Raw genomic sequence first — 72,089 nt, forward strand, 5'->3', positions numbered from 1 at the left:
TAGTTATCATTCTCAATGTGGACGACCCTTTATACCAGTAAAGTTTTTTTATATCAATCAAATTATAAGGTTCAGTATAATTGCACTGAGTAAGTTCTATATGTTCACATTTTATCAATCAATAGAGGGGACCGTGCTTTTGTTGTTGTGGCTCCAAAAATATGGAACGATCTGCCTCAGAGACAGGCCTCTTCTCTGTCTGTTTTTAAATCTCTTCTTAAAACCCATCTCTTCACCTTGACCTTTGACAACTTGTGAGATATTGATTTTATTTATTTGATTGTTTTTATTATATGGCTGTTATTTTTACTTATGTTTTATGTCATTTAATTTATTTTATTCTATTCTATTTGTTTTTTTAAATATGCAATTCTATGCCTCATATGAGCTATATGTCTTTTCTTCTGTACAGCACTTTGGTCCACTGTGTTTTAAAGTGCTTAACAAATAAAGTTGGATTGGATTGAATAGGTCAACACCATAGACTGTATAAAAGAAAACATCAAAACATCAAAACATTGGTAAATTTGGCTAGATGACAAAAACCAAACAAAATAAATAAAGAGTCGTTATTTTTGAACTCGAGACAAATGTCACGGTTCATTAGAAAGAACCGGAATTCCCATTGCACGTGTGTGTGTGTGTGTATCGTGTGTATGCGAAGGAAGGGGGCAGCTGCAACTTCCGGGGCGGAGTCACGTGCAAACCGCCGCTTCCTGACGTCTGCTGCCGCCAAAACTTAAAACAACAAGCAGTCTGCACCAGCTGCACAGTTCTCCTGTCAAGAAGAGTAGTTTCAAGAAAAAGGGGGTTCATTTAAATTTCCTAAAAAAATGTCTTATACTCCGAAGAGACCCTGTCCCGACCCGATGAACGACTCCATGGAGAAGGTGATAAAGCGGATATCAATCGAGGGGAACATCGGTGAGTACTGAGCTTAGTTTTTGGTATATTTATACATTAATAGCCATCTTAAAAATACAATATGCAAGCTCAGGTAACCACAAATTAAACGCCACATGTGTCAGTCAGTGTGTCATAGTGGTATATCTTCATTGAGTCATTAACTTTTTACATAATACAGTTTTAGCGCCAATTTCCAGCCTCGTATTAACTTAGTGTCTCTATTAAAGTACTACTAATGCACACAGTCGCTAATATACTTTTAGGTAATGTACTTGCACCTCGCATTGATATTTGTGCTTTAATATCTGTATGCTTTTGTGTTCAGCGGCGGGTAAATCCACCTTTGTGCGCCTTTTGGAGCAGGAGAGCGCGGACTGGGAGGTGGTGCCTGAGCCCATCGCCAGGTGGTGCAATGTCCAAACAAAAGGCAGTGACTTTGAGGTATGATATAGGCCTACAGTGTTTGTGCAGCATTAAAAAAAAAAGGGTCATAAATGTTCAATTCGGTCTCTAAAAACAACAGTCAGGTGCCCAAATGAGCATTGAAACAGGATTTTTCTTGTTATAAATGAGGGGGGGGATTAAATCCACAGTCCTTCCTTCTGTGCAAAAATGCAAAAATTTAAGAGCTGAATCTGAAATTAGTCAAATCATCATTACAGTCATTTTAGTTCCTCTTTGTCACTGTACTTCCACTGCAGCTCAACAGGTAATCACAAAGATATGACTGATAAGACTGTTGGGGCTTCATATAAACATCAGATTAACTTTTAAAATGCATTTTTTGCATAAAATGACAGTGTGGACACATTGTGGATTTGTCCTCTATTGCTGACATTAGAAGCATATATGAAGGGGATTTTTATTAATAGCCATCATGAACAAGAGGAATGATTACAGTGAGGAAAACATCTTTCAGGTGTTCATATGGGCACCTGACTGTTGTTTTAAGACAGATTTGACAGTACTGTAATTTAAAGATACAGCGTGTAAGATATAGCAATATCTAGCAGAACAGACTTGGCAGAAATGGATGATAATATTCATAAGTACGCTTTCATTGGTGTATAATCACCTGTTTTCATTTCCGTAGAATGAGCCCTTTATATCTACATAGGGAGCTTGTCCTCTTCCTTGGAGGCCAATATGTTGCACTGTCATGTTTCTACTGAAGCTCAGTACAGACAAACCAAACACAGGCTGTAGACAGGGCTTTTTGTGTTTTTTACAAGTTTAACACCCACTGTAGATTCTCCTACATGTTTGAAAGGTGGGAGGAGGGGGATGTATTAAATTGGTTGCAACCATTTGGTCTGCAACCTCACCGCTAGATGCCACTAAATGCTAAACACTGGTCCTTTAATTCAGTCAGGCGACCCCCCCCCCCCCCCCCCCCTGTGCAGACAATACGAATGAGATGAATTTCATTATTGCCATCTCAGAAGAACATGATCCTCCAATCCTCCCACTGTCACTGATTTAACATGTGTGCTCCTGTTAAGATGCAGTCTTCATCTGTATTTAGAGTGCAGCTGCCATCTGTCCGTATATGTGCAGCGGTCGATGTCAGACCAGCAGCACACACCCAGAGGAACAGATGGTCACTCTGGACAGATGAACATGCCATCACAGGGACAGACATCTATTTCCCACACAACTACAGACCGAGCGTCAGCCTGATTTTCAGGGGTTAAACACACCCATCTACAGTATGTATACAGCTGTGACTGTAGATCTGTCATAAAGCAGCACGTTCATTATATTTAAGTGTATTTTGAAGTAGAGCTGCTGTGGATGATTGCTGTCATTATCAATTAATCTGCCATTTATTTACTCCATAAATAACTTAGTAAATAAAATGTTAATGAATAGTAGAAATATTTGCATTGATAATTTCATGGAGGCCACAGCGATGTCTTCAGTTTGTTTGTTTTTGCTTGACTAACAGTCCAAAACCATAAGATATTCAAATTCACTGTCATATGACAAAGAAAAAAAGAGCAGTTTGTCACATATAAGAGGCTGGAAACAGAAAATGTTTGATGTTTTTATTCAATAACGACTGAAACAGATTGATTGATTATCAAAACAGCTGCAGCTCTATTATGAGGCTTATTGTACAATTTTAATTTGAGTTATGAATGAAAAAGTTGAATAAGTGTTAAAATAATTTTTTCCAGCAAAAATCCCAAACATGAACTGGTTGTAGCTTGTAGTTTTTTTTTAGTTTTTGTTTTATTTATTTAATTTTTGGATAAGTAATTGTTGCAAATTTACATTCATGGTATCTTTTTTGTTTTCTAAATCTGTTACCATGACAAATTTTATAACAAAAATTGGAAATAATTGTCCAGAATTCAATTAGTTGAGCTTGACAAGTTTGAAAAAGGAAAAAAAGAAACCCACTTATATTTAAATTGAGTTTTCCTTACATCCTTAGTACTTACTTACTTACCCCTAATAAGAATAATGTAAAGGCAAAACCAGTTTCATCTCAAAGACACTGTACTGTATGCTACATTACACACTGAGTGTAAATTGATAGTGCAGTGGTATTATCAGAATGTACAACTGTTATAAAGTCCTAACAAGGCTGCTTTCTACAACTATGATCCACACTGTACGTCTGCAGTAGTCTGACCAGGCGCCCTCTGCTGATCATCGGTCTCTGGCTCATAGAAGCACATCTTTATAGATTTTGACCAGCTGAGAGTTTTGGAAATGCTTGTTTGCAATTGTACAGTGAATAGGAAGATGACATGTACAGAGTGCTATAAATACTTGCATTAATATAAGAGTAATTAGTTACACATGTCAGCACGAAATAATGGCAAATTTTAACAGTTTCATATTCATATTGTCTTAATTGCAACAACCATATTGATACCTAAAAGAGGGGGAAATGCAATTAAACTCAAGTTCTACATCTCCTGTACTAGGAGCTGACCACATCTCAGAGGAGTGGCGGGAATGTGCTGCAGATGATGTACGAGAAACCGGAGAGGTGGGCCTACACCTTCCAGAGCTACGCCTGCATCAGCCGGGTGCGAGCCCAGATCAAGTCAGCCAACGGGAAGCTCCAAGAGGCCGAGAACCCGGTGCAGTTCTTCGAGCGGTCCATCTACAGCGACAGGTATCGCTGACCTTCTATAGCTGATGAATTTCAGCTGAAAATATATTTTTAAAAAGACGATCAGCGGTCATGTGAATATGCAGCTTGTACAAAAGCAAAAATATGGCTGTTTTTTAAAATGTCCATTTCTTCCCCTGTCTCAGGTACATTTTTGCTGCCAATCTCTATGAGAGCGAGTGCCTGAATGAGACAGAGTGGTCTGTCTACCAGGATTGGCACGGCTGGCTGCACAACCAGTTTGGCAAGAATATAGAGCTGGATGGTATCATCTACCTCAGAGCTACACCAGAGGTAACCCCCCCCCCCCCTCTAAACCCCAACTGCTTTGACTGCATTATTATTCATTTACATCTAGACGGAATTTAGAAATTCATTTTTCTTTTTGCTCTTAAATAGAATTGAAAATTGAAATGCCGCTACATAAAGATGTCAATCATTTCCTTCCTCTTGTGTGTGTGTGTGCAGAGATGTTTAGAGAGGTTGCGGATGAGGGGCAGAGAAGAAGAGCAGGACATCCCTCTGGAGTATTTGGAGAAGCTCCACTTTAAGCATGAGAGCTGGTTGCAGCACAAGACCATGATGTGAGCAAACACACACACACACACACAGCAGAAACTGTACTCGTGTTGGTGTGAGGACAACAGATGTATTTGTGTTACAGTATAGAAGAGGAGGGTCTGCCTAATTTGTCGTCACACCACGTTAGACTGAATGGGAATCTTGGGTATTAGAAAAAGAGTCAATTCATGGAGTAACCTGGGGGCGACTCAGTGATTGAAATACATGTGATCTGCATCCCCCCCTTTATTAATGTACGTTATAAATGCATGAGACCAGAAGTGGGTCCATTCATATGTGAAAGGTTTTCTTTTTTTTATATATATTAAAAAAAAAAAAAAAAGATTCCCGCAGGACATAACCTTAACAAGATGGAAAAATATGCTGATTCGTGGAAATAAATTGTTCAACATCACTAACAGCTTGTCTCATGTCACCTTTGGCCCACAGCATGGAGTTCGAGTATCTCAATAATGTGCCCGTCTTGACAATAGATGTGAATGAAGACTTTAAGGGGAGTAAGATAAAGAGTGCTGACATGATTGAGAAGGTGAGTAGCTGTGAAGGCTCAATAATATATTACGATTTGTCTCAATCCAGATATTACAATAGGATGTTGACTTCAAATTGAATAAAAACAACCCTGTAGATGTTTTCTTTAACACTTTACTGTTCACTATGAACACTACATCCACCAGCTGGATTACTGGAACTCTTTATTACATTTCAGAGGGAAATATTGTACTTTTTACTTCATTTTCATTTAATTTATTTAACAGGGACAATACTCACTGAGAAACAGAAAAAAACCAAACTCTTAATGAGTCATCTGTCACTCCTGGACAAAATTAAAATCTATCCAATCAAACAATGCCACAACACAATACAGAGTAGTTAACAACAATTCACATTAAGTAAGTTAAGTTAAAAAAAGACAACTTGAAAGGAAATAGCAAGGATTAGCAACATCATATAAATCCTGCTTATATGTTAACCATTTAATAATGATAATCTGTAATGATATGTATAAAATATAACAATGGCAGCACTTCATAAGTCTCCAATTCATTAAGTATCTGTTTTCAATTTTTGAACCCTAAAAGTCACATTTTTTCATCAACAAAATGAAAATCTGTCCACTGTAGAAACATGTTTCAAATTAGGGCCCAACCCATACTGGATTCAATGCCTATATTAGTTAATTAAAGAATTCTGATGTCTTTATATCAGCTGATAATCTTACATTTACACAATATGTACTTTTTTTTTTTTTTTCAAATGTGGTTACCAAACATTAACATTAACAGCGATACCAGTATATCTGTGATAGACCAATATCGGCTGATAATATTGGTCAAGCTTTATTTCAAATACAAATGTCCGTATTTCTTGATAGGACACATCGTGACATGCAAATGTGTTACAAATTTCCTGTAACCAGTCCGTTTGTTTTGGAAACATGTTGAAATGATCTCACCACGCCTGCTGGCAAATGTCTCACTTGTTTTTAAGAGACATTCAGAACAAGATGAACAACAAATATACTTAATAAGATTTTTGCAGTGAAGGTCAATAATGCCTCTGATAATAATTCTCTCCTTCAATAATCAGTAGTTGTGTTTTTTTATATTTGAATAGTTGAGCTTGATTCCTGCTTATCTTTGTACAGTTCTCATGAAGTTGTTCACTACTTAAAACAATATTAACTCTCACGTGTTGCATCAGATATGATTTGCACAAACAGACCGGAGCCTTTTAAACTATGTGTGTACTGCACTGTTTTCAGGATTAAGCAAGCTGAAATCAAAGAGTTTAGTTTTGGGGAAGTATGATCTCTGATACTGAGTCACACGCATTCACACGTAATCTCAGATTTCCCACTAAATGGAAATTATGCCTAAAGAAGTAAACTCATATTGATAGGAAACACAGGCGTTTGTTTTTGGGTTGTTTTTTTTTAGATTACACTCCCATTCAAAAATGATTGGTGAGAATTAAACCCAGCTGGACACACAGGATAACTTGTTTTTCACTTAGTGTGTGTTAGTCATTAGAGCCCAACTCATTATATTGGTTAGCCAGTTTTATCAGCCAATACTAGCCTATTACAGATATATCAGTATTGTATCAGCGTATGTGTTGTCCTACATGCACCAAGATTTATTTATTTAAAGTTAAACAGAAGTCATTTATGCTTTTATTTAGTTTACTGTTTTAGTGCCCTGATGTCATACTGGGCAATAAAGTTTATTGTTAAGTTGTAAAATGTTCCACCTCCTATTATATATCTGTGTCACAAGTTTTTTGATATTTGAGGGATCGTTACAAAATATGTGTTGGGTTTTTTTCCATATACACAATTTATTTTTTTTTGCACTCCCTGATATTGGTATCAGTATCGACCCCAGAAATCTAGTATCAGTGGGACTGAAGTTGTGATTGCCACCCATGTTAATGCTGACTGGTTATGCTAATCTTTTGCCCATTGTGGTTCTTTTTCAGGTGAAAGAGTTTCTGAGCACCTTGTGAAATATCACCTGCTAGTGGAAAGCAGAGACGGTGCTAAAAAGAAGGAAAAGTATAATATTACTTTTGAAACAATGAAATGCCTCATGAAATCTCACAAATTTTAATCATTAAAAATGATTAGCAGTTTTGTTTTTTTATACAATTTTACCACTGTGTTGTACATCTGTAATGTATTTATGAATGGGTTTTTTTGTGTGCAAATGATATAAAATATTTTTTTTGGGGGGGGGGGGGGGTTGGTCTTGGTATTAAAAAAAGACAATAAACTTGAAATACTTGAAATGATATTTGAGTTTTAGTTTTCTAATATGTGACCTTTAGCTGCTTTAAAATGTAAAAAAAGGAAAGTATCTTAGTTATAAAGTATTGCTGTCTTAACCCTTACACACTGTTCATAGTATCCCCTCATAATTAGTGTCTATATTTCATTTCTGAACTACAAATCATTAATAAACACCTCATCAGTCGTTAATAAACTGGTGATCACTCCTTAAAGACGCTTTCAGACTGTATTTTTATATTTATGCTTTTTGTTGATGGAGAAAAAACATTTACAATCACATCATATATTTACTGATCCAATGTTACTTAATACAGGAGACTATAACCCTCTCAGTGAATTTTATTACATGTGAATTAACAGAATTTTTAAAAATGGTTTTTGAATTTTTGGATACAAATTAGTCACATATATCTTTTTAAAAGTCTGAATATTTCTATTTTTGTATATTCTCTCCACAATAGAATGAGTCACATTTCTAAAAGTAAAAAAGTTACAGTGAGGTTTTTTTCCCCACCCTGAACACTATCTATCTTTATGTCAGCCAGATTTGTCAGTTCTCAAGCCCTCCAGTAGATGTCGCTAGTCCCTATAGCAGCAGTCCAGTCAGCTATTTTTGACTGCTGAGCTTGCCTTTACCTGGTAGCTCCAATAGGATTTGAGTAAAGCTACCTGAAATAAATAGGTGCTTGTACTTTCACTTATAATTAAAGATCAGAGCAGAATGCATTACAAGAAGTGAAGCTCTGGGACTTTTTGATGCATAGCCAAGTAAAAAATGATAGTATTTAAAATATGCACTGTTGCAGTTTAAGTCCGGTTAATGTTTAAGATTGTGTAGAAAAGAAAAAAAATGAGTGTGCTGACACATGGTGTAATTATCCATAATTAGAGGTCGAATTTGAAGTGGTAAAAAATAAAAAAAGATCTAAGTGTTGAAATAGTTGAGCTTGTATGCAATTAAAATCAAACATACAAAAGTGCTGCAAATTCCAGTGTTGAAAATGTGTTCCCGCTTATTTAATAGATACCCTGAAACTATAATCTGCTTCTTTTTAAAATGCAATGTGGACAATAGAGAAACCATTTGTCAAGTTAAGGGGTTTTGGTGCGCCACCCAGGAGTAACTTTGTGACCTCCACCCCCCTGTGGCGTCACGCAGGAGGAGGGATGGCACTTTAAATATGGAAAAAGACACGCTGCGCTCTCAGAGAGTCTCCACACGCGTCCCAGCGAGGCACAAAACGAGCCTTTTCCCTTAAGATGTCACCTGGGTACGACCTGAAGAAGTCTAGCACCATATGAGGATTGTGTGTCTTTTTTTTTTTAAGTTTGATTAGTAGAGCCGAAGAAGAAATCATTCCAGCGAGACAATAGCTCCAGCTCATCGACTACTTATTCTTTCTTACTTTTTAATCCACTTGAAAAAAAGAGTAGCTGGATATTTTTTTTCCAACGCTGACTGAAAGAGACACTCACAGCTGTTTGGACATCAGACTGATCATCTTTAAAAGGCGAAAGTTGTCACCATGAGTTCCGAAAAGACAAAGTAAGTGTTTAATCTCTCCCCTTTTCCGTGTGAAACTTTACCTTGTGGCATACAGCTCATACGTCAGCGAGATTTCCTGGCCAGGTGAAACAGTGTGAGTTACGCATCAGGTGTAAATCACCAATTAATATAACATTGGACGCATTCACTTAAGATTGTCTGCGCGTAAATCTTAGCTCATCTGGGTTTAATTTGCTTGTTGTGACATACCTTTTTAGTAAAACGCATGTAGATTATATACCAGGCTATTAATCACGTTAAGAAATATTTCATTCATTTGAGTTAGAGTGACATCCTCGGTTTAATACTGTAGCCGCAGCGGTGTGGCCATGAACGGACGGTAATCTATTTTCCAAGAACCTGTCACTATCAATTAGAGAGACTCAGGCAGCGCAGTGTTGGAGATTCCCCTCTTCGGTGCAACTTTAAGAATAAAGCTGCGAGTATGCTTCTCAGACCATGTGGCGTATGAGGTGACACCCCCCAAAAAAATCCAAATTCAGCTTGAGCCAGCGTGTGCGTCCACATTGCGCAATAACGCATGTTTCCAGAGCTGCAACAAATCAGCTCCAGGGTTACTATCAAACACGGAAACAGCAGTGCGAGTCTGCATCTGCATGCAACTGATCAACTGCATGGTGATCCTCGTCTACAGCCAGTGTGAGGTAGTTGTAGATATTAGGGTTTCAAGTATGAAGGTGGCCCCCCTCCAGAATTCTTACTAGGTGGGGCACAGTCCCTCCCGAAACAAGTAGTATCATTGAGTGACTTCAGTGTCTGCAGAAACTATAAAAACACAACAGTGATTCCTCATTCCTTTACCTCTTTTTGTAAAGATTGTGATCTGGGTACAATGGGGAAATGTTTCTCTTTTAATTTTGTGACTGTTCCTGCATGCTGCAACCTTTATTGCGCATGAATGCTCTTTTGTGTTCTGCTGAATGATGTTCTGTGAGCAATCAGACATCCATCCATTTCCTCCTTCTTTAAGTGTCATTTAGAGGAAATTCCTGAAGTCAAGGCAGACCTGAGCAGCAGGTATATTAAAATACAATTAAACTAGGCATGCCTCATTTGTCATCTCTCACCTCTCTATAGCCAACACACACAAACTCCTGCCAATATCTCATGGAATCCATAAATAACTAAGTGAAACAAGGGGTTGAGTAATCAATTAGTGAATCATAAGAATAAGAATAAAAAGAATCTCCAAAAGTTTTGCAATGAAGAAAAACTCCAAATATGAGGATTTGCAGCTTTTCTCTCTTTTTTATCACTGTAAATAGAATATCTTTGGGTTTTAGACTGTTGGTCTGAAATCACTTTGCACTGTGAGAAGCTGTAGTGGAAATTATCAAAATGTATTGACATAATGGTCAGATTAATCAATAACGACAGTCATTTCGCAGCCCCAAAAATATTGCATCACTGCAAACGTAAAGTTGGTGGTGAAAAGTTTTTACTTACCTCAAAAGTAGATTACACTGCAAAAAAGTTTGGGTATTATGCTTTTAAACATTTCAACATTTTAAATTAATGTATCTATCTGTATTTATGTTTGCTGACTCTGTTCTTTTAGTAGCAAAATGATTTACAGCTGCATTTTCAAGTGTAGTATGTGATACTCAATATATCGTTTTAAGCTTCATAAATCATCACTGTGCTGTGTGATGTATTGGCTGTGCTGGGGGCACCCCCCCACGTTGAACCTGGCTGGTGGGACTGGGTGCGTCATTCCTTAAAGAGATGGGGATGATCCCTGATCCTGAGCAGCTGATCCTGGCTCCTCACGCACCTACAGGTTTATCCTAGCCTCATGAGGTCACCAAGCAAAGAGAAGCAAAATGAGAAGTTCACCGCAGCTTGAGATAAATGCAGCTGGTTACTCTGACCCTCACCCAGCTTTTTATTTTTTTATTTTTTTTATTAATCAGGCAGAGGAAGTCATAGCAGGAAATGAAAAAGAAGATCAAGAAGATTTCCTGCATTTACAGTGACGTGAATGAGGATCTTATCTGCCTTATGTTTTTATACAAAGACACAAGATATGCATTTAGCCTCTGCTTCCCTTCCTGCTATCTGATTTGAACTTGGTAGCAAGTCATTTAGACTTTGCTGACTTTTGCTGAAGAGTAGATTTACATTTCTTACCCTCTCCCATCAACCTGCTTTAAATATTCATCCCAAAATTACGTTATCCTTTCTGCCACTTTACATATCAGTCCGGTTCATTTTGATTTAACGCTCATTCAAAACAGGAATGCTGAACTCTTCTCACTCCTCCCTGCATCCTAGCTGTCTGTGTGCCACCTGTGGGTCTCCCTGTCTGAGGCCTCAGCGTGGAGTGATTAACGTGGCTCCATGGACTTGCTATAGCCAGCAGTAAACCTGCAACATGAGCTTTCCTCGCTTTCCTGAGTGGGCGACGTTTTTTTCTGAAGGCATTCTCGCTGTGTCACATGTGCAAACACACCATCGTGAACTTGTTGGAGTGGTAAATGCTGTAAGACTGAGCTGTGTTCCTGGAAAGCTTTAGGACAACATAAGATCCTGAAGCGCACCTCCTATTGCACATAATGTTTGCTCAAGAACTAATATAACTCCACCTATTTCTTTTGATCGTGTCCATTCTACTCTGATCATATTCTCAGTGACATTTGTATTGCCAGAGTTCATTAAGCGCAAGTAACCTCACAAAAGGAAACAGTGTGACAAAAGCAACTCCTTGAAACTTGTGGTATTTTCTGTATGCACTGTCCTGGAGGGAAAGAAGATAGAAGACAACACGGAAAGAAATCTGGAGCTAAACCATAGAGTTGACCCTTTCCACACGGTGCTGTGTGGGAACTTGACCTCTCTCTTTTTTTGTGAGCAACAATGGGCAACAAAGGGAAGGTACAGAGGCTAATCGACGTATTAGTATTGCTTGTAAACTTGGCATCAACCCAGACTTCTCCTCATCACTTGTTTGATCTTGGAGCCAGTGGCTCAACGTTACATGTCCTATCACCGTTATACCTCTATATCTCTCTCAAGGCCAGATACGATATCCACTGGGGAAATTCAGATGAGCTTGCAGTGCAATCAGGGGAACATGTTGTATCCTTCCTGACTTTGTTTATTTAGCAGTTTGTGTACACTGCTCGCATCCCCTCGTTTTTCCAACTGTGTCATCCTCACTTGGGGATTGTTCAGTGGCAAATGGTAGCTGTCCATATGTTTATTGACATGCTCGATATGCATCCAAATTCAAATATTTACTTTTTTAGCTGTTTAGCAAAACACTTCTCATACAGCGGTGGGCCAGATTAGCCTCGTCAGATGAACTCCTAATTTGATACTGACACGCGTATGCAGTCTCCTCATTACACAATGATAAGATTTGACTTATCTATTTTTGCACAGGCTTTCCAAAAAGTCTGTATTCCTAGTGAAGCCTCAATGGAAATTAGACATAAAACTTGTGTAATGAAATGGTAGCCTCTGTTTTTCTCTTCCTTTTTTTAGTTAGAAATGAGTGTATTGTTTGCTCCACAACCGCTTTGGGTATAAATATATTCCTACATTTGGGGATTGCAATATTGTTGTGGTTGAAACCACTTTTCATGGCTTGGATTAGTCCACGGTTTGCTGGACTGGAGGATCCACATTCCTACAACCTTTCCCGGAAGATTCAGGCTTGACGATCAAAGGAAACTCCATGTCATGTAGCCAAAGAAGATGTCTCTGATTTTGTTGGGACGTGGAAGTAAACACAAGGCCTTCTCAGTGCATTTGGAAGTCCAGCATGACTGTCAGTCAAAAATGACTCACAATGCAAGTCAATCTTACTCTGAAAACAGTGTTGTGCAATTTATACATGCAATCAGAGAGGAAAAGGAGCTGATTTTTGGAAAATATATTCACGTTATGTGCTGCAGTGTAGGTGGATGGTTGTATGTGGGTGAGAGCCGTAGCATTAGAAATGCTAATGAACTTAAGGCAAGACAAAATCTTGCTAGGTGAACTGATTGTGCAGCATTGCCACGCATATTTACATAATGGTTTTAAATCACTCTGCTTCCATTTTCATACAAAATATCACATTCAGTCCCCAAAACAAAAGAGTCAGTGTGTTGATTTTAAATGCTGAATTAAGTTGTCTCTGTATTGCTATCATTGTAACATGTGGCTCGTCTGGACTCTTTTGTTGTTGTGCCACAATTGGAGGCTGACAGGTCCAAATATGAGAAAGAAATAGCTTGTCAGTTTAAAATTCAGAGGCATTATGTCGCTGAATAGCAGTCATTATCAAGATTGTGTTTCATGGTAACCCGAATTTGACTCTATTGGGCATAAAAGTGGGCCTTGAATGAAAAAGCGTCATCAGTTATTGGCCTGAGGGCTGAAATTGACACTGCTGAATCCAATCTTCAAGTCAATTCATATCAAAACCAATTTGTGGCATTTATTTGTTAATTATTCTTGGACTTAAAGCATTAAAGTAAAAATTGAGGATGTTTTTGATGGGAAAGATTGTGAATAATATGTTGCAACACTATGAGCTGTGGAAACATTTTACAATCTGTCTTCTGTCGTGATCCTTATCAAGTTTTTTTCTTTCTCTTTTGTTTCGTAGAGTGGAAGACGAAGCAGTCTTGGACAGAGGAGCGTCCTTTGTCAAGCATGTCTGCGATGAGGAGGAAGTAGAGGGTAAGACCATTGATTGAATACCTGTGTATATGAGCTAGCTGATGGACACGCTACTCATTCTTTTTATAAATGTCCCTCTCTTGTCAACACACACACACACACACACACACACACACACGTCTACCCACTGCATTGTGTTTCATCCCATGATGCTCTTCAGGCAGGTTGAAATAGGCTTTCCGTCTAGCATCAGCATAGAATTAGACTTCCAAGATGAATAATACCCACTTAAGCTAATGTTTCTGTACAGGAAGATGTTTTCTTCAAGTGTTCTAATCCTGTCCAGTGCTGGCTGTCAGCTAAAGCCACAAAAGAATTTATCTGGAGACGCCCACTTGGATTTACTGAGACATTCACATGTTTCACAAACCGACACTTAAGGGTGCACACAAAGAGAACCACGTCAATGTTTTTGGCATTATGTCAAACAGTTTGTGTGTATTCGGTAGTAGTTCCAAGAACCTGTTGCTTGCTTGAGCGGGAGTGCGGTGTAAGCTGGTTGTTTAGTGTGCACTTCAGGTGTACTTTGGCTTCTACAAGGAAGCAAAACTGACCACAGTGAAATATGAAAGATATCATTAAAACCCACAAGATATGTTAACAGAATTCATGCTTGAATGGAAAAATACATGGTTGCCTTGACACGAACCGTGTTGGTCAATCCCAGTAAGAGTTTTTTCTCTCTCTCTCTCTCTCTGTCTCTATAATTACTTCCTGGAGACATTAAGTCATCATTTCCTGCATGAACTGCTGTGTAGGAAGTAGTTGGCATTAATTTAATTTTGCAGCGTGACTTACTGACTGAGAACATACTATATCTCTTCCTGATTGGGAAATAAGCAACCGCCAATTATCTCTGAACAGTTTCAACTTCAGCACAAGCCAAATATGAGTTGTGATGCGTCAAAGAAGCCTCATGATAAGCAAACTTTTCATATCTTACCTCATCTCAGTAGATCAACTAGTCCTCAAAGTTTTGACTTGTGTGTTTTTTTTTTATTGTGTTGTTGCAGGTCACCACACTGTATACATTGGTGTGCATGTTCCCAAGAGCTACCACCGGAGGAGACGCCACAGACGCAAGTCGAGCCACAAGGAGAAGCGGGAACGACCCGAACAGAGTACGGAAGAATACAAGTCAGATGGGGAGAACGCAGACGAATCCGCTGCACACACCCTCAAACCTCTCAGTGAGTTCTGATTAAACTAACTAATGTTGACACTCAGTAAAAGCAGCCATGTACAGAATACAAAGTTATGGGACCCCACTTAAGGTAATGGATAAATCACTGTTAATGTCGGTTAAGTCAGTTGGATGAAGTCCAACAACACTCTGGAAATCACAATCCACAGGATATCAGTGCTTAGGGAGGTAGTCATTCAACGAGAGCAGGGAGGGCTGGGTGGAGTAGCTGCTAAGAAAGTGGGGAAAAAAAACCTACACTCAATACTACTAATGGAGCGAGGGAATGGGAACATGTTTAATGCTAAGCTGAAAATGATGGATTGTCTTTAAGTGTGTGAAGTAAATACAAGAGGGGTATTATCTGTCGCCTTGACGATTAACACTGTACTTTGCCAGATTTGTGAGAGAGGATTGTCAGAAGCTGAAAACTAGGTAGATGTTGGGGGGTGGGGGAGTATTAAAGCAGAAGATGCTGCATGTATGGCAAAATATTAAGATGTTACACAAGATAGATGAAGATATATCTGATCTAAATGTCAAACTAATACAACTTCCGTACAGACAAGTGCAGAGATCAAATTTGTGATATTATCTATCAGAATGGTAAACTAAAGTGATAAAAGCTGGCTATACCAACAGCACTAAATAACTGTTAGTCCACAGTGCGGATAGTGATGCAAAATGCACATTAAGGATGTAATAGATTGTTGTCAATCTCTTGGGTCTTCTTCCAGCTATAAGAAAGCACACCAGATGTCCTCCTTTATAGCCTATAGAAGCTTAGAAAAGTGGCATGGTGAACCATTAATCCCAAGAGCATTTTCTAGAAGAGGAATAATACTTCCTTAAAGACTCTTTAGATATAAGTCAGATTTATCCTATAGTATCATGAATGGATGAGAAGAGATTTTCTTTTTTCATGTATTAATACATGTGGGAAAGAATTAAACACAGTCTTTGTGATTTATCATTGGTGTACAGTAAATGGGCCTTTTAAATTGTATAGGGATCTTCATGTTGTATCTCTAAGCCCTGATGAAGGGTCTGAACTGCAGCACGAAACGGTAATTTTTTTTACCCAACATTACAAAATGCTTAAAAGCTGTTTGAAAGACACACAATTATCATTCACAGTACTGGAATTCACCTAAAAATGGCGTAGCCTGAAACTGACATAATGGGGAGGGTGTATACACTCGACTGCTGCTGGTGGAGGTAATGATTAAGGTCTCAAAATGTGTTTGAGATGGTAAAGGTAAGGGATTAGCCTCCCAACCTATCATGGCCTCTGTAGACAATAAAAGCATCACCACTTAACTGAAGGTTGCTGGGTTCAAGGACAAGTTTTGGAAATTTGGCACTGATTGGCCTAATGTGGCAGCAATGAGTAGTTGTCTCTACTGGAATCACGTTGCCAAACTGAAGCAACTGTTCTAATCACTTGTGCCCACTACCAGCTGGTTAAGAGGAGTGAGGAGGGTGCGCAGGTGTTCAAGTGGTTAAGAGCGCATGCCATGTATGCAGCGGACCCCGGTTCGAGTCCCGGCCGGCGGACCTTTCTGCATGTCACACCCTCCTCTCTCTCCCGTAATTTCCTGTCTCCCTACTTTCAAATAAAGGTGTCTATCCCAGAGAAAGCCAGCAGTGTGTGGCATTATAAACCAGAGCACTTAATGGCAATCAAAAAGAGGTTTTTTAAAAGTTGTGACAAGAAGTCCTTGAGCATAGAGTCATAAATGTGCACAAAACAAATTAAGCTGATGGGTCCAGTAGTGTTCGAGATTAGCTGCGGATAAATTCACACACACACACGCGCGACCAAATAGACGACCTCCTCCAGACTCAAATGGACTAATGACTAATAGCAAAGCTACTACGGCAAGTGTTTTTAAACAAGATTACAAAGACACAAAGCGTTCATTAAGCAATGGCATACAGTAGATAAATCCCAAGGTGAATGCTGAGGCAGCGTAGTCATCAACAACATAGCTGATAGTGTAGCAGGTACGTCAAGAAACTGTGAGGCACGCCAAAATAGTTTCTCGGTTTAAAGCAGGAACTCTGAATCTGTGGGGGTAAAAATGATCAAAATGAATATTTGCAAAGTCAAGTCATGCCTGATCCTGAGGGAGAACTTCAGATTAGATTGGGAGTTTAGAATTAGGAGGACTACGGCACTGTGTGGTACAGGTCAGGGTGGGGCAAGGGTGTTGAGCATCAGGAGTATCAGGAGGAATTTACATGTATCATCTCAGTTGTATTTATTTATTTTATTGCAACCTGGTATCATGACATTTGACTGTTCACTCAACATTAATTCAGGACTTTTAATTACACTTAAATCTGTTTTCACAAATTGGGTCCAGATCAGTACAGATGAGGAGCTCCTTGTAGACACCTCAATGTAATAATTATTTGCTTGCAGTTGCTTAAAAGCTCTGTAATGGGCACAATGGGAAATAATTAGTCAAGATTTGAATAAAAAAAGAATGCAAAGGTGACAATAACGTAAGAAATGAAGCATTATCGTGTCTGAACAGGAACAACATTTAATCCTCTGCACCTTGAATTCCTTTACCCACCTACTGTTCGGTCATATCTCTGTTGATCACGCCAGTGCCTCATTAAGCTGGTCAGTTCACAGACTCCACACTGCAGACAAACACTTGAGTAATCCCTTCATGCTGCTAGCTCCTCTGACGCTGTAATCCTCCTGTGTTACACCTCATGCTCAGGTGTAAACCAGCCTGTGTGCTTAGTCATCCAAAGGTGCCATGATATGATAAGAGTTTTGCTCACATTAATCTCTGTCTGAATGCTGTAGGCTCTATCTGATTTCTGTGTAAGTCATGCAAAGTTTTAGTGTTTATCTACACACTGTAGCCCTTTTAACCAAAGTAAAATGAAAAAGTTGCATTATAGTTGTACTTTTTGATCAATTACTGCATTTTAAAACTGTTTCACATCCATCAAAATACATATATTGATTATTTGCTGATTTGATAATAGCTTTACAGCCATCCACTGCTCACATACTCGCATCAGTACCAGTAAATATTGTGTAATTCGTCATAAATTGTGACTTCGGAGATCAGAAACAATTGGCGTTACATATATGACCTGTTCTATAAAGACCTCTCCAAGTCTTTGTGGTCTTAAGTTAACGTCCTTCATTTACCCTGTAGCATTTTATGTATTTATGTATTTATGTGTTAAGTCCAAACATGGCAACACTTCAGTACATGCAAAAGGTATTGCTTGCTGTTCATCCATAGAATATCCCCTTTAGACTGTAAATCAGGTGGCGGCGGGACACAAGTGGAACCAAACCAAACACAGGAGCTGGCTAAATGAACTGTGGATCACTTTAAATGTTACGTCCTAACCAACACACACACACAAACGACCACAGACCCCTACTTCTTTCTCATCCTGCCGTATCTCTGTAGAAGATCTGAACAGTAAACAGTCTTGCAAGGTTGAGTGAGAGGGCAAGACTCAACTGTATGATGAGGCCAGAGTTACTGTTGGGATAAACATTTTTCTCCTGTTGAGCAGTAAACCACTTCACTGACCCCCTGCAAGGAATTTCATATTAGCTTTTTGCCCTTTCTTTAATAAGAGGGCATGTTACCTCTTGCTGTTGCCCTATAACTTGCTCTTTACCTTTTTTTTTTTTTTTTTTTTGTAGTGATGAGTGTTCCCCTTATGGCAGCACGTATGCAAAGGACACGTCGAGGTCGTACATAAAAGATGACTGTCAAACTTGAGTGGTGTGGGTAGCGTTCAGGATGACATGTGCCAGACGACAAAAGCCACAACTCAAAACACACAAGCTCCTTGACAGTGCATACAGAGCCCTCCACTTGTTAAAGTTTCCACTGTTTTGCCCTCCATCCAAATCCCCATAATCCCATTGATTCTGGCAAACCCTGTGGAGCTGTCCACTTTAAAAGTTGTGTGTAACCACAACAAAGGTCTGTTTTTTATTGATAACAGCAGTTGTGAGACTTAAGAGGTGAATGATGTTGTGTACACCATCTGGCGTCAGTTAAGTGTCACCTTAAAAGTCAGGCAGCCCGTAAGAGGACAGTGTGTTGGATGAAAACTGAATAATCTCTTGTGTTTCTGTTCTGGGTCGTTGGCCGATGACGTTGATATTTTCACAATAATGGTGATATACAAGATGAGGAGGAGGTGTTAAGTGTTTTGTATCTTAAAGATGTTTCCAAGACACAGATCATGACCTTCGTGTAGCTTAAGTGTTATGTTTTCCCACTACAGTAGAAGAGTTCCCACTGTGCTATTTTAGAAACAAGCATCCTATGTTAAGCTCAGTTGCGCGATGTCAGGATTAAAGAGCTACAAGAAGTGTTGCGTTGGTTGAGGAATCACCCTGTAGATTTGTTACTGGTACAGTATTTCAAGTAAGAGCTGCATAAATAGCCTCATGAAACCTAATTTCCATTGTCTAGTCACTTTGGCGGTTGCACAACTTTCCCAGAAGTCTTATCAAGAATAACAAGTTTTACAATGACTCCTCCATTATATAAACTATAATAAAACATTGAGACTATATCAAGGTTCTTTGCAGACATGAAGGATGAGATTGTAAGTATCTCCTTTTTTATGTCTATAATCCCTGAAAAGGAGAGCATCAGGAAGATAAGCCTTTTAAGTGATGAATGCTGGTATTCACAGGTCAGTCTCGGCACACCCTGCAACACATCACGTGATCACAAATTCTTAGAAGGAAGTAGAAGTTATATTCCAAGGCAAAGTTCTCCCTTCATGAGTTTTGTTGAAGTCTCTCCTTCTGGTTTGAACACTAGTGAGTTCACGGGTTCAAGCTGGTCAACGGAATTCTGTCAATCTGTGTTTAGCCTCCCTTCGGATCAAGATGGTCAAAAAGAAACATGTAAAGATGCCTCCATCGCCTTTTATGCATCTACATTAGTGCTTGTTGAAAACACAGCTACGCCTTTGATCTGCGGTCTTATAACCTGCCTGCTTGTTATTTTAAAGGTCGATACTGAAAGTTGGACATTGTTCTATTTCAATGGAACATAGCCTTTATGGAACGCTGTTTTCCTGAATAGCTAATCACAGCTGAATCATCCTGAGACTATAAAAGCCATTGTTATCACTGTTGGTAGTGCTGCTGAGGTATACTGTCTGAATATTTGACTTTTCAAGTACTTATATTCAGAGGTGATGATCCTGAACCCTGAATATACAGTGGTGTAAACTCAAACTATATCTCCAGGGCTCCATTTTTACAATCAGTTTCAAGTCTGGGCAAACATCATCATCAACATCACACACCACACGATGACATGACTTCATCGACAACTATTCAAACTGTGGTATACAAAAGAAATGAATCAAGATTGTGCAACCGAGTGGCCTATTTCTTGTCTCAGGTTTATTCATGTACATGCATTGGTCCATAACTTGCTTCTTTCTCTCTTCCAGTCTCTCCAGCGGAGAGGATCAGGTTTATCCTGGGAGAGGAGGACGATGGCCCCCCACCTCCTCAGCTTTTCACCGAGCTGGACGAGCTGCTGTCTGTGGACGGGCAGGAGATGGAGTGGAAGGAGACTGCCAGGTGAGCCACAAAGCCGAATGTGTTTTTTTTAGTTTTTTTTAAAGTCAATCAAGCATGCGATCTGTCACCCCCACCCTCCCCACTTTTATCTGTTGTGCTCACTCACAATGAATAATGGTACCTGAGGTTATTATTCACAGTCAGGTATCACTCTAAGGATGTTTGAGGAAGTTTTTACATTTAAAGCAACGTGCAGTGTGTATGTGCAGGTCAAATAGTTTCTGCTTCACAATCCCGGTGCAGTCAGCGAAACACAATCCCTCATGAATAATCGTGTTTTGTGTGTGTGTAGGGAAATAGGCTGTACTTCAGTGAACTCCCAGTCTGCACTTATCAGATTGAGATCTCTAGTACCTGCTCTGTGAGACCAGGAAAAGGCAGAAACTCCCACATGGTCAGAACAAGAGTGTTACAAATAGCTCTGAAGCACATGAAGTTTAAACCTCATAACGTGGATATCCATTGAACTGTTTAATGGTTCCTTATGTTCATGTCCATGGTGGTTTTTATGTACAAAAAAAGTCAAATGTTAGTCATTCAGCTTATGCAAGATAAATGGAAAAGTAGGAAATATTTAAAAAGCAATAAAAAAAAAGGTATCAAAATGTCATTGTTTCACATTTCTGCTGATTAAGTTGTATCTTAATAGTGTTCTTTTTGGCTTTCTTGGAATTTTACTAGTGATAAGCGTTTCTTTTTTATCACAAGTACTTTTCTTTGTTGTTTTTGTTTTTTTAGAAGGGGAAACTGAGGTTACATGAAAGGGAAGTTAAAAAAACGCCTTTAGGTTGATGGTGTCTCTGTCTTTGGCCAGACTGCCCCTCCCAATAAGGTGGCTGGTCACAGGCGTGTGGACCATAGCCAGAGGGATACTCTATCCCTGAGAGGAAACCCCATCCTCAGGCCTCAAGAGAATGGCTCTTTTGTAGTGGTGATATGTGAGGCATGATTATTAAAAAAGAATCCTTGTCTCCAGTCTTTACCTTCAAGGCTAAGCTTATCTGTGGTAACCAAGTCTTCATTTTGAAAGATTTGGATGTATATGTGAGGTCTGAAAGTTACGGAAGGATGTCGCCATTCCAGCATATCATGTATTATCTAGTGACTTATTTTTTTATTTCTATGCTGCCCTGCATCCCCTATTCTGACTCTCTAAACTGTGACCGATTCAAAACACACAGTTGGGTTGTTTTGTAAAGAAAAGAGAACCCATCTTGGCGCCCTTTTATTTCCTGCCCGTATTTGTTCAGAAATAATAATAACGTATAATGCCACTGTTATGTACTTTTATATTTATGGTCTACAGTGAGCTTTTACTTTCAAGAACATGTGAGAGAGAGAGAGAGCAACATAGAAAATAAAACTATTAGACACCCTCTGGCATTTGGGGTATTTCAAGGACATGAAATTTGCTGGCAAGGTCCAACATAGCAGTACCAGCCCAGTCTACTGTCAACATCTAAACTCTCTTTCTTTCTTTCTACCTTTCTCCTTGTCTTTTCTCATGCTCTACTCAGATGGATCAAGTTTGAGGAAAAGGTGGAGAAAGGCGGCGAGCGCTGGAGTAAGCCTCACGTGGCCACACTGTCCTTACACAGCCTGATGGAGCTCAAAATGTGCATCGAGAAGGGCACAATCATGCTGGACCTGGAGGCCACCACGCTGCCGCAGGTTGTGGGTAAGTGAGTTTGACTACATCCTGAAAATTCCAGCGCGCTCTTGAAGGCAACTAAAGAACTTGAGGATGATGAAGCTTGTTTGTTTTTTCCTCTTCCTCTCTTCCTGGCCCCCTACTAACAGAGATGATCACCGACAGCCAGATTGAGACCGGTCAGTTGAAGGCAGAAGTGAAGGAGAAGGTCATGTACACGCTGCTACGAAAGCATCGCCACCAGACCAAGAAGTCCAACTTGCGCTCCCTTGCAGATATTGGAAAGAGTGTTTCCAGTGCAAGTAGGCTGTTTTCCAGCCAGGAAAATGGTAAAACTACACTACTTTTTTTTTTATCACTCTTAAACCCCTACACTCACTTTAATTCTTTATCTTCTGACTTCTTATTTCTTAAATCCAATCTGACTTTTAACTACTGTTGCTATCGTTACTATTTTCCCCTTTCCTAATACAAACTATCACTTATTTTCCATCTTGTCTTTTCTCCTCCTTTGTCCTTCCTTCCTGACCTTCTTTTCCTTCTCTTTGCGACTATGCTGCCTCTGACTTCCTGCATCTGGGGGCGTTACAGCACGTAACCCCGCTGAGCACCCTGTGCCTTTCTTAACCCCACACGACGCAGAGGAACCATTTGAGGTCACGAGGAGCTCCAGCATGGGATACCTCTGTAAGTGAGGTCACTGTTTCACATGGGGATCCACAAATATATGAGCAGAGTCGAAAATCAGAACACTGTCGAGCTGCCCTTTCCATCCGCTGTTGTGTTTATTGAGCACTATAAACTGGATTGAATAAGTGCAGAAACAAAAATAGAATAGCTTCATTTAATAACTCTTAATGGACTTGACTAAATATTTATTTAGTCGCAGAAAAGTAAGCTGGTGTGGACTCTGTTCTCTTCACATTGTCAGTGGCAGTGAATGAGTAAATGGACCGTATCTAAGTCCCAAAGTTTACATTCTCTTTTGCCAATAGTTGCTTAAGGTAAGCAGGATACGTAAGCAGCAGACCTAAGACGGCTTCTCTCTGGAGTGCCTGAATGAATGACCATCTGGCATTAGTCCTAAAGCTTAAGCCTCGCCACATTTAGCTTGGTCCTGATGTTTCTGGCTGTCTTCCTCTACTTTCTTTTCTGGGATCTGTCCTCTCTCTCTCTGCCAAAAATGTCTCATTGGAAGCTCAGTGGTCTTACTAGGCTTCTTTAGATCCTAACAGTGTCTTATCTCTTTGCAGGTAGTCCAACTACTGCCCATCGAAACCTCACCTCCAACAGCCTGAGTGACTTCTCTGACAAGCCAGAGAAGGATCAGGTAATACATTCATCTGCATTTTGAATTGCTTTTGAGCTTTGCAAGCAATTCCAGCAAACCCAACAGACGATGTTTCAGGTCAACATTGACAAAGCGGCACTATGCTAGGGTCATGAGTTGGGCTGTATGTATGAATGAGCTTGTGAGCCTCACACACTGATAGATAAGTCCCTCTGGCTCTGTCTGCTCTGTTCAACAAAAGCTCACTGTCTCCCATCTTTTGTCGTGTGAATTTCCATCATCCACACATGCAATTTCTCCCTCTCTCTCTCTGTCATGACTCATGATTGAGTAGCTGACTGTAAATTTGCAGTGCGGTGTGCAGAAACACCGCACAGAGATAAAAGATCACAGGAACAGTTAAACTGTAACAAACGGATTTACGCTCCAGCAGCAGTTAATGAAACTGTATATTTGTCACAATGGGCCCGGCCTTTGACATAACTACAAGGCCTTTTTAGTTAATCATCTCCCTCCAAAGTTTTTGTTCTTTCATCCACAGCTTGTGTTTGTGTAGACTATACATGTGTTGTTTAGTGTAAGACAGTGTAGTAAAGTGTGTTTATTATGTGGCATGAAGTCAAGCTGTAGTACAGCACATAATTCAAGGAAAGGGCGTGCACTACCTGTTCTTGCGTGCATATAGAGACAATAAAAAAACACCATGTCATTCTCCCCATCTTATTATAGCCACATTTTAATCACATTTTAATTACCATCTATCATTGATCTTACCGCCTGTGACTGCTGAGAAAAGGAGCAAGAGTTTGTGTGTGCATGCTCTCTTCAAATAATTGGCATTCATAGTTAATATTGTTACAATACTGCCTGACTTTGTTATACACAGACTTTGTTTTCTTGTTTTCTCACCCATTCTGACTTGCTCTCTCTCCCATACTAGTTGAAGAATAAGTTCATGAAAAAACTGCCCCGAGATGCCGAAGCATCAAACGTGCTGGTCGGAGAGGTAGATTTCCTGGAAACTCCCTTTGTGGCATTTGTTCGTCTGCAGCAGGCTGTCATGCTGGGGGCTCTCACCGAAGTCCCAGTGCCCACAAGGTAGACACACAAATGCTGTAAAATGTTTAACAGCCACTCATGTTCAAGACAACGGATTTCACTGCTAACTTTTTCTCTCATTTTCTTTTGTCGTTACTTAGATTTCTCTTTGTGCTGCTGGGCCCTAAAGGTAAAGCCAAGTCCTACCATGAGATTGGAAGAGCCATTGCCACCCTGATGTCAGATGAGGTATGTTTATTATCATGTCAATGTCAAATTTGTCCATTTAACTCTCTCCTTTTGAACATCAGTTGAGCCGCTACAGAGAAATTGGCCTTAATTTGATGTAAGGTTGTTCAATTTAGCATGTTAACCATCTGTTAATTTACTATCATGTGCTAAGTAGGGCTAAACACAGTGTAGAGCTAAAGTGAATGGGAATGTCATTAGTTTTCCATGTATTTGTTGATAAGCTGAAGGCACTAGAGAAATATTCAGAGGATCACTGAAGTCAGTAAGATTCATCCTCTTGGGATTCAGTAGCTTTTTAAAATATTTCTAGCTTGACCAAAGTGATGAACCAAGCGACTGGCTTGACGTTGACATCCCTGGAGTCACGACTAAAAATGACCAGATGACGCACTATCGGAAATAATTTATCCTCATTATCTTGGTATTTATTTATCCAGTTGCACTCGTTACACCAGTGTAACAGGGCTATCCACCTACACCTCCTCCTGGTTCCTCTGCAGTTCCAGCCAAATCTTTCAGCTCTTTGGATATTGCTGGATTAATCATCACAGCAGTTGGTCTGGTCAGGCTTGTTGGCATTGACCAAATTATAGTTTAATTGCTAAGCTGTGTGTTGTGGGAGACAGATTTTTGGTGCATATAATACAATAAAGCATACAATATATATATTTTTTATTTATATGCATAACTGTTAATATACACATTTTATATCTTTTTATTAGCTTGTTTCTTGTAGTTAATGTATCCTCATATTTCCATCTGTCTGCCTTGTGTTTCTGGTGTGTATCTTCACATCTCTTGACTCAACCTCTTAGTGTTTCAGAAATGTTAACAGACAGCTCATATATATAACATTCTTAACCCCGAGACCATCTGGCCTGCAAATTCCCACAGGTCTCGGTTTTCCCAGTATAACTTTTATGTCAACATGACAGGATAGGAAGTGTTTTTCCAGGATTTCCTCAAGTTAAACTTTACCCTCCCAGCTCTCCCCTAACAGTTGTGTCACAAGTTTATCAGATGTTTTTTTTTTTTTTTGGTGCCCTGTAGTGTTCCACCTGCTTGTGCCTGTGGTTGTGGTTGTGGGATGGACACAGATAATAAATCATTATTTGTGTACATTGTGAAAGAGTTAAGGAAATTCTTTGGTTGTCGTCAGTAATATAGTCGCGAGGTCAGTTGCTGTGATTTGCATTTTCAATGACGTGCTGCACTCTGTGTCCCAGTTCTCTGTGTTCTCCACCATGCTTTCACATTTTGTGGTTTTTCCCCTCAAGTCCTAGATAAATATTTTAAGGACATGTTGCATTATTGATTCAGTTGATTACTAATAGGATTGTTATGTTTGTTTGCTGGCAGGTTTTCCATGATATCGCCTATAAAGCGAAGGACAGGCAGGACCTGCTGGCTGGTATTGAGGAGTTTCTGGATGAGGTCATCGTCCTGCCTCCTGGCGAGTGGGACCCTGATATCAGGATAGAGCCACCCAAGTCTCTGCCCTCCTCGGACAAGAGGTCTGCTCTAATTCATACGACCTAGTCTAAATTAAGAGATAATGATGTCACTGCTCATCAATCTATTATAAATCTATCAAGTGTGTCACATGATTAATTTATCATCTCACCCTCTCCTTTTTTAAAGCAAGGTCATGTAATTTAGTAATAGTGGCACAAGCAAGGGAAGAGTTATAAAGGCAGCGACATGACCCAATATTTACCTAAAGTTTGCCATTATTAGCCACCATAACCTAATGGCTAACAAGTAAAGCTGTAGCAGCAAAAACCACCTCTGAGTGTACTGTATTGAACGGTGGTGTGTGTTTTTACTGCTACCTCCCATTCATAAGAGGAAGAATGTGTTATTTCTGCTGTCAAATGTTAGTTTCACTTTAAGTCAAGTGTAAATAATGAGTGTCAGATTAAACATGTAGAAGGTTGCATAGTTACAATATTATTATGTGCTGTTTGTTAGTCACCAGCACAGAACAATACTCTGATCTTGCCAGTGTTATATACCTACCTTTATGTGACATACAAAGATGTAGCCTATATAATGTTTTCTTTGACAAAGCTTCAGATTTCATGTGATTTTCCCTTCCTGTATTAATTTATTGATGGTTCATGGTTGGTGACTGTTTGTCCTCTGTCCAAAGGAAGAACATGTATGCTGGATTAGACCCACCTCAGATGAATGGTGACACTCCCCATGATGCAGGACATGGAGGGGGAGGGGGACACCAGGTTGGAGAGGAGCTTCAGTGCACTAGAAGGTAATTAAGATCATCATATTATTGTAAATTCAGCACTCTATCATTACAATGATTTCCATATTATTAGGTGAATATGTTTGCCTTGTCAATGATTTCAATATTATTAGGTGAATATTAGGTTTGCCTTGTTTGCCTACATTTGCCTTGTTATCATCCTGATGGAGACATGATTGAGGACAATGAAAATATGAAATGGAGTGAAAACAAGCTTATGAAAACAAGAACGTTTTTATTCATTAAGTTTCCATATGAGGATCATTTCCTAACATCCACACATGACTGAACAGCAATGGAAGCAGTGTAACCTCCTGTTTCCCTTTTTATTCCAATGACATGACTTTGGAAACTGACATATTTCCAAAGTAAATAATCTTTTATTTCCCACCCTATGCTCATTGTGAGTCATTAATACAGCTGAAGTGAAAGTTAGAATATGAATCTGTGTTGCACCAATTAACTTGAATTGTTTTTTTGTTTTTTTTAAGGTTTTGTGGAGGTCTTGTCCTGGATATCAAGCGGAAACTGCCATTTTTTGCCAGTGACTTCTATGATGCGCTAAATATCCAGTCTCTGTCAGCCATCCTGTTCATCTACCTGGGCACAGTCACCAATGCAATCACATTTGGAGGTTTGCTAGGAGATGCGACTGACAACATGCAGGTAAACCCCCCCCCCCCCTCTTTTTTTCATTTAGTTGTTTTATATCAATAATTAGCAAGGTTTCTGTAGAGATATCCTGTTGCACATTAAAAGGGAAAGCTCAACACTGCTGTTTTCTCCAGCTGACTGAAGACAAAACAAGTCTGCAGTCAACCTTGAACCAGCTTAACTTTCAAGTTTTGGTCATGACTGCTGACACAGTTTAACGTGATGCCAAAACGATGAACCCTGACATTACTGTGACCACTTGTGACCTGAACCAGATGATCCAGTTTGGTTTCAGGTGGCATTGACACTTTATGAGTTTGCCCTGAACTAAATCACACATCATTTCTAAGTGGATTTTATTGCTGAAGTTGGCTGTTTTTTACAGAAGTGTAATTGCTTTTATTCATTTTTGTCACGCATGATGTGAAAGTTACTGGAATAAAGAACTGACATATTTTTTAAATAGCTGCAATGTTGCAATGAAACATATTACCAGCATATCTCTCTTCCTTTACTTATTTTTACTCACGAAGCACATTTACCAGTAGGTTTTTTCTAATGTGACAAAAATGGAAATTGTCTAAGAGCTGCACAAATACTGTATGTGCACTATAATAACATAGATTTTAATCTGTTCTCTGTGTGTTTAATCACAAACTAATGAACAACAAAAACAGTTGACTTCAGCTGATAAGCCATGCTAATTTGGAGCTCAGAGGCTCATACTGCATCCATCTGTTGTACCTGCTGTTGGCAGTATTGCATACAGAAGTATTGTACAATTGTGGTATAATGGCGTACACTTCTGCCTCCATACTGACGCCTCTGACAGCTGAGAGTATAAGTTTGTCCACTGACTGAGTTGCATGCTTTAGCCTCTGTCCTGGCAAAGAGCTCTGCATCCTTGGAGACCTACAGAGCACCGGCCTCGGGGATTTGCCCAAGCTGTAAATAACCACAGATCCAGATTACTCAGCCACTGCAGCCTCATCACGGCTACGTCTTCACTGACCCCCTCCTCCCCACCCCCCGCCAACAAGTGCTCCTCAATCCTCCATCCCTCCCTTTCTGAGCACACCAGAGGGAATCCCTGCCCTCACCTGAACTTTCTTGCAATGAGTGCAAGTCTCACAAGTGCAGCCTGCTCGTCAGCAGCTTGTCTATTTACTGTATCTACCATGTGTAGCATTAGGCTTGTAAAATACACTTAGTATGAATAACTAACACAAACTAGGAATGAAACAGGCTTGTCCTGATTGGCCAGCCCTGCAGCTTTTTGATGTGTGTATATAGGGAAAACAATGCTTTACAGCTGAGTGAGCAGAATTGTGTCATTGATGTTTAGTAGCTCAGAAAGCAAAAGTGAAAATGAGTTTTAATGCTGCTTAAAGACTCAATAGTTAATAGGGAGTAATGCTCAGTATATGAACAAATTCTCATGTCTACTGTATTTTTTCTAGACCTAACATGCTTCATGAGCCGTTTTCTAAGTGTGTGTGTGTGTGTGTTTTCCCCTGTGTGTTATGTTGCAGGGAGTGTTGGAGAGTTTCCTGGGTACAGCACTGACAGGAACAGTGTTCTGTTTGCTGTCTGGTCAACCCTTGACTATTCTCAGCAGCACAGGCCCGGTGCTCGTCTTCGAAAGGCTCCTCTTCCACTTCAGCCGGTGTGTAATAATAACTGATCGAACTCATTCAGTCACTTTTTTAAAGTCAATGATTTTTTTATTTTTTTTTGCATGGGTGAAATAAAGCTTAAAAAAATGCGGCAGTATCCTGTAAGGTATTTATAGACTTCCCCCTCAAAGGCCAAATGATGTTTGTGTGCTTACAAAAATGGTATCCACCCATCCCCGTACTATAAATAATATGAAAATAAAAATAAAAGAAATGCATATTAATAAGCAAGCTGGCAACTTTGCCTAAGGATTGTTTATTTGAACAATATCTCAGAACTTCTTGTGCTTACTGCAAATCTCTTGGCAGTAACAGGTTGTCCAGGATACTGATTAATTTCCCACGTCTTTTTTGCCACCAACTTCCTGTCCCAAATTGACTCAGACAAGACCTGAACTATACACACATACTGGTGTAGAACCAGATATGAAAGAAAGTAAAATTAAGTGTCTTCAGCAAAAGACAGTACATCATGTAATAGTGCTCTCTGTAATAACTTGAAATTGATTTTTAGAAATAAAAAAAACTACTGTAACTTAACCTATAAATGTAAATATAAGTATCACATGTTAAATTCACAACACCTGATGAGTATAACAGCCTGTCTGCATGCTGACATCCCCCTCCTCCCTCCGTTGTACTCCCTTCCTCTCCCAGAGAGACTTCTAGCATTACCAAACACCATGCTGATTATGTTCCATTATTAATAATTCACTCTCATTTAATTTTACACTGTGAGAAGAATGTTGTGGAGTCTGTGTCCTCCCAAATGTTTCCATACCTCAAGGCATTGGTTGCTGAGTCAGTGGCAGCTGTTAGTCCTTCTACAGCTGCTGGGATACGTACTGTGTATATATATCCACCACAGATGCATGTTATCCATATAAAAGCCTACTGACGACTCTGGGTGCAATCATTTTACACCTTCAAATTTCACAGAATTCGAGCCAGACAGGTGTAACCGCAAGTATAGCAAGTTCTTAGGAGGGATTATACTATAATAAAATATATAAAGGTGTATGAATAGACAATTAACCGTTTCCTCTATCTCCTCAGAGACAATAACTTCAACTACCTTGAGTTCCGGCTGTGGATCGGCCTGTGGTCGGGTTTTTTCTGTCTGGTGCTGGTCGCCACAGACGCCAGCTTCCTGGTGCAGTACTTCACACGCTTCACCGAGGAAGGTTTTTCTGCGCTCATCAGCTTCATCTTCATTTATGATGCCTTCAAAAAGATGATAAAGCTGGCGCACCACAACCCAATTAACGCCAAGTACAATCCAGACCTCATCACTCACTACGACTGCCAGTGCATGCCTGGTACGTAGCCGTTGCTCTTGAAAGTGTCACAGTGGGTCATATAAAGAGATTACGGGAGATTTTTCACTATATCCAATGACACAGGCAGCGTGTGATACGATCACTTTGAAATCTTGAAACATTTAACCTAAAAACTCTTTATCGTTGATTTGTTTCCGGGCGCCTTCAGAATCTCAGTATCACCACTGATACCAGACAGTGAAAGTTGACCAGTCATATTCAGTTTTGGCATTTGGTACTTGTGTTACTATTGTCTGTCAAACAAAGCTTTCAACTTATATTTTCCATGTTTACAGTGGAGATAACAAATGATACTAGAATGCGTCAGCCTGTAGATACCACTGTTTACTTTCTCAACAGCCCTATCAGTTTCTGTGTTGCGAGTGACTTGGCAGGGTTGTTTGGCAAAGAGATGTTGAAACAGATCCAAAATGGCAAATGTGAAGTGTAAGAGAAGAGAAGTGTTCTCATCTTGGTGATAAGATATTACTGTTTCTCTTTCACTAGGAAACTCATCAGAACTCCTTGATGTCTCTGCCCTGACAAACAGTACTGCTCTGGTATGTGGTGTTCCTGTTTTTGTGACACTTAGTAGCTTTAGCTTTAGTAGTTTGTTTTTTGTTCATATCCCAAATATTGTTTTGCGTCCACAGCCGGTAAATGCCACCTGGGAGTCCCTGGACATGGAGCAGTGTAAGGTCTTCGGAGGGCAGCTGGTCGGAGAGGCCTGTGGCTACGTGCCTGACATCACCCTGATGTCTTTCATCTTGTTCTTTGGGACCTACACCTGCTCCATGGGTCTGAAGAAGTTCAAGACGAGCCGCTTCTTCCCCACCACAGTGAGTGACAGCAACGGTCACTTAAGTTTTTTTTAACAGTTCTCTTGGAAGAGGAGTGAAACAATTGTAGCCTTGTTCGCCCAAACAATAGTTAACTAGCAATTCTCAGGTTTGTTAACAAGAGCAAGGGTCAATGAGAGTGAGTGTGGGAAGGTCAGATTTCACACTATTAACAGTGTTTGAAGTGAGGTGGCACGAGGCTCCAGCTCAGATTCATACATTACTGCTACGTCATTTGCATTTTATTCAAATGAGTAACAGCAAATGTCTGGTAAATAACCAAAGCATGTCACATAAAAAGACCCACAAATATCAACCTCACTAAGGCACCAGGGGAAAAGATAATATTCACATTGACCATATAGACCAATATGCTTTTCCTAGCAAATCATTTGATTGCCTCTTTATCAATATCTCATCTGGTTTAAATGTGGTTAGAAAGTATTGGAGCCCGACTGCTGAGCAAATACATTAAAAGACAGACATAATTTGCACATGCTGTACTCATGCAGTTTGTAAAAGCACACGCTCAGCAAGGTAATATCTGCCAGTGTTTGTTTATCTACAAACATGTATTTTAACAGGGTGTAGTCCTTTTACCAAACACATGAAGAAAAAATTACACAAGAGCCTGTATTGCTACAAGCTGGAAAAACACTGTCAAACCTGCTTTACAGGTGAGGAAGCTCATCAGCGACTTCGCGATCATCTTGGCCATTCTTCTCTTCTGCGGCGTGGACGCCTTTGTTGGTGTGGGCACTCCAAAGCTCATAGTGCCAAGTGAATTCAAGGTACATGCACCACACATGGAAGACAAGTGAAGCACATCCACACCCATCATTTCATTGTACTGAATTGTTTTTTTGGTTGAATAACAATAGCCGGCCAGGTGTAGTTTTCTTCAGATTACACTGATAATGATCCATGTTTCTGCTAGAAAGGCACCGTGATTCCTTAAAATCCCAGTAGAATGCTTTCTTTGTAGTTTGCCCAGTAAGTGATCCTCATTACCTGAAACTAAGACACAGTCATTCTTTGAGATTTCTAAGCTCAAATGTTCCTCAGCCAGTTTTAAGATCCCCTCTTGACATAAAGGAAGGGAGTGATGGGGGGGGGGGGGGGGTAGAGAAGCAGGTACCTTCATCAAATAACACGTTTGATTATAGGCGATGTGAGAACACAGACTGTCTTATATTTGAAAGTACAGAGACAGCTTTGTTTGACCACAGAGTTTGAATTCACAGATTTGTCATGTAATGATGCACCAGGTAATTTCTGCCTCAGTTCAATGTTAAGACTCATTGAAAGGGTCATCAAGTAAGATTTCACAATAGCTATTTTATGCAGCTGTTTTTTGGTGTGTGCAGACATGAGGTGATACAGCAGTGATGTGTCTCCACGTTTTGGGTCTATAGCTATATTGGCTCAATTTAACAATCTCTTTTGTACTATTTTTTTTTTCTAGCCCACAAATCCAAAGAGGGGCTGGTTTATTCCTCCATTTGGAGGTAACCCTTGGTGGGTGTACCTTGCAGCTGCACTCCCCGCTCTGCTGGTCACCATTCTGATATTTATGGATCAGCAGATCACTGCCGTGATTGTCAACAGGAAAGAGCACAAACTCAAGGTTGGTCCTTTACCTCAAAGATTTACCCATTTCAAATGTTTAAGGATAAAATGAATGAATGAATGAATCAGGGCTGTACTGAAGATTTTTAGATATAATGAGGTCAAATGTCCCCCCAGTGTAATCTTGCCCTAATTTTAAGAAATGTGGACTATCCATCCAAAAAAGTTTTTAAATGGGTCTCTTTCTATCAATTCTATATTTATTGAACTGTAAAGCAGAAATATATTAACATCTTCTGACAATTTTGATAGTCTGTAGGTTTCAAAGCCTTCCCCACAATGCCAGAAGCACACAAGAACACTAAATCCCTTCATTTTACTTTATGTTTTGCAAACATGAAAACACTCCTATTAAGCTCATACATTTCCTGAAACAATAGAATAGGAGCATGAAGTAGCCATATCCCTACTATGACTACACTATTACTTTCATTTTTAATGCACCATAGTTATACTAAATCTGTGTACTTTGGTTCACTGTGAGAATACCTCCTCTTGTGGTTCAACTCCTGATGAACTCTTTCTTCTCCTCTGCTGTCTCTCTTCAGAAAGGGGCAGGGTATCACTTGGACCTGTTCTGGGTGGCTGTCCTGATGATTATCTGCTCTTTCATGGGCCTGCCTTGGTATGTTGCTGCCACTGTCATCTCCATTGCCCACATTGATTCTCTGAAAATGGAGACGGAGACATCGGCCCCCGGAGAGATGCCCAAATTTCTTGGTGTCAGGTGAGTTGCGTTGTTGGCTTTTGACTGAGCCAGGTAGTTAATTTCATTCGTTTTGGATTTCCCAGGTGTAAATAAATCTCTCAGACTAACACGTGGGGTCCAGGTCTTTTAAGGCCTATGTTATATGAAGTTGTGTGTAGAATCCACACAAAACATTTTACATGTTGACAAAATTGCATGCACCAAAAATTTGTCACAATTTGCAAGTGTGCATAAGTAGACACGCCTCATTTCCATGCTGCTACTTCCCTGTTTTGTGTATATACGTAGCAGTTATAATGAACCCCCCGGACTCTGCTTGAGAGATTCACTGTGCCAACAGTCCATAAACCAAAACTATTCAGTTCACTACCATAAAAGACTAGAAGAAGAGTCAATTTGTTCGCTCAAAATGATTAATCAGCCTTCAATCAACATAGTTAGCAATTGACTTATTACATTACTGCTCTACAAGTTTTACATGTGGTATAAATTTGAAGCCACAGTTTGGTACATAGTATAAACTTTTCTTCTACATTGACTCAAATCTATTGATTAATTTTGTGTTTTTGCTGTGTTTTCCCCCTCTGAAATCCAGGGAGCAAAGAGTCACCGGTATCTTTGTGTTCCTCCTGACGGGACTCTCTGTCTTCATGGCCCCTATCCTCAAGGTAATGCTCAAATTTCTTAATTCCTCCACGGGAATATGGATTACTGTCCACCTCTTTTAGGACAAACTCCTGTCACCCCTCTCAAATTAAAAATCTTCAATTCATCCAATTAGGAAGTCCCATAGTTGAAGTAATGTGATGTGAAATAAGCATGTTCATCAGGGCTTAAGATCGGATTGCAGCTGAGTGCCTTCTCTAGTTTCCATTCCCTCATTAAGCCACCCATCGGAACTGGAAAGTCACTGAGGTGGGGGGATTGTTGGGGCTGGTACTCCCCCTTGTGGACATTTTGAATATTGTGTTTATGGTCTTGTGGAGACTTTGAGATTTTTAGTTTCTAGACTGTCATTTTATTCTACAGTGACTTTTTATATTTTATGCTTAATCTACTTCTGCTTTAAATATTGCCTGTTTATTTACATAGCATTTTTTTTTTTTTTAGCACTTGCTCGCCAGTTTGTAGTGAATTTCTTCACTATGTAAGAGTTGATGCAAGACTTCATGGTGATCATTCCTGTGTAACACTTATCCAACCTGCAGAAATAGCAGCCATATGTCGCACTGAGGTCTATTAAAAGAACATTCTTAGAAGAGCTGCTTGTGGACTATTTTTATTCTGCCAATGTTGACAAAACTGCCGGTCACACATCACATTAAAACCTTTTTTTTTTGTTCTGTGTTCTTATAGTTCATTCCCATGCCTGTGCTGTATGGTGTGTTCCTCTACATGGGTGTGGCGTCACTCAACGGCGTCCAGGTGAGTGAGTCTTACCTGTGTAGTATCTGTGTTTGGGCAAAGTACTTGAAAGAAATATATAATAAATTACCCCATTAAATTGAACTCATTGGGCAAGGCAAGTTTGTTTGAATTTCCTTTGGTTATGAAGTGTGCTATACAAAGTGCTTTTGATTTGTTACATTATTTCATTTCATTAATGTCAAAGGTGCCTATATAATACCACCACACCCAGATGTCACGCCTTTTGTGTTAAAGGAACATACTTCATATCCATCTTTCTTCTGACGATGGAGACAGAATTGATATCAAACTGTTAATACAGCAAATAAACTGACCCCCAAAATGCTGGAGTAATGGAGCATTCATTGACAGGAATTAATTACTGCATTTCAAATTGTAATGTACTTTGACTTTACTGTTTATTAAATTATATTGGGGTCTATTTAATCATATTTAGTACTGCACTGTAACTTCTTATTCTGTATCATCTTATATATTCTATTTTTATCTTTTATTTTACTCTTTTAAATCAAATTTATATTGTCATGTATTTTTTTTTCCTTTATTTTCAGTTTTACAACAGAAAATAGATTAAATACAGCCTTAAATCTACAGTGCAGAACTTATGTCTCCCTCTTGTGGCAGTGACAGGAATTACAAAAACACTGACACATGCTTACGTCAAAGGCTTTGCTGTAGCTTAATCTGTCACTACTGTTACGGCTTTAAAACATTGGATAAATTATTTATAGTGTCATACAACGCTCATGTAGACATTCATCCAGCCAGTGCAGAAACCAGAATTAACCATAACCTAAAGAGTTACTGAGGTCATATGAAATAAAGTCTGTTATAATAAAGTCTGCAGCATCTTGCATATAAATGACACATTTCTACACAATATGCAAATGATGTGAAACCTTTGACAGCAGCATCTCCAGTTTCCAGTCATATCTGACCCCTGTGTGTCTGTTTGCTTGCATCAGTTCATGGATCGCCTGCAGCTGCTCCTGATGCCAGCCAAGCACCAGCCAGACCTCATCTACCTGCGGCACGTCCCCCAGAGACGCATCCACCTCTTCACCTTCATCCAGGGCCTGTGTTTGGCTCTCCTCTGGATCCTCAAGTCTACAGTAGCCGCCATCGTCTTCCCTGTCATGGTGAGAAACGGCCGCTGTCACTCATGTAACTGTGAACACAAACGCACAAAAAGATTTGACAAAAGCTCATAAAACGATTGTGTCTACAGATCTTGGCGTTGGTTGCTGTTCGAAAGGCCATGGACTACGTCTTCTCCCAACATGACCTCAGCTATCTGGATGACGTCATCCCAGAGAAGGACAAAAAGAAGAAAGAGGACGAGAAGAAAAAGAACAAGAAGAAGAAGGGAAGCATCGATAGTGAAATGGAATTTGTAAGTAAAAAATAAATAAAACTTAACCTCTCCAAATATCTCTATTTGTAGAAAAAATGTCCAGTATTGTCTTGTGATTGTAGACAGCATCCTGTAGATCCTCACCTTTTTTTAAATAAGTCCTTGTGTATTAATGTTCTCCCTTCCACCTCCCACAGTCTGACTATCCCTACCATGAAAATATACCCAGTATAAAAATCTCTATGGATATGATGGAGCAGGAGCCCATGTTGGGGGATAAATCTTTGAATAGTGAGTACCAGCCATGGTTTGCTTTCATGCTGGCTGATGGCGAACCTTTGCTTCTAAAGGCTTCAAGTTCACAACTCTCTTCTGTCATACTAGTCATACTTCTTGCATGCTGTGTATCGAGTTTAACAACTTAAAAGATCATTGTGCTTTTCTGACTGTTCTTTAATGCTGCTCTGACCTGCAACTTTGAACTGTTAAAGATGTTTTTAGAAGTTTTAACCCTCCTCTTCATGTCAATCGCAGTTTTGCAGCGCTTGCTTTCTTGTCTTATACTTTTCTTTTCTGCTGGTCAATATGAAAATTCAAAGTGACAGTAAAGTTGTTGTTTGTTTTTTTTTTAAAGTGTTTTTTTGTTTCTTCTTCTTCCCTCAGGAGATCAGTCGCAGACTCTCCTTAACACGCATTCTCCGTGCTGAACAGTACTTTGAGTCACCCACAGTGGCAGAGTAAGTGAATACCAGCTGCCATTCGCATCATGGAAGGAAATGCACAAGGAGTTCTTGGTGTATGATTCTGAGTTCATGAGACACCACATTTATATCACGCTATATCTCTTCTTGCTCTTTCAGTCTTGACAGAGGTTCTTATAATGGCTTGCCTCAAACTCGAATAGACCAAGACACTGAGGACAATGGTTTCTTCTGGAGGAAGGGCTCTGATACTGATCTGTGAATGCATTAACCTAAGATACCAGCACAATATAAGAAACCTAATTTTATACTGTACCATTTCAGGATGGTATTTTTAATCTTAATCATGTGAGGATTTCAATCACAGTGGCTGGAAATATTTGTCTTAAAATTGAGAAATGCTTTGGGGGTACTGAATTTTAATGTGGAAGCGACAAGATCCGTTTGATCATTTTTCATCTGCATGACTGCTTGCATAAAACAAAGGGCTACTAAAGGTCATCTGTATGCAGTTTTTCTGGGACATTAATATCTTATTAATGCATATGCTAATAATTTATCAAGTGTCCAAGTAAAGATGTCCAGGATAGGTTTGTAGAGTAGAATGCAGATGGTTTTCACACCAACCAGACCAAGTTTTATTTCATGCTGTACATATTAGGAGTTCCCTGCAAGTTTTGTTTTTAGATTATTCCAAAGAACAGGAAACATAACTGGCCTCTCTGATAGTACAGTTTTTATAGTCTTAAGTTAAAAAACAAAGTGGAGGTATACTGCATGTTCAGGAGACACACACATGAGAAATCCTCCTCTTCTTGTTGTGAACAAAAAGGTCATCTATGTGCAGTCATGGGCGGACATTTATTTTGTATTCATGGGCATATTCATTATTTATCAAGCATCCATCTGAGGCTGCATATTCATAAAATACATCACAGAAGTTAATGTAAGAATAACCCATTTGTTTCAGTTTGGCAAGTAAATGGTTCAGCACTGTACAAACTGGAACAACCCCCCTCCCCCCATATTTATTATATTTAAAGACTTGGCAAATTTTTATTTGTCGTTTGAATCTGGAGTATTACCATTTAACTTCCCAATTAATGCAAATTTGAAGATATTCTTTCTCAGTGGTCTGTATCCACTCAGCTGTCTTTTCCCTGTTTTAGGGAGATATAGATGTATTATATCTGTTTTGTAGCTCTACCTCTTATTTCTCTGTAGGTGCCAGGCATTATATATAAAGAAAAACATCTGTTGTGCAATTATTTGTATTTAAACACTGATTTTTTTTTTCAACTGGCACTGCATAGGATCTCTGAATCTCCACTTTGAGTTCCTTTTTGCTCAGTGACACTTAAGAAATTGTATTTTTGTTTTGTTTGTTTGTCAATATGAAATATGTACGATTTTTTGTTGCAGTGTTTTTAAAGGGGGTTATTCCATCTAAATTACTTGTTAGGTTTTTTTCTTCAAAACCAAAAAATGTTAATTTAACAATTTCTATATATACAAGGTAAAATCAAACATGAAAATCAAAATGATCTGATGATTGAAACACATCAGTATAATATGTTATTTCCTTCATGTGTCATGTACTGTAGTGGGGAAAAAGTGGTGACCTTTTTCTTTTGAACCCATCTCAAACGATGAGCGCAGTTTGATGATCTGACACACTTCACCACGAACTCAGCCTAAGAGTCTATTTGAGTTGAATTTTCCTTTTTAAATGTGATTATATTTAAAAGCTGTTAATGTGAGAAATCTTCGGTCTTTGAGTAATTTTTTTAAACTATGTAATGTTTTGTTTTTTTAAATGAAAATCAAACAATCACTGTGAGGCAACGCAATGTTATAACTTCCGGTCATGGAAGAACTACTGCTTTTATAGTGTACAAGCTAAAAGTGCTTTTGCAACAGCTTCTCTTCAAAACTGACATTTTGCTGAGACAGTATCTTTAATAGACCATCTAAAATCCGTTTTAGTGACAGATTATTGAGCAATTAAATGCACCATTTGTTAATTTTCCTGTATTTCTCAAATGAATTGATCATGCTGTAATTTTTGCATATTGAAGTATTCACTGTTACTGATTCAGTAAACTTAGGGTGTTAATGCATATCTGAATGTAATACACCTCAATCATCCCTTCATACATGATTGAGAGAAGGTGGACAATCAGTGCTGCTTGATTTGTAGTGCAAAATAAGGGCTTTAATCAATGCTTTCACAATCACATCGATATGCTGTCGAAATGTGAAGCACAAGACTGTTAAAACCAAAAATCCAAAACCACATTGTCTTCCATCTTTTTGTTGTGTAATCTGTATATCTTGACTTTTTTGACTTCCGATTCCTCAATTAATGTCATATTTTTGATGATCTAACTCTGAAACCAATTTTATACAAGCATCTTATGGGCTCAAATAACCTTAGGTTAATCTGACGAAAGCAGAACTCATTGTTTTTTTATGGAGTAGTGTTTTGAATGGTGGCAATAAAACAATCCAAATGATTCTTAAATGCATGCTTGTGTGTGGTTTTTGCCCCCTTTTTTTAAGAGTTTGGTCTATGCAGCTGCTTATGGATGGAGTTTCAAATGTGACAAAGTGCTTGAAACAATGTTATATGTGAGATCAATGTGTACAGAGTTTGGAAAAGGCCGGTTAAGGTGTTTTAAACTTCAAATAAAAAAGTACAATAGGGTTACAGCAGCAAATTGAATCTAAAATGATAATGATAAGGTATGTGATTAGGGTATTATCTGTTTGCAGACATGTGGAAGGGGGCAGGGGGGAATCAATTGGTTTAGCTCAGACTTAAGCTGTAGACACCATCACCACATCCTGCTGTAAGTGCTCAGTCTTGCAGTGAAGATGGGAAATGAGGGGCTGCATAGTTTCCACGGTCACAGGACTTGCGTTCGGTTGTAATGAAACTAATTGGCTCATCATTATGAGTAACTGTGTTGTCATTGCCAAGAGGAAAGAAATGTGTAATAATTAACTCCTACGTGGGGAGAGAACATCAGTGATCTTCCCTGACATCCGCTCAGGGTTAGCGTTATTAGATATTACAGGTGTTGCCCAGAATGATTGGATATGAGTGACAGTATGAATGCCAAGCTCAGGAAGGGATTACCATCACATAACAGCAGACGGTTACCACAAGTGTGATAAATCCAGTAATATCACAGCCAATGTCATGTTCACACTTCTTCTTCACATCTCAACATGTAAAGAAAAAAGAGCAAACATACTATTTAAATGCATGTATTGTGTTGCTCAGATAATATCCACATTGTGTACAGTATATTACTTAAACAGCATTGAATTCTGACTCAAGGGGGCAGTATTGACTCTTTCCAAAAAAGGCACATGTAACATACTGTAGGAGTGTAGTGCAGCCAGTAACAAACATGAACCCTGAGAAATACTGAGGAAGAGGAGAAACCTGATGAAGTTCAACTGTGTTCAAAAACTGCTGCTAGGATGACAATTGTTAATGCATGCAACATCTGAGAGTGAGACAAAATAGGAAAAACCTTTACAGTGTGATGCAATCCAGTTCAACAGCTCTGTCGGGTTCTGGGGGTGGGGAGGTGTTGACTCAAACTATTGAAATTATATTTAAATATTTTTCTCCCAACACTTTAAAAAAACACGACTTGATAACGCAATAGTCTCACAATACCTACTACCTTTTAAGAAGATGGGAACAAGTAATTCAATGCCACCTTTATATAAAGACACTAGAGCTCTGTATTTCTGATTCAATTATAGGTGGTTGTAAGTACCTGTAAGTTTGCATTCCCAATTTTATTTGAAACTAAGAAAAGATGAGTGCTTATAAGTATTACGTATGGACAGAAATGAGGTTTTGGACAGCTCTCTATATAAGATAAGTTAATAGTACATCATCATGACATCCCTGCATTGACAGCATAACTCTGTCATATTCAAGTCCTCTCTGAAAGACTGTAATTCAATATATTAGCTCAGAATAGAAATGATAGATGAAAGATTGTTTAATTTTATTTTTGATCAGTTGATGTGGAGATGTGAAAACTAAAAGTGTGTAAAAAACATATTGATGGTCTGCTCTGTAGCCGCTTCATCTAACTGCTTAACCCTCCTGTTGTCCTCGAGTCAAGGAAGGAAGGGAGGAAAGAAGAAGGAAGGAAGGAAGGAAAAGAAGACAGGAAGGAAAAGAAGACAGAAGGGAAAGATGGAATAAAGGAAGGAAGGAAGGAAGGAAGGAAAGGAGGAAAGGAGGGAGAAAGGAAAAGAGGAGGGAGGAAAGAAGGTAGGAGAGAGAAAGGAAAAGAGGAGGGAGGAAGGAAGGAAAGAAGGACAGGAAAGAAGGAAGGGAGGAAGGTAGGGGGAGGAAAGAAAGAGAGAAGTAGGGCGGGAGGAAAGAAGGAAGGAAAGAAGGAAGGAAAGAAAGAAAGAGGGATGAGGAAGGAAAAAAGGATGAAGGAAAGAAGGACAAAGGGAGGAAGGAAGGAAGGAAGGAAGACAGGAAGGTGAACACTCTTAATAAACTAACAATGTACCTCACACAGTATGGTCTCCAAGGTTCATGACAATTTCTTTCCAGACTCTGGTCACTGCATAATTTCTCAGTTTTCAGTCATTAGTTGGTTTTCCCTTTGGGTGTTAAAGGCAGTCTAACCATGCATATCATTAACGTTCCTTTGTTTTAACTCATGCAAGAAACGTTATGTAGAAAAAAAAAAAGAAAAGGTGTTGCATCTCAGGCGTCAGGATGATGGTCCACAGCACAAGCCGTGCAGCTCAGGCCTGTCTTTGGCCTGTCACACTGTGAGATCTGAAGACAAAACAAATGCTACATTATGCAAATACCATCATTACAATGCGTAGAAAGAAAAAAAGCAAATGTGCGTACAAACCGAATATAACAATGAATCTTGAGAGAAGACGTGTTACAATCAGCACAAGGTAATAAGAAGAGGGGGCGGGACTTTTCGTGGACAATTTAATAATGAGGTTAAAGACACTGCAACATATTTTCTTTTTGACTCACGAGGCATGTAATTATTGTTCTATTTAAAGTCATGTCGTTAACCCAGATTTGTAGTTGTAGTTAATGCGTGGAGTCCCGCCTTCTTTTGTTATTTTGTCCTGTGATTATTACACTTTCTTGTGTTTTTTTTAGTGATTTAATGTGTAGCGGTAACAACTACTAACTCTAACTACTTATTAAATAGTTTGATAAATGACTTTTATGCAGCTATGGAAAGTAACTAAGTACTTTTATTCAAGTTTTGTACAGTTTTGAAGGACTTACTTGAGTAATTCCATTTTATGCTCCTTTTACCTGTACTCTATATTATATTTTTTGCTCTACCACATTTATTTATTTGACTATATAGGTCTAGTTAAAAAAAAAGTATATATTGTGATTGCATTCATATAAGATACATTACCCATCAGGAAATAAAGCAGCCATAATTAGTTCAAACTTGATTAGCCACACATGATGTTTACATGTTAATTAGTGATAATAATTCAATGGTAGGCTAACGTATTTACAACAATATACAAGTCTAAATGGGGTCATTCTGCGTAATGACTTCCTTTGATACTGCATCAGTAAGTTTATTTTCTGTTCTTTACTTTGTACTTTGAACCACATTGTACATTTCTCAAAAAAGGTTCAGTGCAAAGTCAACAAGCTAACGTTGCACTGTAAACGAAGGTCATTCTGAATGACCTTTTTCTCTCCTTTTTTTTTTTTTTTTTTTTTACAATACTGTAAATATGTAGTTCCTATTCAGGAGCATGCACTGGACAAGAGGGACAGGTTGACAGGTTGTCTGTCAATCACAGGGTGGACACACATGAGACATGCAAATCTTAATGCAAATGCCATGGCAGTTTTACATGTTAGTCTCGTGTCTGAATAACCAAGTAAGTCACGTAAAAAGCAACATGAGAAAGCTGTGGAAGCCCGTTTCTACCAGTAAGAGAGAAAATGATGAAAGCAAAAGTCCTTAAAATAAGTCAAAATTATGAGACAAGCTATGTGTATTTTTATATCGACCACATATTTCATCTTTTTTTTTCTTTTTCCTGGGACAGTTGGTCTTCCATAGAAGGAAGGGTGATTGTGCTTCATGCTCACGATGGCCATTAAATAAAGTTTCAACAGAAAAATGTTTTTATAATCCATCACTGTTACAAGAACAGAAAACACCCTTCTTCCTTCACTGACATTGCTCCCTCTCACACACCAGATGCCAAATATCATGCAAACTCGCGGTTCTTTCTGTAAATGTATTCAGTGTTTGAGAATGGCTATATGGCTACAGTATATGGACAAATAAAAACATTCACACTTACAGTGGAGGCAGTGTAGTTTCCAATTTACCAGAGCTGCATGTTTGTGGACTGTGGAAGGAGACCCTACAGACATGGAGAGAGCATGTAAAGTCCAAACAGAAAGAAAACAACTAGATTAGACAGATTCAAACAAATGACCTTCCTGCTGTGAGGCAGTGTCACTACAGTTAATCAGCTCATATGTCAAAATGCATCCAGAGAAAGATGTATCTTTTTTTACATTTTTGATTTGCTGTTCACTGTATCAAAGATATTGGATGGATTTTTGCATTTCAACTAAGTTTCAACTGGCACATATATTTATGTTAGACTGCGGTTTTAAAAAAAAGATACTAAAATACAGAGCCATGCATTTTAAAAACACAAATAGCTCATTTTATTGGGTTTCATTCCTTTGCGAGGTGCACAAATGGAGAGACAATGACTGTCAGTTTGGTTTGTGGTTTTGACATTGACATTAAATTAGAAAAGCCCATTAGAGGTAAAACAAAAACTGCTGTTCACCACAGAAATATAGAGAAGGTGGTATATATTTCTCTCTGGAGATGACACTGAGAGGCTAATGTATTTTTTTCTTTTTTTTATACTACCAGCAGGGTGATGCACTCCTTTTCTCGCTTCCCTATAAAAGACAATAGCTGAACTAGAATTGCTGTGAGAATTATAATGGGATCAAGAAGGGGAATGCAAATCACCCGTTTTAAAATCCTGTCATATCTTCTTGTGAGTTTTAGAATATATAATTCTCTATTCTCTATTCTTTTGTCCTCTATTTTTTTGTGGATTTACACCTCAGGACATTCAGTTTCAGGCAGACCACATCATTCTCTTAGAATTAACTTTTTTTTTTTTTTTTTTGCATTTAATTGAATTTGTGTGTCATCTGCAGACAAAGCCAAGGTTACATTCAAAATCAGGTTTCATAAATAGATTAAGATAATATGATTTTGAATAAAGAGTGTCACTCAATAACACTTTGAGTTTTAGCTTATGTGCAAGCTATTATGAGCAACTATACTTCAATTAGCCTTTTTCATATACTGTGTTTCATTTTAGTATACTGTATCAATTTAATTCTACTTTTTCAATATGTTTACATATTTATATGTATATATAAAAACATGGCTCATGAAAAATGCTTTGTGGCTGTTATTCATCAGTAATCCTGCAGAGGTCAGTTAGGTGAAATGTAATGATGAGTTGTAGACATGTGGGAATTCAGAGTTTTTTAAATGAGGGGACACACATAAGGACACAAAGTAGAAATGTAGCCTGGAGGGATGAGTGCAGGGAGACATGGAAGAAAAAAAAGAGTATTTTTAATAAGTGTGACTGACCAATAGCCTCGGGAATGACAGGAGGAATGGGAATGGGATTATTTAATCCCTTAATGGACAATTTCGGCTTGATTGTTATTTTTAGATTACTTTTTTTTAACATTAAAAATAATTTGGGACCGTTCACTCAGATTCCATTCAAATAACACTAATTCACTGTCAATAACAAACCAACAAACCAAACTACAGCATGGACCCTCTTTGTTCACTGCCTGTAATTATCATTGTTAATGATCATTATGTAACAGTCCTGCAATCATTAACACATTTGTTGTAGAAATGGAAGGACCGGCTGAAGTATGTTTGTGTTGATCAGTCATTCCACCACTTTGGTACAGACTGAAATATCTCAAAAGCTGTTGGTTGGTTTGTCAAGAAATTTGGTATCAACATTCATTACCCCCAGATGTTGAATGCCAAAGACTTAGGTGATACCCTGATGTGTCCTCTACTGCCCAACTTAATTTTATGATCAAATACATGCAAAACTAATGACATTCCCTTCAGGCTCAGCTTGTGTTAATTAGCAAATACTAGCATTGTAACATGCTAAATTAGGATGGTGGACATAGAAAATGGTGACATTGTCGCATATTAGGTTGCTAATGTTGTTAGCATTTGGCTCAAAGCACCTCTGCGCCTCACATACCCCTTTTCCACCAAGCTGGAGCTGGTGCTGGTTCGGAGCCAGAGCCTGACTAAGCACCGGTTCTTTGCTTTTCCACCGCCAAAGCTCCAGCCCGGAGCCTCAGAACGGGAGCCAGAGCAAGCACCAACTCTTTGCTGGTATAAAGCAAGAACCGATTAAGTCAGCGGGCTGGGGGCAGGGCTACCGTTTATTAGCCGGCTAGTGGGGCTAACGTTTATTAGCTGGCTAGCGGGGTTAACGTTTATTAGCCGGCTAGCGGGGCTAACGTTTATTATCAGACTAGCGGGGTTAACGTTCATTAGCTGACTAGCATGGCATTTACAGAGGGTTAAAGATTTGTTGATTAAAAGTACTATTTTCATCATTGCCACAGCTGTCGTCTTCTTCTTCGTTTTCTTCTTCTTCTTCTTCGTTTCCGGCAGGCTAGATGCCTTGCGCAATGTTGCTGCCTGGCACTACCAGCACTGGCTTTTTTTATCTCTTGTTTTGTATTGTTTTATCCTTTATAGATCAGGTAAAGCAACTAAACCAGTGGGATAATAATGTACAACTATTTACCTATAGATATATGTCACCATGAGTCTGCAGATTGAGCTAATATAGGCATGGTTTGTCTTTACTCTATTGTTCACACAAAAATATAACAACCACTTGAGCAAAGCAAGCTCCAAAGTATGTCAGCGTGTGATCTTTATGAAGAAGTTAAACAGCTTAAATGAGAAAAGTTGAGGGTAAACAACACCAGAGTTCCCACTGGAAAAGCCCTCCATGGAAATCAGAGGATCTGCAACCTTTGTAAAGACAGCAGTCTTGGAAATAAGCACCTCTTTTTAAAAAATATATTAAATTTAAGCATTAAATGGCAAAAGGACTTTGAATGAAACCATTAAAATTAATTGTGTCAGTCAGATGAGGTGCCTTTTGGAGGATGTTCTGCTTATGTAATTTACTGCATATTGTACTTGATTACTCTTGGGAGCTACATCTATTAGGATTGTATTGTGTGTATTTGCAGTCATGGTGTTCAATCAGTAAATCTCAATCTAATTTTGTATTGTCTAGGTTTCCCTTGCAAAAGATGTTTCTAACCTCAATGGGACTTAACTATTAAAATAATGGTTACATAAATAAATCTTACTAATCTCAACCCAGGTGTAATTCTCTCCCCGTCCTTCTTATTATATTAACGTAACAAAAACAACACCTCTCTGATTGTAGTATAATGTTCTCAATGTTTTCATTAAGTGAGATGAAGTGAAATAAATGCATGATTAGATCATAAAATAACTTTGTATGTGTTTGTGTGTGTGTGTGTGTGTGTGTGTGTGAAAGAACATTTCTAATTTGTGTTAATTCGCAATGACTGAGACTAATTAAGCCAAACATGCAATGAGCCAAAAACTGCAGAGTTGAGCATGATTTTTTTTGATGGGAACATTATCATTTTTGCATCCCTGATATTCAACATGTCCTTGACACCAAAATAAACTCTCTCTCTCTCTCTCTCTCTCTCTCTCTCTCTCTCTCTCTCTCTCTCTCTCTCTCTCTCTCTCTCTCTCTCTCTCTCTCTCTCTCTCTCTCTCTCTCTCTCTCTCTCTCTCTCTCTCTCTCTCTCTCTCTCTCTCTCTCTCTCTCTCTCTCTCTCTCTCTCTCTCTCTCACACACACACACACACACACACACACACACAGGCAGAGATGCTATCACAATTTATCGGCTGCTTTCTTGCATTGCGTTCAACATCATTCTTATAACTTAGTGTGACAACCATTACACATTTAACATTGAAAGCTCTATTTTTAAAATGCCTCTCGTCTACCAAACTTCATGCAAACTCTGACTGACAGTGCGTTTCCTCCATCTCACTTCTCACTGAGCTGTGAATCCCTACGATTTGACAGGATTTGTGCTAAAGGCCTTTTAACGTGTTAGATTAAGTATTCAACATCACCTGCGGTTACAGTAGCTTAAAGGTTTTAATTCAACTATTTCTTCTTTAATTTCTACTCAAGTCAAGTGTAAGACATCCACTTATCAAACCTCCTTCTCAACCTGCTGCACAATGGTCATCCTCACCTATTCATCTTTCCTTTCACTCCGGTGCATTGATCAGGTATGAAATGACTCAAAACTAAAAAGGTTAACTGAACTGAAAGAGGGAGGTCCAAAAAAAACCTCCAGCAAAATATAACAGAGTCTCAGGCAGAACTAAACAGGCAGGATGATTGGTGGGCATGAGGCGTGACAATCTGTCAGGGAGTAACTGAGAACAGGCTGTATATGAAAGGGAGACTGAGTGGGAGGCTGATGAGAAGTTAAGAATATTGTGTTTTATTTGCATCCTTTAATTTGTAGGGTGTGCTGTGGCCTGCATTAATTAAAGCATTTTAGCCAAGATGTGTTTGCGTGCAGCACTAAGACTTCATTTATTCTTAAGGTGTGAAGATGTGAGGTGTGAGTGGTGAGACCTGACTTATGGAAGACCTGATGCAGGAGTGAGCATCAAGGAGGAGGACTGACACCTTAACTGAAGGAGCAATGACATTCCCAACACTTATCAGCTTGAGTGGTGTGAAAAAGAAAAAAAAATCGGAACTTCTTTAGATGCTCAACCTTTCCCCCGTCACATATATACAATTCAATTCACACAATATGTATTGCTTCCATCACCTGCACCTCCCAGCATGCCTCTCTTGGGGAAATCTCATCTGCTCTCTGTCATCTATAAGCGCTACAGCAGTCTCTGCCTGGCAGGCGCACTGAGCAGACGCACAGAGTTTAACATAAAGGATGAGAGAGCGCAGCTTTGCTCTATGAGTGGAATTTCTGTTCAATGGATGTATACCGCTTGTAAGGAGAGAAGAAAGGAATACAACTCATATACTGATTACTGAAAGGTAAGAAAGTTTAAAAGAAATAATTATTTGTGAAACTTCTAAAATGGATAATCCACTTTATTTACTGTATAAACTGTCACTTCTTATTCCATCCCCTGGGTTAGTTAATTATGAATCTACTATATTATTTACTTTTGTTTGTAGGTTATATGAATTCATGGAAAAGCAACAGACATATTATAGCTGTGTGATTGAGCATGGGTGACAAATTAAGACTGACAGACAGAGAAGGATTTTTTTATCACTTGAAGTCTGTTACCGCTCAGACAGTTTAAAGGCTGATACCCACCAGGCATGACTTTTGAAAGCATGGCAGATACAATATCTTAAGTCCTTAGATCATAAAGTGTCTGATTCTTCTGTATCCTATAGAAGTATTGAAGCTCAGTTAGGCTATCTATCTGCAGGACTTGATTGATGTTTTTGATTCCCAGATGTATTGTAACATTTATGAACTGAGCTCAAACATCTACTTGGTCATCCATGCCATTGTTACAAGAACAACAGGACAAAGAGTTTCAAGGGGGAAAAAAATCATTACTTCCTCCAAAGCTCTATGAATTTTAAGACAAGAGAAACTGATAAAATGTGGGTGTTTGTTATACATAGATTATGTTAATTAGTTATTTTATGCATGCAGATGGTAGCTCATCTTTTTCAACAGTGAAATTGTCACAGTGGTACTGTTCAGTCAGTTTAGGGAATAATTCAAATTGGAAATGTACTCATGAGGTTGAGAGAGTATTTTTGAACAGCAGGTTTTTAAAATACCATTTGTAGTTAAGCGTGAAAATTACATTATTTAGACTGCATTGATTGCACTGCACTGATTTCATATGTTATTACTTATTAACATGCCAATTACTGATTCATCACATCACATCAATTAATAAACCTGGCCTACTTTTTTTCTGTTTGTACCCCTGTAAACCATATTCACATGAGAAACACTACAGTAGATGGTCATCTGCAAGAAGTGAAATTAAAAAATTAGAAACTTTGATTCATCTTACGGTAATATTCTGCATTATTGTAGGTTATTTCAGAAGATATAAAATTCCCATAATACAGAGATGTGTTCAATTTAAGTGACAAAAATAGTTTGAAGTCAATAGTAACCTAATTCATTTCCCAGAATGCTGCATTCAGATGATTGATGTAACCAATGGGTGAGCTATGAAGCATATCTCCCCTCTGCTGTCAGAGAAGATTGGTCACTTTGGCCACCGTGTTGATATTAGAGAGTGTGAGAGAGCATGCACTTGACTGAATCAACCAAACCACAATCATCAAAAGACGCTAAAATTGGACTATTGATTTCTGGAGAGGTTTTTATCATTTTATGCAATTACCAGTCGACCTGCGGGATTGCACTCCTGTTTGGAGGATGTGTGTAATGTTGTCCTGGTGTATATAATTGGCTGATTTTGTTAAAGGAGGACATTGGAATGTGCATGCACTTACATGTCAAGCACATGATTGGTGTTCATGAGTAACACCTCTGCCTTTCTTTGTCTTTTACTATCAGATATGACGATGACCCAGAATCTAGTTCTCAACGCTACTTGGGAGGGCCTGATCTCATCCAATTTCTCAGGCCTACAGGAAAACCCTTTGGCCCACCAGAATATCACCTATGTTGATTTCTACCTCCATAAGCCTTCTGTGGCTGCAGTCTTCACTGTCTCCTACCTGCTCATTTTCCTGGTGTGCATGGTGGGAAATGGGGTGGTGTGTTTCATCGTGCTGCGCAGCAAGAATATGCGCACAGTCACCAACCTGTTCATTCTCAACCTCGCCATCAGTGACCTGCTGGTTGGCATTTTTTGCATGCCAACCACACTGGTGGACAATATCATAACAGGTCAGGATATGAAGTATTTTGGTTGTTCTACTTATTCTCTCTTTTATCACGTACTTAAACCTAAATCTGGAGTTATTTAATGCCCACCTGTAGTAATATAATTTGTTTCAATGTTGTATTTGTTGCTGCTTTTGATGTTATTAATGATAAAGGAAAAATATGTTTTCTACTTGGCGACTACAAGATCAATCTTTTCAAAAGTGAGAATCATCCTACTTGACCCTAATATGCAAACCAACGAGAGTAACAAATACAACTGACACTCTTATTGACAATATTTTAACAAATTATTTTAATTATGTATCCAGCTCAGGGATACAGTATACATACATTTAAGACTGCCCTGTATTTCAATTGACTTCCGCAACTGTTAGTATGGAAAGAACATCTAAAGGTAGAGCAATCTAATTTTCTACTCCATCTACCAAAATAGAAATATTCAGACAAGGCTGCTAGTAACATAAAATCTCCATCTTCCAAAAGTGGAACATCATCAATCACTAACTTAAAAGGAAAAAGGCTCCTGTGAAATTCGATTTACCGATGGCGTCTTTTCATTGACTAACACTTCTGATGCAGCTAATGGATTCAATGAGATTACTGGTTATTTTTCCCACCTTGTGTGTCACAAAGCGACCAGGATAGGTACACCCAAAAGCAGGATGAAACACAGGTATTTATTAAAAATTAAAAGAAACTGGCAAAAGAACTGAAAAGTGGACTTAAATACTAGCTGAACTAACCAGGAGATGAGGTGCATGTGGGGGGAACCAGAGCAGGGCAGGGTTAACAAAGCTAGATGCAGAGCAGGTATGTAGCAGACTGGAGAGGAGCACAAAACCACAAGAGGAAAAACACAGAACAGAAAACCAAAAAACCCACAAACACAATCCTCTTCTCTCAATTGCACTTCTCCTATCCATAACAGACAGAAAACAAAGGGAGTGAGTGAGTTCAGACAAGAATGAAAACAAAGACAGACTCACTACAAAGGCATCTTAAATAATATCATCCCAAATTGTCAGTCAAAAGTCCAACTCAAAATAAGCCCTCTTCCACCGAGTCCAGTCAAAACAAACATGGGGAAAAGCCTGAGGTTCCCTGGAGGACTGGTCTGAAATGGAAGCTAGACACAGGATGTGACAAAATCATGAAATCATGCAGATTTGAACCCCCTACAGTATATCCAGAGAAGTGCTTGACATCATTGTCAACCTCAGTAATTCTCCAGCAGGTCATAATGAAATCAAGGCCAAGCTTTTAAAAGCAGTAGCATCTTAAATTAATGAGCCACTAACTCATGTCCTCTCAATCTTAAAAATTGGGGTTATCCTTAAAAAAGAGTCGTACAGGGATCCTAGCCTTTTCACTAGTTACTGGACAATTTCTGTTTTACCTTGCTACGCCAAAATTTAGGAAAAGCTAGTCTATGCAAGACTGCAATGCAAGGCTATGCAAGGCTTTCAGGATGCTGTTATAAACTGGCTCACTGACTACCTTCATAATAGAGATCAATGTGATCTCTGATATCTATGAACTGGTGTATTTTATTTTATTGTAAGAGAATAGAGCTACTGTATGTTGTGGAGAGCCTCAAGGATCTATTCTGGGGTCACTTCTATTTCTCATCTATATAAATGACTTTGCTTGGATATCTGATTCTGCATTGTCAGTTCTGTTTGCTTTTCAGGAATATAAAAATAAAAATTATCCAAGGAAAATGTTAAAATCAACAAAGTACCGGTACATCATTTTTGGATGTATTAATCGATGGAAAAATTGGAAAGACCACATTGTGTATGTGTGTGAAAAAAGTCTTTTGGCATCATTTCACAAGAAACGACCACACTATCAACAAGATGCATTTATATGATATATTTTTAAAAAACGATTGTAATGTGTGTAGAGGGAGTGGAGTCTGCAGTAGCACCCTCAGGGCCCTACAAAGGGAGCATCAGGAAGAAACAGGCAGAGAGAAATAAAGGTAGAGGGGAGGGGCACAGAATAGAAGAGTGGAAGAGGAGGCTGGGTTAAGTGGTATTTATAGGAATGCAGGAAAATGTGCAGTTCAGGCATAGTCCTGCCCCTGAAACTTCACTAAATAAGCTTCAATACAAAAGTTTGTTCACAGATGAATCAATCATGTCTTCTAACACTCTATACAGTTTAATATATCTATACATATCATACTGTATCAATGTTTGGGGCAGCACATATCTTTCATCCTTACAAAAAATGTAATTAATCCACAAGAAATTTTGGAGAGATTAGCAACTGTGTCATATCGCCATGAACCAAGAAATGAAATCTATTTCCAGCATCAATATTTATCAAACATGAATCTTTATTTATAGATCTACATTTCAAAAGTGCAGCTTACTTAATGTGTTTCACAACTTCTTTTTAATGAACTCTGAGGTCCATTCATATGCAACCAGTCAGGCAAAGGATATTCATCTTCAGTATTTAAGTCTAATATGAAAAAAACACCTGTGCCATACTTAGTGTGCTAAGTATGTGTGTTTATGTGCTGTGTGTCTTATCTAATTATGTTATAAGGAAATAAATATCCATAGTATTAGGAGGTTTTTACTATATCCTTCCTTTGGGGTTTCTTACCTCTTCTGCACAATATCTGCTATGTTTGTGTTTATATATTTTTGCTTTTATTACTTTCTTTGTGCTAATAAATACAAATAAATGACCAAGAATAAATCAATCTATGAGTAGAAGTCGGGTTATAAAATGAGAATGTTCCATTAGCGATTCATCATTTATATACCACAAGCTTCTGTGTCAGCTTTGATTTAGAAGTGGTGAAATATTCAGTGAAGGAAAGTATCTGATACTTTCCGCCCACTAGGAATAATTCTAGCATTTATATTATTCATGTAGTCTCCCTTTCTTTGTGTTTTTACACTCACACTTTTAACACTTTTTTCTCTTTTCCTGCAGGATGGCCATTCGGTAGCGTAGTGTGTAAGCTAAGTGGTATGGTTCAAGGGATATCTGTTTCAGCATCTGTGTTCACTCTAGTGGCAATAGCTGTTGACAGGTGAGGGTTGTAATACTATGACTATCATCTGCTTGTGTGGGCATGAATTTCTTTTAAACGCCAACATCATTTTCTTCATGTATTTCCTTTCAATCTCCTTTGTGTCAGGTTCCGCTGCATCGTTTACCCTTTCAAGCAGAAGCTCACCATCGCCACCTCAAAGTTAATTATTGTTATCATATGGGTCCTGGCTGTGTCAATCATGTGTCCCTCTGGGGTGATGCTGCAAGTCACCAAAGAACACAGGGTGCGAATAGTCCTCGGCCGCAACAACAACACCCGCCCCTTCTACTGGTGCCGGGAAAACTGGCCCAATCAGGAGATGCGGAAAGTCTACACCACTGTCCTCTTTGCAAACATCTATCTCGCTCCTCTCAGCCTTATCGTCATCATGTATGCTCGAATTGGCTTCACCCTCTTCAAGACCACTATTCCCCCACTGAGAGGCAGTGGAATTGTGTCTGGAGAAGGAAGTGGCAACAATAAGCCGAGCATGGAGGGTCGTCTCACAATTTCGAGGAAGAAGAAGGAGAGGGTGATAATGATGCTGCTGGTGGTGGCTTTGCTCTTTATATTATCCTGGCTGCCGCTGTGGACGCTGATGATGCTGAGTGACTACGCCAGCCTGACAGAGCACCAGTATCGTGTCATTAATATCTATGTCTATCCCTTAGCTCACTGGTTGGCCTTCTTCAACAGCAGTGTCAACCCCATCATCTACGGGTTTTTCAACGAGAACTTCCGTAGAGGCTTTCAGGCGGCATTCAAATTCCAGCTGTGCTCCGCTGACATTGAGCACCAGAAGACCTACTTGCATCGGATCCGAGCGAACGCTGTGCTTCCCGTCCAGCCGGCCACCCTCAGTAGATCAGGCTCAGGACTCGGATCAGTGCTGGTGGGGAATGGTAAGTGCTCGTATCAGGAAGCAGAGTGCTTGGCAGGTAAAGGTGACATCAAAGAACAGGACCTGATCATGGAGGACCTGGAAAAGGTGTCCCAGATTTAGACTGAGACTGTGCAGTGCAAAAGACACTTTCAAAGGTTCTGGGAGCTTCCGGAGAATCACATATTGCATTTTAAGGACAAATGAGAAACAGCCTTTAGAAATACATGATAAAACTCCATGTATGTTTGTTAAAAGTGAATGTACCCGCAAGCTTGCTTGAATAATTTTGAATATCTCTTCTAAATGCTCTTTCAAAGTATACACATATATATGATGATACGAAAGATAAACTGAATGTCCATTATTTATCACAGTGTGAAGAAATTTATCAGGTGACATGACATTACTGTTTTCATTGCTACAGGCGTGTTTTTGTTGTTCACATACTATAAAGTGATCCAACTGTATTGACTCCTATTATAAATTTTCTTTGCAGATGATGTAATACTTCTGAGAGCCAATGAATGTGGCACAGTGGCACATTTCAATCAAGCTTTTATACAAAGGAGCTCTGAACATTACGTTTATACTCCTAGAAGGTTTTTAATGTTTCAGGAAGACTGTAGGCCTATCTAGACAGTTTTGGTTATTGAAGACACTGAGATTAAAACAGCACTGAAGCGAAAGGCAGTGTGAGGAGGATTGTGTCAGCTTCCTCCAGTCAAAGTGCATGGTATACTGCCCTGAGGTAGTCAGTCTGTGACATGTAGCGGCAGGGGAAGAAGATTGCTGGCTCATTTGGAAAACCTCCAAGTGTCCTCCTGTTCTCTGTTCTTCCCCATAGGATTTGGATGTTTAAATCAATGTCAAAGGGAAGACAGTTACATTAATTAGCAGTAGTAAGATACAGGGAAAGAAATGTGTGTAGTGAGTGAAGCTTCAACTGGAAGCAGAGCAGAAAAGAGGTAAGAGACTGAATGCTTGAGCACATAATAGCTATAATGTGGTAATGTACATAAAAAGTGTGCACTTAACATGAAAGGGTGAGAGAGATTCACTGTCAGTCTCTGAAGTCTGGAAGAAAACATATAGATATTAAATGCTTAATAGATATTTTTGCTCTGCTTTTCTTTTTTTAGAGCCATTTTACAGAACCATTTCAGCTTTTCTTTTTTAAATTGTACATAAGGTGTCAGAAAACCACCAGGTCTGTCTGTTACTACCTGGCTCAAGTAGCCACAACTAAGAGGAGACACACCAAAGATAAACCAGATTAAAGGCAGTATAACTACACTAAACTAAACCAGAAGTGGTACCTGACAAGAGAAGAGAAAGCCTCAAGCAGCAGCAATCAGAGGAGTGAAAGAGAGACTTCCGCAGCTGCAGTCCGGACTTTAATAACTTGGCAATCCCGTGGGCCATCAGGTGTCACCAGTGACCCTAACAAGCACCTGCTGAGACAGAGAAGGAAGGTAAACAAGGCTAAACACCAATGACAGCAGGGGTCATCACATCACATATACACCTATACACCTATACACTGACAGTTCTGCTATAGTGAGAGAACCTGATCTCATGGCTGTAAAAGTAGACCCAGCATTTTCAAATTATAATAGTGTTATTATACTATTGCCACAAAGGTAATAGCTGTTTGAAAAATGTACAGCATTGATGTATAAAATGTGTTATTTTCTAGAAAATATTGGGTTTGTGCCCCAAACTGTTGCCTCAGCATATGATTGTGTTATTGAACAGTGGTGACAATGGAGCATAAATGTGAAGCGTTAAGAGTGCGTACAGAATATTTAATAGATATTTATTAAGAATGTAAAAGAAAAATCATCTTTACGTTCATTACTTATGGGATTCTTTCATTTGTTGTGTACTATTTTTGTAATTATTTTTTGCTAAAAGATAATTGCCACTTTTTTGTGATCAATATTTGTCAAGCTACAACACATAATATGTTTATACCAAAACCTTAAAAGGTACCCTGTGGAGTTTCTAACACTGGTTGCTTTTTGGAGCCATGTTTGGAGCCAGAGTTTATTTTATTTTATTTTTTAAGCATCTCCATTTTGTTTATATCAAGCACATGTGATACACAATCCTGGCATCAATGATCAAATGATTAATTCATGATTAAAATTGTTTTTTTAACCGCTTTACAAACATTTTATGAGGAATAACTTTAAATAAGTTTATTAAACCTCAAGGATAGACAGTCTGTTTTGGTTTGAAATGCTGAAACATTACTTTTGTCTGTTTACAACAAAACTCCACAGGGCACATTTAAGGTCTTAATTTGAGAAGTCATAATAATGATAATGATAACAATGAATCTTTGCTCTCTGAAGCTACATAATTACTATAGTATGAAGTTTCTTATAGTATTGAAGGTGTCAGTCATGTTTATAAGTGGTCTATTTTTTGTGTGCTGTATATCTTGAATGTTCTTGTGCATGCTAATGGTGTGTAAGCTAAGAGTCCTCATCACCATGTGTCTCCAAGCAACTCATTCATTTAACAGCAGCTCTGTATAAAATCACATATTGTCAAGATCAACATGTGTGATGGTTGTGAAAGCACTCTTAATGACACTGCCGAGACAGTCAAATAAAGCAGCCTCAGGGATTGAAAGACAAGATGAATACCTAATTGATAGAGCCATCATTTGTACGCAGTGTGTTCAGTTCGTGGTTCCAAACTAATCTACACACAGATTGTACTGAACGGGTTTGTTTATCAATTAATAAAATACTGATGTTATGAAATAAGAAAAAGGTTCCTCAGAAGATAAAAGTCTGAAGGTGTATAAACCATCTTTTGTCTTATTACATATTTTAATTGAAAAAAAAAACAATGTATGGATGAATATAAAAAGTAATTTTTAAACAGTTTGCTAATCAAATTCCAGCTTCTCCTGATCTGTTTGTGGCTTTCAAACTCAAGCACAGTGGCTCCTATTAAAGATGTAAATTGATCATAAATATACACTTTTATTTTGAAATTTTCCTAAAAAGCTGGTTACTGTATTTTACTCCAAGATAAGGAATTTGTTTATTTATTGGGGGATATTGTCAGTGGTGGATCAATGCACATTTGGGGTTGACTGGTTTATGTGGGATTGCCTCAGAATAAACGATAAACAATACTTGTTGTAGGATCAATTCACTGTTGGTTTTGGTTTTAATATAAAAATACAAAAAAATGACCAGACTTATCCTTCAGTCACTTGTATTTGAAGCTCAGCACCAGAAAGCAGCACTTACCCAGCAGTACTGGATGCCAATTATTCACCATTACACAGGGAATCAGGTTTTATTTACTGTGTACGTTGCCAACATAATAATCCTCGGAATAGCCTTTGACTTGTTACACTTACAGGAGACATATCAAGCACATTTCGTTCACATTTATATTTATATTCTGGGCTCTACTGGAATATATTTACATGATTTACAGTTTTAAAAAATCCCTTTTTTATCTTATATTGACACTTTATGCAGCCTCTATCGGCCGGCCTTTTAATGAGCCCACTCTGTACTTCTAGTTAGTTTCCAGAAGCTGTATCTTGGCTGACCTCTGGCTACATCAACAAACTGTGGTAGTTGGGTTTTTATTTCTTTTTCTTTTTCTTTACTTGAAGTGAAAACTTCAAGTAAAGAACAAATCAATTTCTCAATAGCTTGAGCCTGAATCCAATCTGAAATATACAAGTGAACAGCTTGTAGAAGGCTAATGGCCAATCATTTGTGGATATGCATGAACAATATGACATCATCATGAGGAGGAGGTAGGGGTAACATTACAAGCTGAAGCCCTGGCAGGGAGCATTTTTCCAGATGTTTACCTCGTGTTTTGGAGCTTTGAGCACGTTTAACATAGACATCCAACATTAACACTAATAGGTGACACTATGTAGAAACCAGGTGCCTGAATCATATAGTATATAGTCGCATCACCATGGCGGCCCATGTTGCATGCCAACTGCCAACAGACAGATTGTGAGATTCCTTGAATTTCTTTGAATTAATCCATAATAGTGACTCTTATTAATGTTAAGATATACATGCAGACCTGCAGCTCTATACAGAAAACTAAGCACTTTTTATGCAAGCCAAGATTACACCTAATTAATTTTCCAGTCTGTTTTTTGTGCCAGAAATACCTCAAAAACTTCTAGCTGATGTAGCTTCGCCAAAATGTGGCCTGTAGGATTTTCTTCAATTTGAATTAACTGTAGACACAAGCACAATTTTAGAATGAGGCTATAAGAATCACTGCAATATATGAGATGTCAATTATTTTATAGAAATGTTCCTATAAAAACCAGGCATCCTATATGGACTTTCAGACCTATAATTCACACCTGGAATTCCACCTTGAATCAAAAATGACTCCCTGATTGTTCCTGGCAGCTAATTTCATATTACTTGCATGCTTTCTCTGAATTTCCAACATATTACAGATAGCCAGGTAGCATATGTTACAGCCAAATACACTGTGACAGCCTGTCATGTGTCTTCATTAAACCAGAAAACCATTTAAGATATTCAGCTGTTAAATATCAGCAAGACAGTCCGTTTAGTGTATCAGTGGTCCTTGTTTCACCGGGTTTAACCAGCAGAAACAGATGGGAGTCATAAGCCGGCTGATCAAAACATTTGGATCATACATTCAACTGGGATCAAAGGGATAAAGACACAACTTGTGGAGTTTGGAACATTGTTGCTGTGTCCAACACTGACAAAATACTTGCCACGTCTTTAAAACAGATCAATTCGATTTTCTCTTTCATCATTTCCTCATTCTACACAGTCTATACAAGACTTTCATAAATGTAAACTTTTATCAAACTTTTATTAAATCCTGGATGAGCAGAGATATTTGCTATAATGCTGGAAATCTGTTACTGTGTAAGCAACATTGACAGGGTTGGAGACACACTGTTGTCTCCCCCCTGGGATATTACACTTCTCACTCTGCTTTCATTTTCACATTTTAATATGCACCCACACTAATACACCTTATTAAATCTCTAAAGTAAAAAAAACAACTCTCTGTGATCCACAGTATCACTAAAGCCATCCACAAATAATAAATAATAAAGATGTCTGTGTGCATCTTTTTATTGGCTTAGAGATGTGAAAAATGAATATCAATGATCCTCAAAAGTTGGTGTTACAAGGTAATTTCTATGGCAACAACAAATAGAGACACACCCGTTTTAACAAAAGATAAAGATTATTTTACCAAATGAGTCAAATTAAAGGATTAACTACGTATTTACAACATAGGCCATGGTAATCGATGGTATCAGTAGCAGATGTGATGCATGAGTGGAGAGTGTGTGTGTCTGTGTGTTGCTGTAGGATTCATGACGGCAGAAACAAGGAACTAAAGCAACATAATCAAAACAACCAGGCGCCTGTAGGGAGGAGGGGAAGGAGAGCTGCAGCACCAAGGCAGCTTAGTAGCAAAGAGAGAGAGCTGTTTGCTGCAGCCAGGCTTAAATAACCTGGAAGCACTGTGGGCCCTCATGGGTCCCTGGTTGAGTGAACAATCAGCTGCAGTGAAAGAGCAAACAGACAGGTGAAGGTCGCACAGCAAACCAAAAATGACAACAGGGGTCATCACAGGGTGCTCAATCAGGAAGCTAAGCCTGTTCAGAGCAACACTGAAGGTGAGGTTGAGAATAAAACAAAGAATATTAATCACAAACAGGATTTGTTTAGCAGGCTCTTATCATACTTTTGCAGTCACAGTACAGCTGTGGAATTTGAAATCTGATACTGACTAGTACAAAGACATACCTGCCCTGCAGCTGGGCTGATTGGACTTGAATGACAGATGAGTAACAAGGGATCAGAGAGGGCTCATCTCCTGCAAAAGTCTAAAGAAAAGTGAGAATAGAATATGTAGAGTTTCCTCAGATTCCTTCAGGGTGTTTGGTTTTGAAGGTAAGTTACATCATTATGTAAATTACCATGATACCTTCAAAAGCCTCCGAAAACAATGCCAAGACTGAGCTATGAACAATAGGGACACACTTTATAATTCACAGTTCTGACTGAACAATAGGTATAAATATGTTATGTATTATATTTAATGAAACAAGCCTCATAGTAGCTTTGGAATATATTTTTACACAGAAAGAAGTTTGTGGATTTTGTTCACAATCACTTATAATGTAATCACATTAGGACCTGATCTCTTCTGGCCTTAAAGTGAGTCTATCTAATCAGCACCTCAGCCGTTCATTTTCATTTGGTTGGAAAACAGTGGAGTTAGAGCCATCAGCCGGATGGCTTAGTACAGGCGCTAACGGGACCACCAGTGTGTCTCATAAATGACCCCACTAATAATGCCTGGATTGTTATCAAACTTCTACAGTAGTACAAATAGGGTCTTTACTCATAAATCGATGTATTGAAAAGTTTGTAAGTACACCAGGGGTTTATTAAAGTAAAGATTTACCTGATGGCTTTTACCGTGTTACTACTTCTAAAGCTGTAAACATCATCGAAATATCGCGTGATCACTAAAATACTGTGTGATCTCGCGAGACACCCGCACAGCACATCTAGAAATCTGTGCGTGTTTACAGCTTTAGCAGTAGCAGCAGAGTAAAATCCATCAGGTAAGTGTTTATTTTAATAAATTCCTCATGGTGCATATGGCACTAGGATCGAAATTACGCCGAACCATCGCTTTAAAGGTAGAATATGTAGAATGAGCAGAACAACGCCATCTAATGTCTCGAGATCGTAGTCGCAACAACCAAAAAGTAATTCCAGCAGTCGGGTTGCCAGGTCCGGTGCCGGATTTTATTTTAGCTCTAACTCTGTAAATATACAACTTTATCCACGTCTAACCTTTTTAGGCGAGAAAGTAGCCCTTTAGATCAACAATGAGACGCTAATTTGTCCAAATAACATCTGCTTAAAGTTTTGTTCCTGCGAATTCGGAGCCACTCAAGTTAGCCGTAGCGAGTAACGCACTTCCGGTCATTTTCACAAAATAAAACACCCGTTGCCTTTTATTATTAAGAAAACCACAACGATAGAGTTGGTGCTTTTATTTTGAAAACAGGAAGCGAACATACCTTCGCTGTAACTGACTTGAAACCACCGAGGTACATTACATTGTAACGCCAGTGGGAGTAGCAGCAATGTCTCTGCATGTACTGCCTAATCCTAAACACCGATTGGCTTGTGTGTGGTGTCGTCAGAAGCAGAAGAGGCTCACGGTCGTAAACATCTAGTCATGTGTACTCTGAGATGGACGCGCAGGTCAGGAGATGACGTAAACGGACCGTATATGGTTTGTTATTTGTGTTATTACATTACGTGTTGGACTAAATACATGGACATATTGAGGAAAATATTCCGGTTTTATGGAAACGGATTTCATATTTCACAAGAATGGATACTTGGCGAGCTGTACAGAAAGTCCTGTGTCATAAGATGATCGTTGTGGATAAAGGGAAGACTTTGAAGGTATGTAGCATTATAGCTTTTCTCACTTAGCTGAGTGGCTAGCCAAGCTAATCGCTAACACTATTACGGCTGTGAGCAACCATATAAGTCGTGAGTGGTCTTGAATGAATCAGAACAATCTAAGCTTTCCAATAATGTACGGCATGAGTATATATGTTTCAGGGTTGGTGTTTAAAACATTAAGAAGAACGTGTGGCTACCTCCTAACATCCGTCCCGTCCCGTGAACGGAACAGCGTGCGTTAAGAGGTTAATGATCAAATACCAAATCCGAATAGCGTCAGAAAGTCAACCCACTCTCCACATTTCCATTGCTACCGTTTTGATACTTCATGGTACACAAACAAATAGCATCTCATATGAAAGCTAAGACCCTGCCGAGTTCAACAGTACCACTATTATTGCGCTAAAAACTCAGTGAACCAGCAGCATACAACGGTAAACAACCACTTATTTACAGCGACTAACAGATATTCTGTCTTACCTTTGAAGTTTTGTGATGAAAAGTTTTAGTAAGTCCAACACGGCCGTGTTTGTTTACAACTCCATTTCACCCAGTGCCAGCCTACAGCTCTGCACCGGAACAACAGACAACCCTGGCAACCCGCAATTCCGGCCGCTAAATGGCTGGTAACAATGTACATAGAACGTGTCAGAACGTCATTGTAGAACCCGTCAAAAAAATTTAAAAATATTAATTCAGACTAAATATTTTTTTTAATGGAAAAGCAATACTTTCATTCTGTACCCCTCAAAACACCCAGTGGCTGTATTATTTAAAAAAAAAATATATAGCTTTTAATAAATATTCTACATATTCAACCTTTAAGCTTTTGATTGTTTCTAGTTTTTGGTGTTTTCAAGGAGGAATTTGATATGATCAATGTATTCATATTAACAATGGATCCACTGACTCAGTAGTTCCTCTCACCTCCACATGAATTTAATCTCATGACATCTTATTTTATGTCACCTCAAATGATGTCATCTAATCTCATTTTGTGTCATATCACTGCATCTCACGTCATGTCATCTCTTTTCATCTCATAAAGATGCATATACTTAAATAAAAGTTCAGAAGTTCAGTGTCATGAAAAACAGCTTGGAAGTGGTTCAGTCTCACAGCAGGGTGGCAGGCACAGATGCATACAAGCCTTTTTCAAAAAATCTAAATTGGCTGTAAATGAATTATTAACAGATCCTTAAGGAGGGAAAGTGAGAGCTTTTGGCAGCATACCGAAAAACAATGACTTGACAGCACCAACCAACATAAATTAAAAACATTAAATTAGAAAGTTACTACTTCAGATTTTAGAGTTAAGCCTTGTGTTGGAGCCCAATGAAAAGTCAAGTTGTCTCTGAGACTATTTATAGGTACACTGTACTCAGTGAAGTAGAACACAGCAACACCAGCAGTGGAAAAACAATAACTGAATTATTGACTTTTGTGTTCAGACCATTATTCCTCCAGCCACTGTATCCAAAAACCCTGTACTTTTTCCTTGATGCAGCAGTTCTGTCTCACAAATTATGTGTGTATTGTGACAGAAGACAGCTGATGTGTTTTAATATTATGTGTAAATCAACCTGTCAGCTCTCTAACAGCGATATGGAAACTCCCTGTAGCACTAGTTGGGACTCCTACGGCTTTTTATATGGTTAAAAAAATTCTGGCTGTCATCCTTAGGGAGGGACTATTTAAAAATAAACAAATAAATAAATAAATGCAATTGTGTCTATAAATGATGAGAAATTAAAATGATCAGACTTATCTGATAAATAAAGCATACATTGTGATAAAAGATAAATGTTGGTGCTGAGTCTTTCCTACAAACACTGACAAAGCAATTAGATCAAATGTGATCAACTGATATTTCAGGCGATTAGTGGGGGCCATAACAAATGTGGACCACACTAACTATATTAAATCTGTGTCCTATGGGGAAAGAGAAATGGATTGTCTTCTCCTTCTGGACCCACTAATCTCCAAAAGCCATTACAGTGTCCACCTTCAGCCACAGCTCTATCCCTGCTCCTCCATTAGGTTTACGTGTCATTTTATATGAGATTTTCATCAAGATGACATGCGTGCCAGTTTGTTTCCCAGAGCTATTTACTGTAAGAGCCCACGCCTTTTAGCAGCCTCACACTGAGGATGCTGTTAATCTCTGATGAGGAGCTTTTTACTTCTGACACTTCGTTAGACGTTAAGGAGCATATTTCAATACTGTAAACTGATTTATTTCGTTTTCATTACCTTTTCCTACCTGGGGAACACTGCAGACAACATAGTTTGATTGAACAAGATGAGACAGTGTCTGTGTCTGTAAACCTAAAACAATGAGACTTGATGAGTTACATACTCTTATGATTGATGTGGGATTTGATGTACATATTGAGGGAACCATTGGGCAGTAGTTTAGATGAAAATAGTATCACAGAGCAAAACAAAGGCTCTGTTCAACCTAGTTTTGACGGTCCTGTTGGTGATCAATTTCCACACTTAGAATTCAGACATTCAAATTAAATGGTAGATGGTAAATACAGTACACTTTAAAGTAAATAGGAAGTGATTTTGGACACAGTCTATGAGTCTACAGCCATGCTAGTGGGTGGCTCTGTGCATCTGTACCTTTGGGCACCATAGTGCTGGTGCTATGTGAAAAGAAATTGTCATCAGAACTAGGACCTTTTGCTGTCTGGCCCCAAAAGCTATGCAAGTTTGATGAATACTATCTATTTTACAGGCCTGACATCTTCAAGAGTAATCTCTTCTGTTGGTTCTTATTATTTAAAAACAGGGTTACCTTGAGCTTGAGCAGACAGTATTTTGTAAAATCTCATTCTCAAATCTCAAGGATGCTCTAACCTCCTAGGCTTGTGGGTCAGTTGTCAGAGAGCATTGCAACAAAGAGCCATCTTGTAAAAAAAAAAACAAAAAAAAAAAAAAAACTGTGAAAATCTCAACAAGATGTCAGATTGTCCTTGTCTATCATATTATCTAAACTGGTGACAAAAACATTTCTCTGCGCTGGATGCGAAAGGTTACATTGCCTGGAGCTGTGAAGTTTAGAGGAAAGCAGCAGTGGAACAGTAAAACAGTGGTTTTACAATACATCTCTGACAGGGAGTGAATTTCCCCAATAGAAGGAACTTGAGCTGTGAATATGAAAAGAAATCAGATTTTTTTTTTTTTTTTACTGCCATTGCTCCACTAGGCTACTCTATCATCAAATATTCAGGTAAATATTGTCTTCATAGGAGCTTTGAGCAGCTTCACACTTACAAAGAAAGCAAATAAAAAATTGATGTTTTTCCTATCACAAAGCTCCTGACTCAAGCTTGGATGTAAAAAGAAGGAAGTGGCACCTCTCATCACGATTTCATGTATGCATTTTTTTTCGGTTGTTGTTGTTGTATTGAGTTTCTCTTGACTGGTGCTACAATAAGAATGCTTGATCATACTTAAATTGTGCTTACTGAACTAAACAGATATCTTTCTTTGTTGTTATAAAACTTCAGACACTTTTGCACTCATATCTGCAAAAAAAACTAAACCCAAGCTGAGAGCTGTACAGTATATCACCATCTGCTTGAGTCCGGAGGCATGACTTCATTATAATACATTTACTCATATGAATTTATGTTGTAGAGATGGCAAGACATTGAATTTTAATGCAAGCACGCTAACACTAGTCACCCGCCCTCCACTGTTGTCTCTGCTTACTGACACTCGAGTGTACTGAATGTTCAGAGAGGTGTTTTTTTAACCGAATCAAAAGCTGTTCTCTTCAGTTGTTTGAAGGTGACATTTTCTATATTAACACAGTCTCAAATCACTCCCCGCAATATGAAAGGTTTACACATACTGAGAATACCCCAGAGTCAGCCCAGTCTGTAGCTCTGTGCAGCCTTTCTTTCTTTTTTTTTTCTTTTTTTGTTCACCAGCCCATATGGTTAAATCGTAACAGCTCTCTCCCTAAAGCTGTTGGAAGCTGCTCTGTAAATACAAAAGGCAACACAGCTTCACAGTGCAAAACAGCAGAGAATCAAAGTAAACAGGTGGCTTCTGAAGCGAGTTAAAGAAAACCATTGAGATCAAGTTATATATTTTTTTTCTCGGGGGCTTACTCAACAAACCACGCCTGAAATGTTGTGAATAGATTAGGTTTGACAGTTGTTCAGACAGAGGACTCAAAAGGTCCGCTGGATGAGTAAATAGGCAGTTTATGAATGCTTATGAATTAGACACAGACACATGACAAGCTGAAGGACAGTTGCTGTTAGTTTGTTTTGGAGGCTTTCTGTCCCATAGTGGTCAAAAATGATAACATAATTCACCTTTAAAGTAAGACTAGGCCAAAAAAATCGATTTTTATTTATTTGTTTATTTCAATTTTTCTTTTTCTAAAGATCAGCTAAATGTAGCAGCTTAGTTTATTGTAAGATGTTGGCGGATGAGAATGTTTTTTGTGAGGGCAGGTGCACAGTTTTAAAAATAAATCTCACAAACTGATGTGATGTGTGGATTGTTTTTTGTAAATATGACTTATGATGTATTATCAAGAGGTTGGTTCAACCTGTTCTTGTTTAAGGAAAGAAAATCACAATAATTGAAATATAAAATCGCGATACTTGGTAAAATCGAATCGCAATTTAAATCGAATCGGGACCCAAAAATCGTTGGGCCCAGCCCTACTTTAAAGCTGTCTGTTAAACAAATAATATATCCTACTGTATACTTTTACCACCAGTAATAATATAAAGAGCTGAGTTATTTCATGTTAACTCATCATTAATTACTCTCAAGAGATAAACCTTTAAAACCCTTTAGTTGCTTTTATTTCCTCATCAGAACACCTACAGCACCTACAACATACAGTCGCCTTATTGCAGAAGGTCACTAGCAAGTTGCAAGCATGTGACTTACAGTAGTAAAGGCTTCCATGTTACCCAGATGTCACATCACTTGTGTTTTGATTTGTGACATTTAAGCCCCTAAAATTGACTGTGATGGAGTGGTGGGTGGCAGGCTGGGTGGGTACAGATTGGCTGTGACACCACCACAGATGGACCCCCAGTCATACATGACGCATAGAGCAGTGATGATAGAAGATAGGATTGAAGCACATGAGAGATGATGATCGTGAAAATGTTAACATCAGTTACCCCACAGGCTACAGGAGTGCACATGGCAAGAGTCCTAGCAGATTGTGGATGCTAGAAGTCATGTCTTTAATAACGGACCCACCTCAGGATATGTTGTTAAAAGGAAAAAATGCAATATCAGTGTGGTATTAACTGACTGGAAGAAATGTTATACTTCATAGACAGTATTACTATGAGCAGCCCACATTTAGACTATGGTCCAACATGTATCTCTGTATTTCTCTGTAGTTACTGTATGAACTTGATGAAGTGAAGCCACATCTATTGCATGTTGCGCATCACTTTGTGGAAATATCATTAATAAGTGTTACATCCTAGGGTTTGCTGGGACAAAACATGTCATATTCTAATTAATTACTGCATTAAACAAGCAAATAATATAGAAAAGAAATGCTGCAAACAACTGGGTAAACACGTAAATGAAAGCTGGTGCTGCTTCTTTGAATTTAGTTTACTGGAATATGAAGAGAAAAAAATACATAATACAAGAAAAGTAATATATGCTGAATGTTCTGAGATTACGGAAAGAAAACAATAACTAACAAAAGAGAAATGTACTGAAGGAGCTAATAAAACCTATAAGGTCTGGCTGGGTGACCCTTCTATATACTGGCAACCTGAATTACAAACAACCCAACAGTTCTCTTGCACCACCTATTGGTATATTGTCAAAAATACATATATCACAAACAGTATTTATTCAAGAGAGAGTAAAGTTGACCTTGATATGTGCTGTATGTGATTGAATAATAGCTGTATTTGAATTTCAACCTCTAAAACTAACACAAACAATAATTACAAAACCAGTTGGACTTTTTGGTAAAATTTATTTTGCAAGTGTTTAAATGATACATGTTTCCAGGGATTGTCTTAACAATGATGTCTTCCATTTCTCCCCTACAACCAGTTGTAATTTTTACATACTGTTCACACAAACTGTACAATATGAGAATATACTGTAGCACAAGGGGCACAAATGTTCAACTTTGAGTACCCTTGATTAGACCCAAATGTTTTCCATCAAGTATCAGAAACAGACAAAATGTATACTGTCAGTACTGGTATAAGTCAAGTCTCTTTGACGTAATAGTTCCACTGTGGGTTTTTGTTTATCAAAGATTTATCATCTCTAAAGTCAGATTCAGAGATGTAAAACAAACTAACAGAGTTCTTTCATTCTCCTTTTTCTTTAAAAAGATCATCCCATGTGCTTTGACTCACTAGTCCCGAACACATCGACATTGTCATCGCCTGGCGCTGCTCTGGAGGAGCCAGCTTCAGGAGAGATATACTGTACATATCATGCTCCAAGACATTATGAAGGCATTTCATACAATCAAATATACTGATTAAAAACAGTCAGTGAAACTGGTTTATTTTTTTTACATAATATCTGCAGAAGCAATCACAGGGACTAAGGCAGATAAATCAAAAATTATAATTATTGTAAAAAGACCAGCTAAATTAAAAGAGCTCTATGTGCAGCAAGATGTGTTTGAGTCATTAAAAAGAAAAGAAGCTTTGTGCCATAAGTGCCTCTCTTTAAGTGGTCCTTCCTACTTTATTTTCAAAGACCTTTCTTTTGCTTAAGAAATGAAGAAACCAAAGAAAGAGATGTAGCAGAGAACAAATGTGAACAGTTATAGAAAAAAAAAGAAAAAAGGACCCTTTAGTTCAACCTTCATCTTTTGTAGTGTTTTCCTCTAGATCCTCATCACTGTCTAAATCACTGTGGAGCCTCTTGGCCATTGTATTTCTGCGTCTCTCTTCCTTGTTCCCCTTCTTTAGCTGGACTGGTAATGGTTTCACTGGTTATACAAAGAGAAAATAGGATGAGTCGAATGGAGGAACAATTGTATTTTTATATTGCAAATGCTCTGGGAATGATTATAAAAAAAAACCTCTCACCTGCTGATGGTACAAATTGGTCTTCAGCTCCACCACCATTATCGCTGTGACTGGCGGTAACCGTCGCTTTCTGTTCCTCGTCTGTAACAATTCTCTGTCTCGCGCTCTCGAAAACAGACTTAATGACAATTGAGTCCTCATAGATCTGCAATGGTAAACAGTGCACAAACCAGACACACGCACACACACATACACACACACAGATATCACAGCATAGTTTGTTCTTCACCACAACAAAATCTAAACCCAATTTACGACTACAATAATAGCTCAGGACTCTACAATGTGTGAGCAGAATGGAGACTGACAAAAAATAATATTGTTGCTTTTAAATGAAAGAATTCCTTGGGGTTCACCTGAGATCCTTCCAGGTTATAAGTCTGAGCATTGTGACACAGGAGGAAAATATCCTTTTCCAAATCCCCCACACTTCTGTACTTGTGATTACGAACACGTTCCTGTGAAGCAAAGGGTCAGTATCAAAACCTGAAGGTGACCAGTGAAGTAAATAACAAAATATTATACAAGAAAATACATGATTATACAAGAACATAGCACAAGACAAGAAAAAGTACAATTCCCAATGTTGCAGACAACTTTTTAAAAATCTTTAAATAACTCAATTTCTATTAACTTTAAGAATGGGTTCAGACTTTCCCAAAATGAGGACTCTGAAGTTTGTCCCCCATCACTTACACTGCAAGGACATCAGGAAAAGATTTTTCTTTTTTTTGGGCATTTGAAAGTAGCTGACGACAGGACATAGGGAGAGAGAGGGGGGAATGACATGCAGCAAAGGTCCCCTGCCAGAGTCGAACCAAGGACGCTGTGACTATGTGGCATGTGCAATAACCACTTGCACATGCCACATGAATTAAATAGTGAAGTTTGTCCCCCATCACTTACACTGCAAGGACATCAGGAAAAGGTGTTTTTTTTTTTAAATCATGCTTTTGGGCATTTGAAAGTAGCTGACGACAGGACTTAGGGACAGAGAGGGGGGAATGACATGCAGAAAAGGTCCCCTGCCAGAGTCGAACCAAGGACGCTGTGACTATGTGGCATGTACAATAACCACTTGAAGTAAATAGTGAAGTTTGTCCCCCATCACTTACACTGCAAGGACATCAGGAAAAGGTTTTTTTTTTTTTTTAAATCATGTTTTTGGGCATTTGAAAGTAGCTGACGACAGGACATAAGGAGAGAGAGGGGGGAATGACATGCAGCAAAGGTCCCCTGCCAGAGTCGAACCAAGGACGCTGTGACTATGTGGCATGTGCAGTAACCACTTGGCTACCAAAGCGCTCCAAAAAAAGATCTTTTATTGGAATGATTACATCAAGCAAGCATCTCATTTAATGTTCATAAGGGCACCTGACAGTTGTTTTAAGTCAGACCTGAAAAATTGTGAACCTGATCCTTTAAACTGCCTCAATGTGGACATAAATACTTGGTAGAGTAGATGATTTATAATGTTGTTTTATTTTTTTTGAGAGAACAAATCTTTAAACCCTTTGATGTGTTACTGAATCCCAACCTTACAGCTGCAGCTTTCTGTACTCATCAAGCTTGTTAAATGAAGCATCACTTGTGTTTGTAGCTCAGTTTTGACTGATTAAGCAGGATGTTTTATATATATGGCGTCACTTGATAGGCATTCAAGAGACTCCAAAATAGACTAGCTATAATACAAAAGGAAAGAAACAAAGTAAGACTATTCCAGTCCTCTCTGTTTGGCAGATTAGGTTTCATGCCAAGTTGAATGATTTTTGGAGTCAAGCCCATTGGTGTCATTCAAATGCGGTGGCGAGTACCGTAAGCTGTTGTTGATGGCTATTTCTGGTTAGTGTGCATCATACGTTATTTTTATTCATTTCGTCAACAAAGGAAGATGCAGCCTTCTTTTGGCAATGTCAGTCGGTCAGTTGGTCCACCCCTTTGGTGCAGACTGAATCATAGCCCAATAACCTGGATGGATTGCCTTTCTGTGGTACCCTGTGATACTTCAGCTCTACTATAAAGTATGAAGTTTTGAGTAAAATGTCTCAATAACTATTAAATTGATTGCCATGAAATTTGGTACAGACATCCATCTCCCTCTTAGGGTCAATTGTAATAACTTTGGTGATCTTGATCCAGCTAGTGCCATCATCAGGATACTTTGGTTTGTGACCAACCACCTGAAAATGTATGCTATTTCCATCAGTCTCAGCTGTACTTTGTGTTTAGTACTAATCAGGAAATGTTAACGAGGATTGTAATGAACGCTTATTCTAACTATCTATTACTGTGGCCATTATTTTCTCAATTAGTTGATTAGTTGTTTGGTCTCCTAGAGTGCAAGATGCAATTTAAGTTGTCTTGTTTTGTCTTGAAAAATGTGCACATACCAAACATATTCAGTTTACTTAAAATGATTAATTGATTATCAAAATAGTTGCAGACTAATTTTATGTCGATACACTAATTGACTGACTAATTGCTGCTCCTCTAACGTTAACAAAAAAAACATGCTGATATGGTAAATACATGCTGAACACAACCATGGTACTGTAGCACTGTCATTGTAAGCATGTTAGCATGCTGACGTTAGCATTTAGCCAGAACTGTTTTTTAGCTTTACTTTAACTTTTACTTTAACATAACTTTAAGATCTAGATCTAAAATAAAAGATGTAACATACAATACTAAATAAGAAGACTGCATCCATTGATATCACCTCCCTCAACTCTTGAGTATCTTAAACTTTCAAGTCCCAGCTAGGAGATGAATATCGAAATCCAAGTTAAGTCAAGTCAGTCCAATAAGGATCCAAATCTTTAACTCTACTCCCTCACCTCTGGTATAGGTAGCAAATCATTTTACCACTAGCACTGCAATCTTATTCCTTGAGTTGGTTTGTGATTTGAAGATTTTGAAGAATTCAAGGTGCACAATTCAAAGAAATTATATGCAATGAATGAAAAATACATCAAGGTTTAAGTTGTAATGATAGCTAAAGGTTTAAATACACAGTTGACACCTTCAATAAACTGTTGTATCTTTGATGTATTATGTATCTACTGGAGTTTCATCTCCCTTTATGTACTTAATTTTATTTGAGCAGATAAGCTAACAATGGTATCTGTATGCAGCTTCTGAGGGCTTTCAATAACACATACCCTGATCCTTCTGAAGTCCACAGGCTTTCGGATCAGCTCGTAGTACTCAGG

General features: G+C 38.6%; 4 protein-coding genes across 4 annotated transcripts in view; 3 read left to right on the plus strand and 1 right to left on the minus strand.

Moving 5' to 3' along the window:
• The first annotated feature begins 740 nt into the window (after positions 1-740).
• dck (deoxycytidine kinase) lies at positions 741-7,315 on the plus strand. Its single transcript, XM_053340091.1, has 7 exons — positions 741-924; positions 1,232-1,347; positions 3,846-4,039; positions 4,183-4,330; positions 4,505-4,620; positions 5,048-5,147; positions 7,100-7,315. Exons 1-7 carry the CDS (start codon positions 834-836, stop codon positions 7,124-7,126), a joined length of 792 nt encoding a protein of 263 aa, XP_053196066.1. The 5' UTR covers positions 741-833; the 3' UTR covers positions 7,127-7,315.
• Positions 7,316-8,875: 1,560 nt separating this feature from the next.
• On the plus strand, positions 8,876-38,909 carry LOC128379761 (electrogenic sodium bicarbonate cotransporter 1-like). Its single transcript, XM_053339389.1, has 25 exons — positions 8,876-8,955; positions 13,574-13,647; positions 14,661-14,837; positions 20,309-20,441; positions 21,959-22,119; positions 22,242-22,421; positions 23,346-23,422; positions 24,324-24,481; positions 24,583-24,670; positions 26,033-26,187; positions 26,826-26,942; positions 27,428-27,602; positions 29,123-29,256; positions 30,323-30,585; positions 31,093-31,145; positions 31,239-31,424; positions 32,102-32,215; positions 32,890-33,051; positions 33,602-33,780; positions 34,358-34,430; positions 35,119-35,187; positions 36,156-36,329; positions 36,419-36,583; positions 36,742-36,835; positions 37,208-38,909. The coding sequence occupies exons 1-25, from the start codon at positions 8,936-8,938 to the stop codon at positions 37,249-37,251; spliced, it is 3,225 nt and encodes a 1,074-aa protein (XP_053195364.1). The 5' UTR covers positions 8,876-8,935; the 3' UTR covers positions 37,252-38,909.
• An 11,121-nt stretch (positions 38,910-50,030) lies between these two features.
• On the plus strand, positions 50,031-54,419 carry LOC128380324 (neuropeptide FF receptor 2-like). The gene is made up of 3 exons (XM_053340102.1): positions 50,031-50,358; positions 53,314-53,413; positions 53,522-54,419. Exons 1-3 carry the CDS (start codon positions 50,031-50,033, stop codon positions 54,417-54,419), a joined length of 1,326 nt encoding a protein of 441 aa, XP_053196077.1.
• Positions 54,420-68,643: 14,224 nt separating this feature from the next.
• The window catches only part of LOC128379864 (probable global transcription activator SNF2L2), a 7,063-nt gene continuing 3,617 nt past the window's right edge, over positions 68,644-72,089 (minus strand). The window contains exons 3-6 of the mRNA XM_053339504.1: positions 72,039-72,089; positions 69,234-69,335; positions 68,878-69,022; positions 68,644-68,777 (exon numbers count right to left, since the gene is read on the minus strand). The exon at positions 72,039-72,089 is cut by the window's right edge and continues 55 nt beyond it. Of these exons, the coding sequence (XP_053195479.1) occupies positions 68,644-68,777; positions 68,878-69,022; positions 69,234-69,335; positions 72,039-72,089 (432 nt within the window). The remainder of the gene's footprint in view (positions 68,778-68,877; positions 69,023-69,233; positions 69,336-72,038) is intronic.

Source organism: Scomber japonicus, chromosome 19 (assembly GCF_027409825.1).
Source record: "Scomber japonicus isolate fScoJap1 chromosome 19, fScoJap1.pri, whole genome shotgun sequence".
Lineage (NCBI taxonomy): Eukaryota > Metazoa > Chordata > Actinopteri > Scombriformes > Scombridae > Scomber > Scomber japonicus.

Coding starts and splice junctions, on each gene's coding strand:
- dck (XM_053340091.1), top strand. CDS start 834: ATGTCTTATACTCCGAAGAGACCCTGTCCCGACCCGATGAACGACTCC. Junction 925..1,231: donor ATCAATCGAGGGGAACATCG/GTGAGTACTGAG, acceptor TTTTGTGTTCAG/CGGCGGGTAAATCCACCTTT. Junction 4,040..4,182: donor CGGTCCATCTACAGCGACAG/GTATCGCTGACC, acceptor CCCCTGTCTCAG/GTACATTTTTGCTGCCAATC.
- LOC128379761 (XM_053339389.1), top strand. CDS start 8,936: ATGAGTTCCGAAAAGACAAA. Junction 14,838..20,308: donor ACACACCCTCAAACCTCTCA/GTGAGTTCTGAT, acceptor TCTCTCTTCCAG/TCTCTCCAGCGGAGAGGATC. Junction 32,216..32,889: donor TAGTGCCAAGTGAATTCAAG/GTACATGCACCA, acceptor TTTTTTTTCTAG/CCCACAAATCCAAAGAGGGG.
- LOC128380324 (XM_053340102.1), top strand. CDS start 50,031: ATGACCCAGAATCTAGTTCTCAACGCTACTTGGGAGGGCCTGATCTCA. Junction 50,359..53,313: donor GGTGGACAATATCATAACAG/GTCAGGATATGA, acceptor CTTTTCCTGCAG/GATGGCCATTCGGTAGCGTA. Junction 53,414..53,521: donor GTGGCAATAGCTGTTGACAG/GTGAGGGTTGTA, acceptor CCTTTGTGTCAG/GTTCCGCTGCATCGTTTACC.